This window comes from Hirundo rustica, chromosome 4, assembly GCF_015227805.2.
Source record: "Hirundo rustica isolate bHirRus1 chromosome 4, bHirRus1.pri.v3, whole genome shotgun sequence".
Classification (NCBI taxonomy): Eukaryota; Metazoa; Chordata; class Aves; order Passeriformes; family Hirundinidae; genus Hirundo; species Hirundo rustica.
In genome coordinates, this window is record NC_053453.1 from 21,748,680 (window position 1) to 21,817,961 (window position 69,282).

General features: G+C 39.9%; 1 protein-coding gene across 2 annotated transcripts; it reads left to right on the plus strand.

Moving 5' to 3' along the window:
• The first annotated feature begins 2,216 nt into the window (after positions 1-2,216).
• Positions 2,217-52,115, plus strand: WASL (WASP like actin nucleation promoting factor). Of its 2 annotated transcripts, XM_040062147.1 has the most exons (11): positions 2,217-2,692; positions 28,615-28,749; positions 30,026-30,112; positions 30,620-30,716; positions 35,581-35,604; positions 40,417-40,585; positions 42,550-42,592; positions 42,990-43,143; positions 46,223-46,743; positions 47,811-47,919; positions 49,338-52,115. In XM_040062147.1, the coding sequence occupies exons 1-11, from the start codon at positions 2,579-2,581 to the stop codon at positions 49,397-49,399; spliced, it is 1,515 nt and encodes a 504-aa protein (XP_039918081.1). In that variant the 5' UTR covers positions 2,217-2,578; the 3' UTR covers positions 49,400-52,115. The 2 variants fall into 2 exon arrangements, with proteins under 2 accessions (XP_039918081.1, XP_058276260.1); XM_058420277.1 differs by lacking the exon at positions 35,581-35,604 and having other exon boundaries at positions 2,297-2,692.
• The last annotated feature ends 17,167 nt before the right edge of the window (positions 52,116-69,282 follow it).

Sequence of the window (69,282 nt, forward strand, 5' to 3'; positions counted from 1 at the left end):
GCCTACAATAAACAGCAATTGCCCTAAATCAGCAAGAGGACTCCTACAAAATACAGACAGGTAACTCTACTTGGTGGCTTTCCTTGAGAGAACTTTGCTTCAAATTGGATGGTTTATGCAGAAACAGCAGCTTCTTGCTGAAATTACTGCAAACACATATTTCAAAGGCAAAAATCTATTTTTCAGTGAATTGCTTGGATGCATTGACAGATATTGGTATTTCCCCTTTCCTTCAGGACTCGCTGCTTAGCCACGATATAAAAAGAGAAACAGTTTTTGAATAATTAATGAAACACAAAGACTGAAAATAGACCTCTTTTCTTCCCTTTCCTGCCTCCTCTTATTAAAAAAGCAAACAAAATCCTAACAATAGAGCCTGAAGGTTAAAAGTCCCTTAAGAATAACTACCAGCCAGCTGGTCTGAAAAGAACAATATGGAGCAAAATGCATCACCTGTAACACCAAGGCAATACGGCAAAATCTACACAGGAACAAATGTCAGAAGTTTTTAGAGAGAAAAAAATAATCAAGGAATACAAGGGATGAGAAGATGAGGACAGTACCAGCATATACCCATTGAAGGTGCACTATATTTTTTTGTTATTTACACTACCAGCAAGGGAGGCATGTAAATTTTCCCAAAATGGCTTAAGCTATACAATAATTGCTTTATTTATGAAATAAAAACCCCAAACAAACCTCAAAAAAATAAAACCCACAAAAAATCCCACAGAATACCATCTTGTACAGTGCTTCCAAGTGTTTTATCTTTTTAAATACACTTGCAATGATAGAAATGCTGCTAATATTCTATAGCTTAAGCATTTCCTATTCCACTAAAAGTACATACCTACTTACACAGAAAGTGTGTACTTTACAGCAAGTGTGTAAAACTGAAGAACCTAGGATTGCTGTGAAGTACTTTTGGAAGCTCTTGGTGCCTACTGGTTTTCCTTTACAGTAAGACTCTTGTCACTTCCAAGAGACCTGCAGATTAAGGAGTCCTGCATATGCGTGCATTTCAAACTATTTTTATGGTGTAAAATCAGGATTTCCTTCCATATTCCCCCTTCCATGCACTTTTGGACACAGTTACAAGCTCTTAACTACAGGCAGAAGGGCCTGTTAATAGAGCAGAAGGGGCTGCCATCTTGTCCCCACTTATTTTTTGGAAAATATGAAGTCAGTACAGCATCATACAAAGACTTGCATTCCCATGTTTTTGTCCTGTTGTCCCTGGTTCGTTTCCTCTTGTATTTCTTCAGTTCTACTCTACAACGTATAATAAATTACAGCGGGGGACCTTCCATCTTTCACCTAGCACCTTCCACACAATTAATTTATCAGACGAGACACACTTCACCTTAAACCACAGAAAACTAGCAAGGTGCTCACTTTGATATCCGTTTTTCACCTTTCCACGTGAGAAACATGAACGTTTCTTTTGTGCAGCTGAAAGCTGAGTATAAGCAGCAGTGCTTTGGGTTTTGAAATGTCTTCAAGCTTCACGGCAGCTAGCTGCTGCCACATGGAGTGAAGCAGGGGGAAGAGAAACCTGGCTGACAAAGGCTGTTGATTGTATACATGACTGCTCCAGAGCAGCTGGCCCCTGGAGAGCGTGAAATACCTACTATTTTGAGGTGTTTCACCTCAGATTGTGCAGGCAGCATTTGGCCGGGGGTGGGTGACACCCACTGGCTGCACACAGCGACACCCCGGCCGGGCGACCTGCGCGGGCAACGCGCTTCCCGTCTGCCGCAAAACGAGAAAAGACTTTTGGGTTACAAATTACACTGGTTTCCACCGACAGCTGAAGGGTTCCACCACACGCTGGTTCCCCCATCCCCGCGGGCGGCCCGGATACCCCGCGCTCAGGCGATGTTGTGGGGGCCCCTCGGCGCTCCAGGCGATTCCCCCAGGGACCCGGGCTCCCCACGACCTCGGCCCGGAGCAGCGGGCGGCACTGCCGCTCACGGTGCCCCGGCGGTTCCCACGGCTCCGGCACAGCGGCCGCGTCCCTACGGCGGCGACCGCTCCTCCTTTTCGTCACCTTCTTGTCTTCTTCGCGCTCTGCTCACCCTCCTCCCCCTCTCGCCCCCGCTGGCTGCCCATGCCCGGCACCGCCCGGCCCGGCAGGTACAGAGGGGGCGGGGGCGCAAGGCGACGCCCTCCCCTCCCCCCCGCACGCCGCGTGGTCGCGGCGGCCGCGCGTTCGCCGGGCTCCCCCTTGGCTGCCGCGCGCCGTGGTCTCGCCCGCCCCCGCTGCCATGTTGGATCGCGCGGCCGCCGGGGCCGGGCCGGAGTTGGAAGTTTAGGGGCGGGAGCGATCGGGATCGGCTCCGGCGCGGAACGGCTCCGGCTCGGCTACACTGCTGCCCGGCACCCCCTTTCCCGGCCGCCCCCCTCCCCGACACCCTCCCCGCCGCCCCTCTTCTCCTCCCTCCTTGCCCGGCCCCGCGAGGAAGGCTCCGCGATGCGGCTGCTGTGAGGCCCCGGCGGCGGCGGAGGAAGGGGAGGAAGGGGCCGCGGGCGCCATCGGTCGCAGGGCGGCGAGGGCAGCGCCGGGCCGGCCCCGGCCATGAGCGGCGCCCCGCAGCAGCAGCCCCCGCGGCGGGTCACCAACGTGGGCTCGCTGCTGCTCACCCCGCAGGAGAACGAGAGCCTCTTCGGCTTCCTCGGCAAGAAATGCGTGGTAAGTCCCGACCAGGGGAGCGACGAGACTGGGGCACCCCCCCAGCCGCCCCACCAAAGCGCGGCGGGTCGGGGCGAGCGGGGGCGTGTGAGGACAGCCCGGCCGGGCGCTGGGAAGTTGAGGCTGAGGAAGTTTCATCCTGCTCCACTGCCCCGTCCCGGCGTCGGGAGGGGGGCGGCCCTCGCAGGCCTCGCTGTCCGCCCGGCTCGCCCGCAGCGCAGGGCGGGGAGCGATGAACGGCGGCGGCGGCTCCTCGGCCGACCCGGTCCGGCGGAGCTGCCGGCCCTGAGCGCCGGCCCGGCCTCGCTCCCTTCGAAGCCAGGCGGCTCCGAGACCGCCTCGGGCACCGGTGTCGCGCCGTCCTTCCGCGCCTCGCTGTCCATCGCCGTATGGAGCTCCTGGGGGTCGGCGGGGCTCCCGCTGCCCTGCAGCCGAGCCGTGCGCTGCAGGGGGAACCGGCCGCAAAGGAGCAGCCGCGGGGCTCGGGGGGTAAAAGTTCCGTTGCTTGACGAGGCTGGGACGGAGCCCAGGTGCACCAGCGGTGTAACAAAGCAGTGTTGGACGAAGTTGTAGGAAGGCTTGTATCAGTGCTAGGCCTGCCTTGGGTTTAGTCTGGACTTTTCTTAGCCTAAACAACAGATTCGTGTATTCAAATATTGTGTGTTTTCCCATTTCTGTATCAGTAAGTTAGGTTTCAAAATACCTTCTTGTATGTAAGGTAAAACTGTACTAAAACTACTTATCTGTATCAAAGAACTTTTTGAATGCTTCGAAATATAACCCCTTTCCATTAGAAAATAAGCTGTTTTTTAAAAAATTGTATTTTTCAGAGCAATGACTATTTGGGTGCATTGTGTCCAGTACCTAAAATACTGTTAGGCACTTACTGTAAAGCTATGGAGGGTGTTTCATGAACTTAAAACTGTGACTTAAAGCAGGATATCCGTGTAGTCATACTGATTCTGCATAACTCTCTGGACTTTGAAATGGTATTGTTGATCAAACTGACTGCTGTGAGGAAAACATAAGATGCAACAACTGAACAGGATGTAGAGAATATTTACATTGGGGTGGGTCAGATAAGATGCTGTCACAGTAACTAAGTTGTGTGTCAGAAGGTATGACCCTGAAGTATGTTTTGAAAAGTACAGATTTGTAGAAATGCCTCAGTTAATTTCAGGCAATGTTTCGTATCTTCAGCTTCTTTGCTAAGAAAGGAAAAAAAAAATCAACTTTTCTCTAAATATAAAAAATAGTGCATGAACTCATGTGTAAATTTATTTCCAGTTTGCTTTTCTGTAACTTGATTTTTTTTCTTGTCAGTTGAATGCACTTATAATTGCTGTTATACTCAGCTGTAAAACTCAGTTAAGCTCCCAACTTTTCTGCATAAATAATATGTTGAAATTAGACTGGAGGTAAATATCTTCACAGGATCTGGGTGTCATGGGATTTATGGCTTGCTTGAAATTACACATTCTTCTGATTTACACTGAATATTGGATGACTTTCCAGTTGAGGTTCTTATAATTGTGGTGTGTTGTTTCCCCTTTTCCCCAGCCCTTTATGTTCTCTGAGTTAATCATAGGCTTATTTTAGTACAGCTGAGGTTCTCCTCAGTCTTGAGGACTTGAGCATTGAAGGTCTAGAGGTATTTAACCTGGCTTTTTTGGCTTACTGTGTGGCATGAGCCAGAAATTGAGAAACAAGTGAATAGATTTGATATTATGTCCCTTGGAGGGCATTGTTGTAAGCAGAGAAGTGGAATGAGTGCCTGGAGATGGTAACAGCCTCGGCTGTCTGACTTGAATCCACAGTATCTATTGGAGCCCAATAGGACTCTTGGTACTCTTGACCTTCTAGCTTGACTCAGCATGCTGTGCTGATAAATGCCTTCGTGCTGTAATATTCATGATATATGATCTCATAATATCCATATTTGAATTACTCATTAGTGAAGTTTCAGACTATAAGTGCTGCTTTTTAAGAAAGGAAAGTTTTGTGAGTTCTGTAGGATGCTAAATGCTTGTTCTTGCAATCACCTGAAATATCTGGGCTGCCTTGCTGCTGCAGGTGATGTTTCTGTCACTCTGGGCATGGAGAGGCTAGTGGATGTGATGTATCAGCCACACGGACATAATTTTAGGTTTTGTTTGACTAGACTTCATGTTTAGATCACTTCTGCAATGAACACCAGAGGAAAATTGAGACATTAAACCATGCTCCTAGATACTCTTTGTAGTAATAATTTATAGAGTTCTTAATGGACACCACAGTGCTGTTGTCAGGCCTGAAGGGCTTAGTTAAAAAAGCTTGTGGTGCTCTAAATCTGTTTTATTTCAGTCTTTCCTTTGTTTCTGACTGGTAACAAGGCAGCTATTTTGAAATAACTTTGAGGATTCATCTGATTTTTGTTCTATGGAAAAGCAAAGGAATTTATTAAGTCGTATGACTTCGATTCAGTACTCAGAGTCTGTGAACTTGGAAATAGACATGGTTCCAATGGCGTCTTAAGTAATGATGTCTGATAAAAAAATTTCCTGAGTGGGGGAAATGGTGAAGAGCCATCACTCAGTGTGTTGCTGACGTTGATACCATTTTGCAGACTACAACTGGTACTTCAAGAAACTCACTAGTAAACAAGTGTACATACAGAGGGTAATGGATTTTTTTTTTACTTTTTTTTCCCAGTCCCCTCGCTGAGTTGTAAAATGTTTATCTGCATTTATTTATTTATTTATCTGCAATTTACAAGCAATTAAAATACCTTTGCCCGTGACAGATTAGGCTTTCAAAACGAAGCCACTGGCTAATAGTCAAAGCTGTAGCTAGAGTTAATTTGGCTGAAATATGAATCTAGATGTAGAACTACTTAGAGAATGTATCCAGCATAAAGCCCTTTAGGACTGCCATTTTTTAGGCATGTAACTAATTTTCATTCAGGGTTGTGACCTTTGTTATCTAGGTCAGGTGCAAAATTTACTATCTGTAAAAAAAATTAAATAACTTCTTGATAATAATGTAGAAATAAAATTTTATGTACACTTATACTAAAGGGAGCTATGAGATTACTTTTGTGCATATTAATTTTTTTTTTTTTTTTGTGGTTATGCCCAACTTAGAAGTTTTTGCGGAAATTCTGGTTAGCTACAAATCATTACTTTAAATAACAGTGAGTTTTGTAATAAAAAGTAAATATTAGGTATCCCTTTTATAATGGAATAAAGAAGTAACTTTTATAATTTGCTTGATTAACATTGGTCAGAGACATCAGTAATGAGAAACTAGTTTATTCCATAGAAATAATTTTTGAGAGGACTTACTAAACAAAAATACCATGAGAAGTATGTACTTGGTACCATTAGAAGTAGGTGAAATGGAGTGTGGATATTTTATGCTGCTTAGAAGTGGGACTCAACACTTGGATAAGGTGTAATGAATAAGGCTAGGAATATGTTGTTTGTAAGATCTTGCCGTGGTTCATATGGTAAACAGGAACTGGTGAAGGATGCAGAAAGAAGTGGCACAGCACTAAGCTAACTAAGAAAACTGTTTTGGCTGCTTTTAAAAGTGCATGTGACCAGAATAAGTGTGTATATCAGAGCCAGAGAACAAATTGCAGTAATAGTTGAGATAAAACAAAATAAAAATTTGAATGGCAGTTATAGCTCTTAACTGATAAGAATTAAAAGTTTTATCAGGAAGGGGCTTGTAAGGTTACTTGTGCTTATGAAAACAGCATGGACTAAGACTTGAAGGTAGACTACAGGTCTGAGTATAACGAGCAACTTCATGTGTCTGAGACGTGTTGGGACTCCTCAGTTAGAGTTTAGGCTGCAGTCTGTCCACCCAAAAAACATCTACTTTGCAGTTTAAAAAGGATTTTTTCCCTGTACAGGTAGGGAGAACTGAGTCATTAACTCAGTGGTGATTCTCTCATCTTTGCATTTGTTTTTAAGTGAGATACAGAGGGGGAAGATAAAGTGTATAGGATGGGGTCTTGTGGAACAGGAGAGTATTGAGAATTATGCCTGGATTTCTTTTGAGATTTGTCCCGTTCTACAGAAGACATGTAGCATCTTTAGATACCTCACTAGTATCTATTAGAGTGAGTTCCCTGAACAGCTTATCAGTGTTAACCTCCCTTCTTGAGGGAATGACCGTGGGGTTTTGACAGTTCCTTTGAACCAAACCTGTGCCTACAAAACTGATTTTCACAGTAATGGATCATATCAGACTATGTAGAGCAAGTGGTAAACCATCATCCTTATCATAGTGTGTTTCTCATGGTTGTTTTCCTCACAGCTTGCTATTAATGTCTTTACAGCATATTTCTCTGCCTTAGTTTATTTACCTGTGGATGAGAAATGTTTTGATACCGCTTGGGAACAGTCTAGCAGGTACTGCATCTCGTAACTGTATGTATTTGAGACAAAGCATCAATTCACAAAGTGTGGGATATGGTTAAGGATTAAGAGACAGAAATGTAGGCGTTAAAATCCTGCAATTGTCAGTAAACCTCACTGTCAGTTATCTAAATCTCACATTCAATTGACTTTAAGACAGAAACTCAGCTAACAGAAGTTTTTATCTTTGCTGCAGTGACTGCAGTGGTTACATCTCTCGCAGCTGTTCTTGTATGTCATGTGCTAGACAAATTGTGTCTTGATATGAGGAGTGAGTTCTGCTACAAGTTTCAGTCACTGTGTGTCTCTGTTGTGAAGCATTATGTGTTGCTGAATGAAGGGTGATCTACTAAGATAGACCTGGAGCCTGTATCTCACTCTGTTAAGGCTTCAGCATTATTGCATTCTCTTCTGAGCATCTTTGCAGAAATATTTTATCTGTTTTGGAGGCAGTCAAGTGCTGAAAGTCTCTCAGCATCTCTGTGGTTAATCAGATGGGTATATAAGTGCTCCATATAAGTGCTCTGGAATTCTATGGTATACATACACAACAGGATGAAAACAATTTGTAATCACAAGCTGTTGTGTTGTAACTTACTGTTTTTTCACAGCTAAGACTCATATTAAGGAATTTAGAAGAGGGCAAAGTTTAATGTCAGATTCAGATGAGCAGTCAAGATTTGACTGCAAGTTTTTCACCAAGATGTCCAGATAGTCCTTGCTTAGGAGAACACCCAAGGAAGTGATAGGTTCTTGTTGGAAGGTAAAGATTGAGTTTGCTATTTCATGCAAGTTTGTAAATGTAAAGACTTCCTTTAGTTCTTCCTAAAGTTCTTCCTTTAGTGGAAGATTCATGTGATTTCTTGGCATTATCTGCTTGTAAATATTGTCTTGAATTTTTTATCACTAGAATGCTTTTCTCTCTGGTTATTTTTTCTGGGGTTCTGAAAGGTTTAGTACTAGCTGAATTTGTCATGAGTGAATAGTGTAAGATCCATCTCTTAAGAACCATGCTGTTTCAGGCTAAAGACATTATGATGGGGAATGCTATAATTTTAGCTCTTGAATTTCTCTTTTTAAAAGAGTTCTGGTACTTCTGCCTGAAAAAACTCACCTGTTTTTTTCTTTAGAACTTTCTATGACCCTTATTGCTCTACTTTTAATAGTGCCAGCATTACGAACTCATCTACTGCTTTCATTGATAGTTGTGTAGGTGGCTACAGTTGCCAGCACTGGCAGCAATTGCCACTGGCAGCTTCTAGCTTAGTGCTGGAATAGGTGGAGTGAAGCGTTGAAGATATTTATATGTGATGAGTGAATGCCACCTAGGGACTTTGTACTAGTTCCTTAACCAACGTGAAAAAAAGGCCTGATCCTTTCATTGACCTTTAGTAGGCAGAACTGTCTGCAGAGTAGATGGGGTTTGTGGAGCCCTAAATGCTTAGTTTGCTTAGAAAAATTGCTGTTGCCTTTAAGCTGTGTGGTAAGATTTATAGTGTCCTCTCCTCCGGTGGGCATGTTTCATAGGCTTGTCTCTTGAGGAATCTTTGTAGTATAGAAATAAAACTTAGTAGACAAGGGACTTAGAGGTTCATTTCCTAATACCCAGATAATAAAATACAGGAAGTAATGAAATTGTGTCACAGGCACTAGGCAGAATTGCTTATTGGTAGGTTTGGGTACAGTTTCCTGAAGAAAGTGTCATTACTAAAAAAATTGTGTTACTAATACACAGAGGGTTTGGTGTTTTTTTTGGTTTTGTTTTGGTTTTTTTTGGTTTTTTTTTTTTTGGCTAGTTTGTTTTCCTTGTAACAGTAAATCTTGCAGAGCGGGTTTAGTGGAACTAGAAGTGTATCTTCATGGGTGGGTTTAAACAGCCCACTCCACTGGGACGTGACTCAGATGCTGTACAAGATAGTTTAATTTCTTGGTGTATTTGCTTGGGTACACTGCCACACTATCTTTTGTGGCTTCCAAACATGTTGATGCTTGGATATCCAACAAAATGGGAACAATAGCTGTGCAGTTACCTTCAGGGGCAACTGTAGTTTAATTTGAAGATCCTGAAGTGTGGTTATCACATGACAGGAGCAGAGTTCTATAAGGTTGAAATAGAAAAAGAAAAGATGCAGTTTAAACAGTCATGGGGCACTTTCTTAGAAAGCTGCTCACTTGCTTAATTCATAAAATTTAGTAGTGTTTTCTCAGACACTTCTGAGTTAAAGGTAGTCAGTTTTGCTGACACCTCTTTGTGCAGTAAATGGCACTTTAGGCATCTCAAATTAGAATGTCTGTGTTAAGAATATATGATTCTGGAATAAGTTCATTAAATGAATTACTCAATTCCTTTAGACATAATGTTCTGTGGAGATGATCATTGCTGGCAAGGAAACTGTTGCTGCTGAGCTCCCCAACACATTTGCAGATTGCTTCTCACTTCAGGCACTTGCTTTCATACATGTGTCCCCACCTTGGTGAGGTTGTTTTCCCTGTACTGTTTATTTAGCTGTCCTTAAAATCCTCACTCTTAAGGCAGCATTTTTTTTTGAGGTTTTCTGAGAAACGGTGTTAATACATTTTTCAGTTTTCCCGTGTGTCTGGCTTAAAGCTGAAAGATCACACTAAGGTTTTAAGTGTTTCCATTTCTCTAAGACAGTTTCACACACCATTTTCCCCTGCTGAACTTTGTGTAATTCAGAATTTCCCTGCATTTAATGTCTTTTCCCTTCAATGCAAATGTGTTGTTTTGCCTTTATCTCCTCTTGTTCATTAGCCACTACGCAGCATCACTGTGGTGTATTTAGTGACCATGGACATGCTCCCATATAAGCATATTTTGCATGTGAAAGTACTGTGCCTGCAATTTGAGAAACACTGACCTAGCAAAAGAAAGTGTGACTCTTGCCTTTTTGAACAGCTCAGAAAACTGTTTTTCATTATTTGAACTCTCAGTCATGCAAAGATAACTTTTGCCTCTGAAATTGCAAATCCTTTTAAAAAATGCATTTGCTTTAAGTATTACTAATGATAATGGCTTTCCCAAAAGTTAGTCAGCACTTGCTGAGCTTAAGTAACAAGCCCTAGTACTTGTCTTGCTGTCTAGGCAAGAATACTTGAAGGTGGGAATTTGGCAGTAAATTTTAAATGTTTTCTCCCCTCTCAAGGTGACAGTCAATTTACCTGTGTGTGATTTGTGGATAAGAAATTAATCTGTTGTATTAATATTTTTCTGTGTTGGAGATAAAAGTGAGAGATTTTTTTACCACCTCCTTAGTACATTTTGTAACAGAAGCAGTAGTTTATTGACTTTGAAAGAATTTTCTATTTTAGGAATCAGTTTAACCACTATTTCTTTTGTAGGCCCTATCCTGCTGATGTACCTTGAGGTCCTGCATAGTGACCTCTGCCCTCCAAATCTTGTGTCTCCGCTTTCATCATGTTCTCCTTTTAACACACATGCTCTTTTTATGTTTTTAGTAAGTTTTCTGTCTTGTCCCAGTAACAGAGTTTCCTCCTTTCCTGTTTTCCTCTTGCACCTCAAGCGCTTCCGAATATTCCTTTCTCCCTTCAGCTTCTGCATTCATAATCTGCGTGAAGATCTCCGGGCAGGACTGACACTCTTGGTCACCATTCTCCCTTCCACTCCCTTATTCCCCCTCCACAGTTCCTCAACTGCTTTGTTCTTGAGGATGAACAAAGGAGGATCTGGTTTGTCTCATCAGATGTGTAGTCCTGCACATATGCAGTGCTGGGATAGACATGGCATGTATTGCAGCTCAACAGAGCACTGCACAAGGAAAGCCACGAGGAGAGGAGGCAGTGTCTATGCCCAGCAGCTGTTTGCTGATGCACGCACGAAGGGCACTTGAGCCTGAGACCTGGCCATTACATATTCCTCACTTAGTTTGTCTTCACTGACCAAAATAATTGTTAATGTTGTTGTAGGGAAGATAACTTTTAGTGGTTATGAGACGGGTATACAAAAACAGGAGCATGGTATTCCTCAGGCTTCTTGCACTGCTCCACCCTTCACTGCTGCTTCTCCAGGCAGGACCGGACTCTCCGGTTTGTAAGCTGCTATATTAAGAAACTGTATACTGGGAGATACAGCTTCAGCAACTCTACAAGCTCAGATTTGAAACCACAGAATTGCTTAGTCCTGCTTCGACTGAACTGTAAGTTATTTCCTGCTCCTCTAACCATGTGACAGCTCTCTGAGCACAGCTAAGATGTGGTCATTCTTTCTAAGTAGACATTTTTTCCCTTTACTCCCCCTCAGTCAGCCAAAGCAAACAGAAACATCACTTGGCTTATGACACTAAATATACACAAAGGCATCCAAATAAGCTCCTCTCTGTAAAACTGTGCTTGATTTTTGTGGTTAATTGAGAAGAGGAAGAAAACGATGAACATCCTGTAGTGGTGTGTGTTCTGTGCAATACCACAGGCAAAAGCTTCCCCTTGCATTTGCAGAGAAGGAAGCAGTAGTTTCTAGCAAATTAAATGCAGGGCTATTTTTCCTTTATTTGCTTTAGGATTTAATTGAGAGTATCTCAGGTATGAAATTCATTTCATAACTGGACATGGATTTATTAGCACTTATATTTTTAGGAATCTGATAATTAACAGTTTTTTAAAAAAATCAGGGTTTGGGCTTAATTTTATGTGATGTTATGTGAACCAATATTTTTTAGCCATACAGTAGGTGTTGTAATTTTGACCATTCTTAAACAATATTGGCCTCTGTGTTACACTGTACTGTTAGCACTGTACTCAGTTTGTGTAGCTGGAACTTTAAAATCTTACATAGCTTTAAATTTAAAGTGTGATTGCAAGAGAAAATGCTGATTGTGCTTGATGTCTAGAACTCAGTAGTGATTCAATACACCGTTTCTTTATTTTAAAAATTAGTTTTGTCTTTAAGAGATTTGTCCATATCATATTCATGTGCCAGTATTTCTCTACCTGAGAGACTGAAAACACAACTGTTGTCTCTGCTCAGGGCATGCCCTTCCTTGACTTAGTTCAAGCATCTAGATGCATCCTACCAATAGTTGTGCTATCGTTTTGTTTGATAAGATGCATGGAGATGGATTTGATTATAAATGTTTTGCTGGGATATGTAGATCTCACTCCATGTCATGGTTTTAACTTCATCTTTTTGTGTCATTTAGGAGGTCTTGCTTTGACTGCTTCAGTTTTTCATTGAGGTTTTTCCTTAACAGCCTCTTTGAACACCTCTGGTCTTTTCTGCCTATAAATGACAAATCCTGTTTGTTTCTCTATCCTCTTTTCATATTTTCATATTGTTTATGAATTTTTTTATTGAAAATGTAAGTGTTCGTGTTGCTGCTCCAGGCTTCACACTGTGTTACCAAGGAGTCTGCCTCTCACAGTGGCCGTACCTGTCACGACCCTACCTTTATCTTGCTGATAACATTTAAGCTTGGTGGCAGAAGCATGCATCTTGTCCTTTTCCTCACCTCTGGTTTCTCAGCCAGCTGTGCTAACATACTGATGGCTAACAAACCTAAGTGGGGCAGTAGCATGAACTCAGGCACTGTTCCATGACCATCCATGGTGTTCAGTTTGTTGGCACAATTTCGAGTGCTTAAGCAGTTGCTTAAATTATTATGAGTGTGGTTTTGACATTAGAATGGTGTAAACATGTTGCTCCTGGTACATCATATGGGGTAGGACCATCAATACCCAATTTGTGTTGTGTTGGGAAGAGAGTTTGTTCCTCTATGCATATATGCATTCTGCACCATTTCCCATCATATCCAGAAAGTGGCCCAGGTCTTAGCACAACCAGGGAAATCTGCAAGGAGACAAAAGCTGTTCCGGGGATGGGGAGGTGTGAGCTGTCTGTTCTAGCATTGTCAGTCAGTAGATCACGGAATAAGGATTAGCTCTGCTGCTGTGCACATAGCTGTCTGCTTTGACATTAAGTTCAAGTCAAACCTCGTTTTCCTGCCACCAGCAAAATTCAATATTGTCTTTCTCCTCCTAGAAATTGCTTTTGGAAATCTGAGAAGTTGCTGGTGCCTAGAAGTTTACAGCAGACAAAAGTGTGTCTCTGCATCCAATCACCTGCTGCAGTGGACAGTTTTTCACATCTATTTGATACTGTGAACACAAGCTCATAAGGTTTCTGATCTCTGATTTCAGAAAGAAAAAAAAGATTTTGCCTTCTGGTAAGGAGATGTAGCTGACTTCTAGCTGTGCCGCTACAAAGTGCATGAGGTACAGCAGGGATGACCTTAAAGGATGGTGCATTTCTTTCACTTCACTTCTCATTTGCAGAGTGATGGCCTACCAAGAAAATATGTCCTGTCTGAAGATTTCTTTTCTGATTAATAGTTTGTAAGTGATTTAAGAAAAGTTCTGTGGGTCTTCAGAGCCTGCAGGCATGTGAAGTTCTCTTGGAATCTTACCTGTAGCTGCAGTTTGGAGTGTTGTAGCAGTTTCCAGTTAGCTCAGATGTAATAAATTGTTTCCTGATTGAGCTTCAGAGACTGTTCTATGGTGTGAAGTAATGTGATTAGTGATAGTTTAATCATCACATACTCTCTGTTCCAGTATCTCACCTTAATCATTGGTTCTGTCAAGGTATAAGGGTATGAGCTCAGGAAACTTCTCAGATCATTTTGTCTTCTATGTTCACAAGATCAGCTAGTGTTTGCATGCCTCAGTTCTGTAAACACTTCTCACAAGTTTTTATTTTGTAATTTTTGCCCCTTGAATGTCAGGTTATTCCTTGGTTATATTCAGGCCATATTTCTTTTCCCAATGTCACTTTTATAAGTCAGCACTGGCTGGAACTGGTCCCCTGGTGAGGCTTGTTGCTGTGCAGGCAGTTCTCTCCTACAACAGGTAGCATTTGGTTCAGAGCAGAAGGGAGATAATCTGTCGTGGATTTAGAAGCTGAGTGTTTTTAGGCTTTATTTCGGGATGGTGATTTGCATGTCAATTCTGCTGTGATAATTGTTCTAACAATGCAATGATGCAGTACCAATAGCCATTTGACTGGAAATAACTTCTCCAAGGTCGCAGCATACACAAAATATCACTATGATGCAAGTCTGAGTTAGCAAAGAGTGTTATGTAGTTGGCTTAGTCCAATAAATCAGCCATGAATACAAATGTCTGCCATGCATCATCAAGGCTGTTTTTTAATTCTGGTGCTTTGGGCACTTTAGGTGCAGCATAGTGCCTGGTTTGTCAGAGTAAACTAGTCCTTGAATGAGCTGACTGACATGTCACTTTTTGGAGTCTGGAATTCTGCAGGGGACTGTTGAGTTTGTTGCAGAACTGAAGCTTTTATGTAGGGATTGGCAGATTTAGAGGTGTTAGTTACACATAATCTAGTAAAAAACTCCCAAGCTGTGTATCATATTGCACATAACATGGTGAATGGCAGTGGCCTTTTGAAGGATGCAGTTTTCAGTAAGAGATGTTCAATGGGATACTTCCATTGGTGAAGCTGACTAGCCTTCAGTTTATTCTGTGAATCTGCTCTGTGTGCCCAGGAATGGATACTAGACTATCAGGAAATCCAGATTTTTTTTTATTTACCCCCAACCCCCATCCCCCAAGGTTTTCTCAAGATCCAGCTGTGTTACTGGCACACTCCATCATCAACTTCCTGTAGGAAGTATTTGTATCAGAGTATGAAATCTTCGGGCAATTTATCTTCTGGGTCTTTTGAGGACCTAGTTATACAGACTTAAAATCTGATCTGCATACAGTCAACCATACTTCTAGCAATGTATTGCTGTTATGTAGGTGTCACAACTGTGATAATTTATTCCAGGAGAATGGGAGCGATAGCCTATTTCTATATTGATGTAAAGTCTCTCGAGTAGGGTAATTTTTCTTGAATTCTGTCTTAGTGAGGTAATGAGCTTATTTTTTGTCTAAACTGTATACTCATGGGAATGGTGTTATCTGTCGAACGCTCAACATTATGAGTTTTTTGTTTCTATACTAACAGATTGAGGCTGTTCAGGTGCTCAGAGCAATTGATGTAGTTAGTTATCACAAAGGAAGGGAATATCCACACAAAAACTGGAAATCCAAAGTCTTGTTTTGACAAAGGATACCTTCTTTCAGTTATTGGGATTTAAGGTGCATCAGTACCCTTACAGAGGAATATCTTGTTTCCAAAAGTGTTAGACATCTGAAAAAAATATTCAGTATTTCACTAATAACTTCTATCTGTTCAATGATTATAACTAGCATAACATTTATTATGTACATTTTTATTATGTTAGTATGGTGTAACAATTTACCTGCTGATTTTATGCTGTCATAAAAGCACTGTAATTTTTGCATAAGTGGAGGTTTTCAGAATAGCGGCAGACACTTGACCTGACAAGAAAGCAATTGCCAGTTCAGCCAGCAGGAACCAGTAAGGTTGAACATGTTAGCCTCTGTCAGCTCCAGAACAGACGCAGAGATTTGCAGAAAAGCAGTTCAGAAACTGAAGCATGTAATGCTTAAAATCTAATGCTTGATTAGGATAATAATACTGACTAATTGGACGGCAGTGCAATGCAGATTGGTGGTTGTCAGTGTTACAACTTCACTGTGATCACAAGCTGTCTTAAGATCTTAAGAAACTATCTTAAGATCGTTTTCATTTAAGTTAATATTTCGGCTCAATGTGCCTTTTATTAATTCAGACAATACTCACCAAAAAGATTAAAGGTCACTTTCAGACCAGATGTTTCTTTTAGCTGTTCTTTGAAACAAATATTTTTTGTCCTAAGAGTTGTTAAAATATCTTTACTATGTCCATGTTAATTATATTTGTGTGACTTTGTGGATTCTGAGCTCTTACATTGATGTAATAAATATTGGTTTTCTTTATTGTAAGCTTTGTTTCTCACATGAGTCTTGTACTACTAGTACTGTTGTAAGTAGAGTGAAATAATTTTTATATTACTTGTACATTCAGGTTGGTGCACATAACTTTTCATATAGCACATTTGTTACTGCTGTTGAATGATGTTCACAAGCTACAAACAGGAACACAGCAGTTATGGGGCGCTAACTATCTTCAAATGAAGATGAGGGTGATTTTGTTCTGATCATCCAGCATTAATATATAAGAATTAAGGATTGAGAACTGTCGCAGTGTCCACTGTGCGTGTGGAAGCGCTGGCTCGCAGGCTAGCTCAGTTCCTCACCGCGGCACACGCGCTTTTGGGTTGGAGTCGCTAGTTCGACTGGCTCTCTCCTCCCTGTGGGATCTTGGTTCCCCACACCCTGTGATGGACTTGATGGCAGTCACAACCATGGCGACGGATAGAAAGGCGACTCTCTGAGTAGGATTAACAGGCTTTTATTGAGGGGGAGACCAAACGGGAGCTCCACACCTGACCACGGCTACTCAAGAGAGACCCGGTACAATGGTTTTGCAGTAACTTAAACGGGTGAGGAACAAGAGGTGGTAACAACAGATTAACCAACCAGGCTAACTCAGGGTGGAACTAGGGGTGTGAACATTCAACAGGAGAACCACTCCGCGATGGGGGAAAGGGGATTCCCCGGGCACCAGCCTATCACTTGACACCCTCCCTGGAGCTTTCCAGAATTTGGGGAAGGGTCCCGAGGTGACAGACAAGGCGCCCAAGGAGAGAGAGGGGATTGACAGCAATATAAGGGGTAAGAACCATTGGGAAGAACGGCAGTACAGGGAACAAACCATTTTACAAAACTTCTTACTAAAAACTGTAAATTAATTATATAAAACACTTAAAAACCTAATAAAATAAAATTTGCACCAGCACAGAGAACGGTATCACTGTGTCTTTTCCTTACCTTTGCTGTGTGAACTTGTACCACCAGCTCTGCACTGAAAGAGAAAATAAGTACTGGGGTTTTTTTTCTTAAAACTGGTGGCTGGGTATGGATACCAAAGTGTTACGTGCAGTGGAAAATTACATCCCGCTGCCCTCTTTCTGCAACATTTTTCTTGTATAAAGAAACTCTTTTTCATTAACTTTAAATAAGTAGATTCTTTACAGTTTTTGCTCTTCTAGGTGTGTTCAGTAGAGCAGGCAACTTCATTGTAAGAAACATTCTGGTACCATAAAGAGTTACAGAAGAATTTTGGCTTCAGGGAAGGATCTTTCCCGTTCAGCAGCCCTCTGCATTTATTTTCAGATAGTGGGTAGTAAGTTTGGAAAGGAAATTATCAACTCCATTGTTATATCTGAATTTCAAAATAATTCTTGATCTGAACTTTTTACTAAGTCCCAGCTTGGCAGAGCTCAGTTGTATTAATTTATTTTTTCACCCTGGAAATTGAATATTGCAAACTCAGCAATTCTTTCCCTAAGGCTGGGTGTTTTTTCCCTTCAATAAACTTCACTCAAATATTACCTTTGTACTAATCATTTAGACGATCAAGGAGAGAGAGTGTAACAAAAACACCGATTGTTTTTTGGCGAGGGCTTTTCTTTAGTAGTAGAATTTGAAGGTTTGTAATACCTGACCTGAGAGTTTAAACACAAATCTTGAGCTGCAAAAGCTATGCTACGGTGGAGTTTTCAGCTCTTAGGTAGGGGACCAAGTAGCAATGCCAAAAGCTCAAGTAAACTCTCCCTAGCATTTTTCAGTGTAGCCTTAATCCTTTGTAGATGAACCTAGATATGTGGGTATGATGAGATTGCCCTTACTGAGGGGCTGTGACAGAACTAGGATGGAGTGCCTAGTTTTCAAAACAACTTTTTTTTTTTTTTTTTTTTTTGTGCGTTGTCTTTCATCTTAAGACTCATGAGTTAAATGTACTGTGAAAAATATAAGTGTGATGGTGGCTTACAAAAGCAAGGTTGTTACAAAGTATTTGCAGCCATGGTTTGTCTAGAATGGAAATAGGTGATGTAAATTGTAAGCCTGAGATCTACATACATTTAGCCATCTAAGACCACCATTCTGTGACACTGCTTCCAAACTGCTAAAGTTTGTTTACAGACAGGTGAATTAAATATCCTTTGGCCTCCGCAGCACGTTGGTAAATGTAGTGCTGGTACCTGCAAGGGAGCCCCTTTGGGCAGTGGTAATTGAAACTGTTAGCTGTAATAAATGTCACTAGACTCAAGGGGCATCCCATGGTAAAAGAATATCTCCATTTCCTTATCTAAAACAGATGTGGAAATTGACCTGTCTTAACCCTTGCTATTAGCAGAGAGGATAATCTTGACACATATTCCACACTCTCCAAAAATAATTTCTGTCTCTGACAGCATAATACTTCTTCATCAATAGTTCTCAAAGCACATTACAGAGATAGAAGTCAGTGTCTCCCTTACATGTTACAGATGAGGAAACTAAGGCACAGGGGAGAACCAAACTAGCATGCAACTTCTTGTTGCCAGAACAAAATGAAAACCAGCAGTCTCCTGGGCATTCAACTGGTGTCTGATGTTTTATCCTGCAGTAAATTTTGAATATTGCAGAGGATCATAGAACTAACACATCTTCATGCCTTTTTTTTTCCCCCATAGTATATCTACTTTTTTATTCACTTGGAATAACTATTCATAGCAGACTCAGTTGCTGGTATATATTAAAAAAAAAAAAAAAAAAAAAACTTAGATGCAGTTATTGTTTCTTGTAACTGACTTGTATTGCCATAACTCTTCTGTTCAAATGTGAACCGCTCAAGGAGGAATTAATACATGTTGAATTGTGGCACAGTGAAAGTGTGTGGGGGGGTGTTGCATCTCTAAGTACCTTTATGTAAGTGGATTGAGTCTGCTTTACAGGACAGGACACAAGTTGTATACACAGTTGCAAGACCAGTTGCTGGCTATTATTCAAAGAGGTTTTACTTTTAATAGCCTTTTCTCATATTTCTTAATATTTTGAAGGGAGTTCTTTGTTTTATGTTGGCATGTAATTAATGTGTTCTTATAAAAGAGTTCTTTTAAAACAATTTAAGCTGTTTTATTTCAATCTTCCCTAAGTATCAGAAGTCAAAATTCCATATTATTTTCTGTCTTCAGGTATGAAGATCATAAGTGAAGTTTACCTAAACATCATCTCTGCAAAGCAAGTACTCATTTTTTAAATCTGTATTTTAAATCTGGACCTGGGAGTACCAAGTGGATGCTGAATAGCATTTTCAAGGGCTCCTTAATGAGTGTTCCAGAGCTGGGGTAATTAATGAATTCCCGAGGTTTATGCTTCACATCCTTTCCTTATTCAATTTAACTGTTGTTCTTCAGATTTTAATTGTGAACTTCATGATACCCTATATCATTGAGTGGGTCAATAAAGAACTACAGTGGATCTAAGTCTAAAAATATGGGCCTGAATTCTAATGTTTTTTCACAAAGCACTCTCATATCTTTGAAGTGGGTAGGAGGATTTGTGTGTAAGAATCTGCATTTAGTATGGAACTAGCATCTACAAAATGTTGCTGGGCAGAGAATGGAATGATTGGTGAAGGCTGAAGAAAGAGGCCCTTAGTGCATGAAGGCAGTGAGTTGCTGTAGAAGAGAACGCAATATTGAGGAAAGGAAGCTGGGTTTTCTTGTAGCTGGATGGGCAGTGGGACAGGACAAAACAGAGGAGAACTCCAATTTTATCCTGTGTGTTACATGAAACTTGTGATTCTTAAATTGAATCTGCAATTTCTATTCATGACCATGAAATGTAGTTTTGAAAACTGGTTAAACTGTGTATCTGTACAGTGGTCTTCTTGTGTAAGGTTCATCCTAGTATTAGGAGTCTTGATAAATTTGAAATGGATCAAAATTGAAAGGTAGACTTCAGCATTTCTTCTAAAAATTCCCTGAGCTTTGGCAAGAACAGTATTACATGCTTTGAATCTGAGTGTTTCTTGGGAGGCCGGAGAGGGAGTGGAACTGCAAGACAAAATGTCTTCTTTAGTGAGAATCTCTATTCCATGTCAGTAGACAGTGACAAATTTATGAAAATCCTGTAATGCAGCACATTCTCTACTTCTGAAAGTAACTATATGAACAACTTCAACTCCAGGGCACATGTAACTGTTCTGCTGTGTGCTGTTTTTGCGGCCAGCCAAGGTTTCAGCAGCATTAAGCAGTGAGGTTCAGCTCAGTGAGTGATGCTGGACAGTAAACAGGAAGTGACAGTGTTCAGTTTGCTCATCAGTGGAACCCCCAGATTGTGTATGTCAGCTGGTAAATGATCTGCTAAACAGCTTGGAATCTTATTATCTGCAGCATGCTTGTGGTTATGGTTATGTCATATCTCAGGAAGTCTGAAATCTTCCATGTGCTGTCCTCAGCTGAGGTTTTAGGATTTTAAAATATCTTCATGCTGCGTGTGATAAAAGAATGTCTCTCTTAATCATGTGCTGTTTGATTAGGCTATATATGCTATGCTGTTTACCCACACCTTAATTGTTGCTCTTGTGTGATCCACTGTTGAGCAATGTTTTGAAAAGGAGTTATCCTGCCCTAACTGAGCTGGGGATTGTGGGAGGTATTGGAAAGGCAGATGACTTTGTCGCTTGTCAAAATGCGAGCCGTTTGTAACTGGCTGACTGAGGATCAGGAGAGAAGGATCTCTTTACTGAACAACAGCGGACTTAAGTTCAGACAAGTACTTTTATGGCTCAGATTTGTTAAACAGCAGTTTCTTGTTTCATCCCTTTTTTGTTGTAACATTACTTAATGATCACTGGTACCTTCTTCGCATCAGTAAAAGATCTTCAGGATCTTTTGAGGATACTGCAGCTGACTTGTCTGGTTATCAGGGCACAGGCAAGACAGGGAATCTGGTCTTAGGTATTACTTTTTAAAAAAATTGGGTTTGGTCTCTTATTTCCTTAAATGTTTGGCTATGTGTTAAGCAGAACTGTCTTCCCGTGTTTCAGAAGTGATAGGAAATTCCTGAAGTGGCTTTGTCATTTCTGAAAAAAATTTTCTGCCTTCAAATAAGAAAAAGCAGCATCTCTTACACAGTGGCTTCCTTTCTAATAGCCTCATTTTATGCATAGGTGGAAAAAAACTACTATTTTCTTGGCATCTATATATGCGGCATTTTTAAATCAGTGGGCAATCATGTGAAATTAAGATGAAAAGCAAGCTTTGAGCTCAAAATTGAACACTGTTGGTAATTGTAGCAAATGATTTCACAAGCAGTGGAACTGGTGAGGTCTCAGTGTTTTCAGCTGAGTAGTGTTTCAGTTTGCTTGAAATAAAGTTTTACTCATATGATTGGATAATTACAAATGGTTCTAATAATGTAAGCTCTTGCTTTAGTTTTCCTGTCTTTGGAGCAATCAGTTGGTCTTTGGAAAACAGTGTCCTGTAAATGGCAGAAAAATTGGAAGCTACTAACTTACTGAAATCTGCCAGCCAACTTCAGAAATTTGGTATGTTTTCGTTCTATGGGAAACAAGTTTAAAATCATGTCGGTAACATCTGAAGGTAGCTTTTTGCAATACCCAATTGTCTTTAAAGAAGAGATTCTTAATAATTTGCTAAATATATCTTTAGAAGCTGTAATAGTTTTAAAATTGAAGTAATCACAGTTTGTCCAAATTAAAAATTGAGTAGTAGTCAAATCCCCAGTGGATGAAAACTGTCACACTTAGACTCAGTTGTGATGATTCTGGAGGCAACTTGGTGTGAAAACATAAATTATAAAGCAGTCTGAGGGTTGCAAAATCTGACTGATGAAAATCTTAATTTTGTAGTAAAAATGCCGTGGAGGCCTTGAGGAGTATTTTTTTACATGCATGTGTCTGCATGCTGTCAGGACAGTATCATCACAAGATGCAGTAACCATAAATAGCCTGATACACTGTTTTTAGAGGGGAAGAACGTAAAAAGACAGTTAGATGCATCTATTGTACTTACCTTGTCATTTAGGGCCCTACTCCTTGCAGTCCTTCAGATGGAGGTGCCAGCAATAAGCAAGAGTAGTCTGCCTTCAGCATCACCAGTCCTTTCTCTCTCCAGTTTCTTGCCGTCTCAGTCCTTTCCCATCTGTGACTGAAAAGTAATTGCAAGTTGACACTTGTGAATACTTTGTGAGCTTTTTAAAATTGAGGGTAGATGTTAATGTGCGTTCATATTTCTCGCCTGTTGGGCCTGAATTGCACCTATGTCATCATAATGGACACCCACGCTTAAGGTTGGCTTACTTACTCTCTAGGGCTAATGAATATGGTAGGATTCTGAACATAATTAAACTCTTCTAAGTTTCTGTGAAAGTGCTAGGAGATCTTTTTGTCTACTCTAGCAAATGCCTCTGCTGCTTAAAATGTTGCAATTACTAGGGAAGCAGTAGTTGGTTGTTTTTTATGTGGCCTAATCAGAGGTCATTTCAAGAGTGGCAGGCTTAGTCAATTCATTTAAAATTGCCATTGGAGGAGGTTGCAGTGCATGCCTTCTGTAGGAGTGCATGGTGGAGAGAACGTTCTCCCTGGAAGTGGGTTATCAGCCCTTCTAGCAGGAAGAGAACATACTGTTCACACATAATAGGAGACTCCTCAATGCCAAGAAAAAAAGCTACAATTTTTCTTGAAACAGGACCACTGTCCAGAAGGAAAATTAAACTGCCAGAAAGAGCAGGTAGAGCTTGATTGTGTAGGGCACCAAAGTCTTCTCATGAGAAAGGGGTGGATGTACTAGTGCCTGGTCCCTACAGCAGGTTTTGTGTTTCTGTATTAAGTGATGAGATAGAATGCTTAGCTATATTGAGCACTGCAGAAATATTTTTGAAATCCCCATGTATTTATGACCCTGAAGATAAGGCAATTGCAAAACAAGAGAGTTACTATCACTGTCTAATTACAATTTTGTTTGCCTTGAATAGCATTAATTAATTAAAGTACCAACATTTAAAAGTGTAATTGCTAAAACCTAAGCTTATTTTGGAAAAAAACCCTAAGATTTCAAGTGCTGTCTCTGCTTGATTAGTCAGTGCTATATTTTGGTTGTGTTTTTCCTTCAGAATATTTGTCATCTGGAGAAAAAAAATGTCAGCCACTGAATTCTATCTAATTGCTTGGTTTTCTGTGAATTAAGGTCAGTTTTCTGTAGAGCATGGTCTCACTTCTTCTTCTTGTCTTTCTCATTTATGAGTCTTGATACTGTTTCCTTACGTTCTTTCGTGACTCAGCTAATGCTAGGCTATTAGAGATTGCTTTGGTACTGAAGCTTCCTGCTGTTCTTGTGGTCAAAATTAAAGTTAGGCCTTACTAAGCATTTCTGCAGTGAAGTGGTACTAGATGCATGCTTGTGTTCCTGAACCCTGCTCTCTGAGGAAAACTTACTTGCTGTTGTAATGTCAGTGAATAGCAACAGCCCTTTGTTCTTGACAGTCATCCTAGGAGCAAACTGTGGGCTATTTTCCTGGTCTTGTATCAAAGAAGTATGTGACCCAGGAGCACCCAGCAGTCTGGTCAGGCTGCAACATGTTGGCTTAGCCATAATGAGGATTTCCACCATAGCATGTCTTAAAAATGCCTGCCTTAAGTACCTTCCCACCAGCTCTAGTATTGATTAGGACAACATTTCCAGATATCTGCCTTATGGAAAAGAGAGTAGAGATACTGATTTCTATTCTTACAGGGTTTGGGTTGCACACAACTATTCACCATAGCTTGCTTTTTCCCCCAGAAATGCAGAAGTAGCTAATTGAGCCGAAAGTCTGCAGACCGACTTTGTGAAGAAGCTACAGCCATTGTATAAGTGTGGGTTTTTTCAAGTGGTTACTCTGCTTGGAAGCATCTACTACTACTTGCATTCTTGCATTAGAGGACAAAGTCTTCTCTTTTTTTTAATCTTCCTGGTTTTATCTGTAAGATGTTTTCAGGGACTGGGAAGGATAACTTCAGAAAAGCAAGCCCTGTCATGTGGGATTAATTTATGTGTTTATGAAGGGTTCTGAACCTTTAGGGGAAAAAAAAAAATCACTCTTAAAATTGGGAAAAGGTTGAAAGTTAATGCTAGTGTGTCTTCAGTAGTACTGTCAATACGTAACACAAAACAATACTGAACCCTTAGAGAACTTTATGAGACCTGAATGTATCTGTACAAGCACCAAAATGGGAGTGATTAAGCAAAGAGGTGATTTTTCTAGCCCTTAAACTTAACTGGACAGGACCTTGAGCAAATGAACTCCAGGCTTTTAATTGGGGCAGGAGCTCCACCTGAAAGACTTAGAGAGGACACATCCAACCAAAGTAATTTTATGAGTCTTTGATCTTTGCACCACAGCCTGTTGTCAGCTGTATGTAAACACTGCAAAAAACCATCCCAGTGGGTCTTGCTTTCTGGTGTATACTGAGGTGGCTGAATATCTTGCAGCTTTAATCCTGCTGCCACTCTTTGTTGTGACTTTCAGCTCACTGTGTTTTAATGTCTGTCAGCCATAAGCCATGCGTTATAATGATTCTTTCTTGTAATGAGATGTGCCACTGTCTGTGTTGGCTTGCTTCGCTATTTTTTGAGAATCACTTAAGTTACAGCCAGTCATTAACTTGACAGGCCACTGCAGCAAATGTTCACACCAGAAACCAATCAAAGTTCACAGCTATCTGCTGCCCAGTCAGAAACTGTCAGTGGCTGCTGTGATCACATTCTGCAAATGTGTGATGATGACTGGTTGTGGCTAAGTTTTGCAGGCAGAAGGTGTTTTTGTGAGCCTTTAGTTGATACCATATATCCTGCAGTGTGGATCGAAGGGTAGGAAGCTCTTCCAGTGAGACAGCCTGTGTACAGCTGACAACACAGGCTTACTGCTTCATGGCTCATCATCTTGAAGGATGTGACACGTTCCTGGAATCAATGGTATGTCCTCCAGCTGGAGGTTGACTGTGGAAAAAGTAATGGGAACTGAGTAGGGTTGGTTTTCACCTCCACGGCCCATCAGTTTTTGGTGGACTACCTTACTTCTTTCCCCTCTGCACGTTTTTTAAATACACAGCTATATAAAAATGACAAGGTCATCACCAAAACTCTAAAAACAGCAGTAGTGACAATTTCAAAATCCTCCTCCTGAAAATACAGTAGTTACAAAGTGACCTACTACGTCAGAAAAAAATACAGTCATTATGTTGATTCATTGATCTGACTCCAAAAAAATATTTGCATATAAAAGAATGAAAGATTCTTTTAAATACTTTTAAATGAAAGATTCTCTTCAGGAATGTTGTGAGAAACTGAGCTGAGTATATTAATTGTCTTTAAAACAGTGAATTCTCACTCAATAAATGCAGTAGAATACTCAAATTATGGTATTTGTGTAGAAGTTCTCAGATGCTGCAGTTATGCAGTTAAATTTAAACTTTTTAAATTGAAATTATGTGGCTAGGATTCATATTGAATAGTGGTAGATGAAGTTTTATTTTTCAAGTTTAGAATTCCACCATGAGTCTGTAAATTTCCAAATGGTGTGGATGATTACTTTTACCATCTTTGTTCCAGAAGCTGAATAGCAGAAAGCTTGGCACCGCTGCTCTACATAATGAAAATGAACAGAGGATGAAGTAAAAGGAGTTGGATTTTATTGTTCTTCTCCCCCTGCTCCCCAAAATACACTATGTATTTTTTTTTCCTGTATTGCCCTTTCAATAAAAAAACCTGAGTGGTATGACAGCAGAATTTGTAACTTTATATTCTAATATGCAAAAGCCTCATTGCAGCTTGTCAACCCTAGGAATTTGTACAATGCTAGTGAGTAAGGTAAAACGCAGTTGAACTCTAAACTTGGTAGATCTCAAAACAAAACCTGCTTTAGATTCAGTGAAATTGTTTTCTAACTTGTAAATCAAGCTCTACTCATAGGGTAACCAGGTATACATTAAATATGTTGTGACTATGCAGAATGAGAGCACACTCTGTGTAATAGTCTTTGTACTCATGACGTAGGTGTTGGTTCAAGGTTTTATAAGAAGTTGAGTTACAACAATTACTGGTTTACCCAGATAATCCAGTTGATGCTTTTGCTGTTAGCTATGATAATAAGCAATGCATAGGGAGCCATATCTTGACACAGGTCACTGTCTCCTGTGCCTTGAATTTAAGCTGTAAAACTCCTGCCAAGACCACACATTTCTATGGGAAGTCTTGTCGGGTAGAGGTTAGTGGAGCTGGACTTGTCTTGGAGCATTAAGAAGGTTTCTTGCACGGTGGCGAGATTGTTGCTGTGGCTAAACATGAACTGGCCCATTTTGCTCTCGTGTATTTTGTGTCTACAAGATTATCAGTTTAACTATTAGACAATATTGGGGAAATGACGGAAAAAGGCTGTTAGAGAAACAGAGGTTTTGAACAAAGTCTGCCCGGCTGTGTCCAAAATTAGGTCATTGTCTCTTTGCAACATAGAGGGGAAAATGCCATCTCTTAGATGCTTACCTTCTTAGGTGGCATAAGTTACAGATATAACTGTTTGGTTGTGGTAGTATGGCTAATTCTTAGGTCCCTTTTTACTCATCTGACAAATGTGCTTATTATTAAATTACTCATTACTCTGTAGATTATAGGAAGAGACGTTTTACTCCACACTTAGTTGTAGAGCACTTGAGGAAGCAATTACAAAGCATTCTTTTCATCAGACAATCATGCTATATCTTCTGTAAGTTACCAGCAAGATTAGCAGTCAGTCTGACAACTTCTGACAAGGTGGCTACAATGAGAAACAGAAATAGATCTTGATTTGTGAAAATTAGCATCTCAGTGCTTGAGCACAGGTTGTATAGCTTCCCTAAGATGTAGCTGTCAGTCTGACTGTATTATGTTGACTCTATTTTAACAAAACTGAAGGTTTTTTGATTAAAAAAAATCCATTGAAACTTAGGTTATCCTTTTGGAGTTTTAAGCCATTTGAAAAGTATGATCATGGTGACAATGATATTTCGTAGATAGTCTTATAATGCCAGAAGACATGCCTGCATTCTAGATGTCTGCTGTTTTGGCAAGTAGTCAGTGTTGATGAAGGCAAAGTAATCCTTGTTGAGCAGGTGGGGGAAACCTAGTAGGGAGCCTATTACTCAGATTAGATATAAATCATCCATAAAGGTCTTGGAACTATAACAGATTTAAGAAAACATCTGCTTAACATTTCATAGTGATAAAGGACATGCCACTTTTTGTCTGATGGTGAAACAAGTAGAGAACAAAGCAGAAAACTATTTTTGTGACCCTGTGTTCAGAGGGCTAACAAACCTGATTCATATGCATGTCTCATCCCCATGCAAAGAAGGACATAGTAGAATTAGTAATATCCATGTAAGAGTGACAAGAGTAATGTATTGTATGATTTTTTTTTTTCTTGGTACAAGAATGACATAAAACTAGTGTTGCTTCCTAAGCTCTGTAAAGAGAGTGTAGAGGCCAAAGAAGTGTGGCAAATAGCTATAAAAGGATGTGCAGTATAAAGGAACAACTATGGAGCCATCAACACCATCTCTTAGTGAAGGAGTAAGGAGGGACAATCAACTGAAACTAGCAGGTGGCAAAAGTCTAGATAAAAGGAGCTAATTAGTCATGCAGTGCATTAGAAAACTGAAACACAATCCTTTCCAGTGTTATCATGCTCAGAATTTCACATGGGTCTGAAGAGTGAATAGATGAATTCACAAAGGAAAAATGCAGTATGTGCTGTTGGTCTGGGGATCTTTGAGCTTCAACCTGGCAGTTCCTGGGGATGTGCTGCCATAGTTGTAATGGTATATTCTTATAAGGTATCCTTACCTTCTTTTGGCATATGGTGCTGCTGGAGCGTAGATCCTAGGCTAGATAGCCTCTGGTCTGTCCCCATTACAGATCATTTAAACTTTATATCCTTATGACTTCACTGCCAAATATACCATCTTCAAGGGCTTCTGTTTTCCTTTCCTTATGGTAAGACACATATATACTAGAAAATATGCTCAAGAATGTTCTAGTGACTGAAGCAATCTGGTGTGGAATAAACTTCACCCCTTATTAAAAAAATCTCAGTTTGAAAACTGGACAATTTCTGGTTGCCAGCTGGGAGTAAGCCTAGCTCATGTGAGTTCTCAGACTATGCCTAGGAATTTTTGGAGTTTGCTGGTTGGCATAGGTTAAAATTGTGCCAGAGACCACTTAAACAATTAGGAAATGTATTTCAGCCAGTTGCACTCCAGTACCCCAGAGTGTGCAATTTAGAGTTTCATCTTGAGTATTGTGTTTGTATTCAGTTTGGAGTACTAAACAGACATTTCTTTGCACACTAGGGCTACTCTGTGTGACCACCATAGTTACTGATCTGCTTCTTACAGGCAAAATCGCTTAGCTGAATTTCATGAAAAAGAATGAAAAGTTCATTTGGGTCTTAAGGTGTCTCAATCTTACATAGAAGTGAAAATCTAAAGCATAGGAGTGATTTGGGGTCATCTGAACCTTATGGTGTTAACTATGTGGGAAATCAGCAAAGTTGCTGCCTAGAACAAGGAAACTAAGAGATGCTTTGGGAAAGGATCCATTATAGAATTTGTAAATTTTTTCCTTAAAAGTAATAGCTACCTCTTCTTTTTAGACCATGTCTTCAGCAGTTGTTCAGATATACGCTGCAGATCGCAATGCCATGTGGTCAAAGAAGTGCTGTGGTGTAGCTTGCCTTGTAAAGGACAATCCGCAGAGATCGTATTTTATCAGAATATTTGACATTAAGGTAAGCATCTTCTTTTCTTTTTCAGAGCCTTTAAGTTTGGTTGTATTCATTCTCCATTTTGAATTCAATGAGTATGGGTTGTAGCTATGCATTCATAGAAGCTCTCAAGTAAGTGGTTGTGCTTTAAGCAGCGCAATTGTAGTTGCTCTCAATAGGCAATTGCAACTTTTTCAGGTACTCTAAATTTAAACAATTTCATATATGTCATCTGTAATGGATGAAATAAATATCAATTTTTTTTACAGCTCTCAGAAACTCTCCTGTACAGATCTGATTTCCACATTAGTGGAAATGAGTATAATGTCACTGATATGGATAGCTATCAAAATTCTAGCAGATGTCACTACTTTAGATGGTTTAAGAAAATAGATGCTGTCTTACATATGGGTGGAAACAAACTTTTTCATCAGTGTGCTGGTTCATGTGAAAACTGCAGGATAAACAAGGTGTGTTCTGACTTTCTGGCAGGGGTAGGTGGCTTTTTCTTTCATTCCCCCTTCACAAAAAATAGACTCATACTGAAGATATTTGTCCTATTATAATATTCCACTCAAGAGAGTGCGAACTGGGAGGTGAAGCGTCCAAGATGTGTTTTCATAACAAAAATGGTGCTGAGGAACCTAGGTCCTACTGACTGCATTGACACTTAGGAAAGTTTCCCATTATCTCTGCATCCAGGAAACAGCTCCTTATCTGTCAGCATTCAGTGCTTGAAGTCTCAGATTGTTCAGGATTGCCAGTTGGCACTTGCATTTGACTTTGTCATTTGGTCACTTGATTGTTAAGAGTCCATCAGAAACCTCTTCATTGGTTGTTGAGCTGTATAATGTCATTTAAATATGTGAGGCTTCTTTAAAAGATGAGAATTTTGTTCTCTTTAAGTTAATTGTTTTCAAGTCAAGCCTGAGATAAGAACGGGAGACTGGAAGCCTCCTTTATTGCTGTTGCTGGATCGTCACTGTATTCTTGTGAGTGGTCACTATTACTGCTGTCAGTATCACTGTTGCAGGGCTGTAGAATTTGAAAGAAGTTTTTGGAAACATCCAGGAATTTGAGCAGAACACAGTGACCCAGTAGAATAGGCTTTCACACCTCTTCCATAAGCTCTGCTGTATATCGATTTTGGTTAAGCTTATCCATTGGGTTAATAGCAAGGCAGTTGTTTAACACTGTGCTGTGTCCAATTCTTAATAGGTTCTGTTGTAAAAGAAGTTAAACTCTGCAATTTCATCTGAAGTTTTATAATCTTATTTTTTGTTTGTTTTCTTCTTTTCAGGATGGGAAATTATTGTGGGAACAGGAGCTGTACAATAACTTTGTATATAATAGTCCTAGAGGATATTTTCATACCTTTGCTGGAGATGTGAGTCTCAATGTCTTTCAATACCTATTCTAAAATGCCTTTGGTTTGAACAGTATCTTCTTTTAATGTAACTGAGGTTATTAATTAATTCTATTAATTATTCATAAAGGCTTATTTATTAAAGGAATTTTTGTGGTATCTTAACTAGAAAATTTAATATATAGTACAGAAGCATAAAGCATGGTTCTTTATTTTCAACTTTCTTTAATGAAATTATATTTTGACTTGCAGATGATATTTATGACATATGTATTCTTAAAGCACGGATTTTCCTTTCCCATCCCCTCTTGATTTGAAGCTACAGGATTTTGCTCATATCTGTTAGCCATGATCTTTAGAAAATTTATTAGACAGACATTCCTAAGATACAATGTTTCACTATGACTTGGTTCCAAATTTGTGGTGACTTTTCTTGTTATACCTTTAGAAAGGTGTAAGACAATATTTAAAAAAGCCTTTAAGACATTTTCTTAGTCATGGGGGGGGGGGAATTTTAATGTTTTTCAGACATGTCAAGTTGGTCTTAATTTTGCTAATGAAGAAGAAGCTAAACTATTCCGCAAAACAGTAACAGATTTACTTGGACGACGGCAGAGAAAATCTGGTAAATATTCAAATTAATCTTAAATTCAGGCTTGTTTATGTTGTTTTGAGGGGAGGCAGGAAGCTACTTCCATGTCTGAAAGCCACTGGAGGCAGTACTGCCATATTTATATTTTAAAGTAATTATGCTCTTAAACTGTGCTTCTTTCTCTATTGTGCAAAAATTTTCTGAAACAACTCACCTTGGTGTTCTGTTCTATAAGTTTCTGTGTAAACTGAGACCCCAAGGTTCTGATTTGAAAATACAGATTGGGGGAAACAAAAACTGTAAGCTGACAATGGGAAAACTAGAAATCTTTCCCTAAGTTGTTTTCATATTTGAATAAACCCTCTTTCAGCTCTGGGCTGTTTATAACTGATTTGTTAAATTCAGCCCAAGTGGGTTGTAACAAAAATTTTACCATCTGGTATGTTCAGTAGTTCATGGATTTTTGGCATTGATCCAGCAGTTAGTAGAGAAATATCTTTTATTCAGAACTAGAGATCTTGGCTCAGGCCAAGAACAGAAGACATAATGTGCCCATACTGTCCTTAGCAGCACAGGACAGTCAGTGAAGCACAGCATGCTTTTTGCCAGCTGCAAGATGCCTTGGGAACGTGGTTAGTGCTTTAAAGGCAGCTCAGGCTTCCTACTGATCTTGTCTTGGTCATTTTCCAGGGAGCCCATAAACAACTTTCCTGTCTTGACAGCTGTATATCTGTGAAGGATAAAATGATATGAACAGGCTTGGAACAAGCAGATGCATTCAGGCTTGCTATAAGATGTAGTGTGGACTTGTGTGCAAGCTACAGTTTTTGTAATCCATTCTGGAATTGCACTAGCAGTGCAATGTAAACTACTGTAAAAGGAGGAAGCCTTCGTCCTGGAGAGCTTGGAGAGCTGTCCTTGCAAGTACTCTTGCAAATGTGCGTTATCTGTATGTATTCACTTGGATTTCACCGAGGCATGGTGACTCGGAACAGAGCACTTGTTCCGGGAGCTTAAATGCCTTCTTTAAGATTCCCTCAGCTCAGAGTAAGTTCTTAAGGTTTCATGAGAAGAAGTGGAATCACTAAGAAGTGGCAGTTATAAAGTTTGTCATACTCACATTGCAAAAGTAATTTTGCATCTACTGTTACTGAAGTTTTACTCTATTACATGTCTGAAACACAATGCTACAATGCACAGGCATGACATGGGAAGAAGTATGTTTGCATTATTGATTATAGCAAACTTTGTTTGAAAATAGTGGTTCAGTCAAACCTTCTGTTCACATAGTTTTTCTTCCACATAGTGATTTTTTTTCCACGGGACCACATTAAGTTTTTCTTGTTTACTCTCTGAACTAATATCTTGGTTTGTATGGTAAAGCTCATGTTATTTTATGTGTTGTTTCAACAAACAACTACCTTGCCAAACATTTGTGGCTTCAAGACAGCTTTTATTTAAAAAAGAAAATGAAATGAAAAATAAAAAGTAACCCTCAAAACTTCAGGTTTTTCCTTATTAAGAGCTGCAAACCAAGAATTTAAAACAGTTACGAGATGCTTAGTCAAGCCACCAGATGGAGTTCTGTATTTGTCCTTGTGACTGTTTAACTGTGCTTCTAAAATAACAGGCTTTGCACTGTACAGATCAAAGCTGATTTGCTGTTAGTGTTTATGCTTTTGTTTATTTATAAATGTTTATGTAAACCATATTAATTTATATATAGATTTATATAAATACAAATTATGTCAGAGTTATATATTATTTATAATATTAATACTTCTTAATTTCTCAATCACAGAGGTAATAGTCTGATGATTTTGATGCTTTTCTGTTTTAATGAGATTTTTACTTTCGTAGCTTCCAAATTGTTTCATTTCATAGCAGGGCCACTTGAGATGCTTTCAACTCAACTAAGCACTCCATGTGATCATTTAGCTGCCTGTTATGCCATTCAGGGCTTGCTAAGAGACTTCTCCAGGAGTCTTATGGAAAACTTAAGTTGTTGAAAGGTAGCAGTAACAGCACTTCTGGCTCACAAAGCTATGGCTTGGTGCTGAGGTTAGCACACAGAATACTGTCTGACAGCCAGGAGAACACACAACAGTGTTCTGTTCTTCCTCACTCAGCATGCAATGCACTCCAGTATACAGACAACCCCTGAGTAAGTGCATCTGGAGGTCCAGAGAGGTGAAAGTTTGGCTCCAAGCAAAGAACATACAAAAGCTTGCAAATGTACAAAATACCAAATAGAGAGTGTCAAGGATGGAATGAGGGACAAAGGTAGAGAAAGAATTCTTGATCTGTTGTCCTAATCTTTGTAATAGCGTGGGGTTTCATCTAGCTAAACGCTGGTTTGTGTTGGCCTTTTCATTATGGGGGCTTTGGTTTTGGGGTTTCTTTTAGTCAATTAAATTCTTAACCTTAGGTTAGAAAGAAATTGCTATAATTCATTAATTTGTCAGTAGATTTACTTAAATAATCTCTCCATTTACTTCTTAAACCGATCCCAAATAGTTGCCCCAGTAAACAGCGTGAACACAGTGTGTCTCACCTCAGTGCTTGTCACTGTAGTACACTCTCACTTCGGATATTGCACATAGATGCCATTAGTTTTTATTGTTATAATCTTGCCTCAGAAATGTTAATGTGTATACACACACAAGTGCCTTCTCCACATGCTGATCACTCATCCCTAAAAGGGAAACAGAGCCTTGTCCTTAACTGCAAGTAGTTCTTTCTGAAGTAGGAGGCTTCTTGACTAATTTTTATGGGCTGCTTGCAGCTCATGGGTTGGAGCTCTGTTAACTTCCATGAAACTGCTTTTTTTCCTCCACAAGCTTTTAGCTCCTGCGTACCTTCATAACGGACTTAATAAGTTTCAGGGTAGATACTTCATATGGAGAGGGATTTTTTCTATTTGCTTTGTTGTTTTTTTTCTTTTCTTTCATCTTCGGTCCCAGCTTTTGTTTTTGCTGCCTGTGTGACAGAAGCATCTCTAACCTGCTCAGCTTGCATTGGATTCAAGTCTTGGCAGAGATTATTCTCATTTCCAGGAATGCTCATTGAAGGGAACTGTGTTTTTTGTACATAGGCAGCTGCTGGTATTCATCTGTTTTAGATCAGTAGACATGTTCATCTTCAAAAAAACCGGAAAATCTGCCACTCTCGTTAGGTCATCTGCACTTCAGGACCAAAAGTTCATACTTTCTTGTCAGCAGTGGTAACCACAGAAAAACAGAGCTAGTCTCTTTGGGCCACAAATTAATCAAAGCCAGTAAAAATTACAGGAAGTGTATATAATGTTTTGGTTTGTTTCCCACTATTTTTTTCTCTTGAACTATTTATAAAAATGAAAATTTTAAAGGATTCATATGATTTGACTCAAGGCCACCTAATACTTCCTATGAATGCCTCCTGCTTTTGCCATCTTCCCATCCTCTGACAGTCCTGCACTCTCCTTGAGGTGCTGTCTAGAACTCTTGATTATGGTCCAAAGGTTGAGTCGGGGGTTGATTTTTTAATTTTTTTATAATTTATTTCTAGGGGACAGTACAAGATATGGTTTCTTAAACTGAATCCTGTAGGAAGAGAGCACACAGTACTTGGCCGAAAAGCCTGTTTTCTTTTTCTCACCTCAGACCTGATACCTTGTGCTGAAGCACCACTTCTGTGCTTGAAACTAACCTGCTGTCATAAAATCAGCTGTCTTTGGAAGGCTTGTTCATCAGAAGTTGATTCTCAATGGGTTTTGGTCACCTTCCCATGATGGTTTCACAATCTTGGCAGATTCCTTTATTCCTACCTGAAGATCAGCAGACTGACATTAGGCAGACTTACCTTGTATACTTAGTATTGTGTATTTTGGGGGTTTTAAGTATTCCTAGAACAAGGTCAGCACTGTCTGTGGAGATACCTTCTCCCTTCTTATGTTTGTGGGTCTGGAAAAATAGAACAAGTTAACAGTTCTTCTGGGACTTGCTGGAAAGTGAAGTGCCTGTTACAAATTCTTATACAACTCGTGGGAGCCCCTGTTAGACTACAGATACTCCAGATCCTTACAGAGCTGTGGCTTTTGTTGTATTGAGATGATAAATTGCTTGCCTTTATGGGTGCTGCTAAATCCAAATCTCTTAAGTGTGTGTGCATAGATACACAAATAGTGTAAATGTATGCTAGGTGTGGATAGGAATTAATAGTAAGTGAGAGAAATCTCCTTTAAAGGGGAACTTATTAGTATAGGCTGAGAATATTGAGGTGTGAAATGTTTACATTTTAAATCATCAAGCCAGATTCTTCATAGTCTGTAAAACACTGGTGCCGTGAATAGAGTATCATATTAGTATCAAGGAGATTCTAGTTCTTCCCATATTGTTAAGCTACCTGTTGGATAACATAGGTGATGTGTCTTGCCCCTGTGTGTCCTATTTTTTATGCATAAAGCAAAAATCAATTAAATTTTAGGTTCTGTGGGGGAGAAATACTTGACTAAAAAAGGGCTAATTACATTTCAGATAAAAATGAAAGAACAGTTTTCGTTCAGTGGACATCAGAAAGTATAGTGCTTCAAAAATCTTATTTTGATAGGTTGTATTTTAAACAGATACTTTTTGAATATTTCACTCTGCTTCATAGTTGAAGTGCCTGAAACCAAGTCAGTAGCTATTGCCTTATGCTCCTGCTCAGTTTGTACACTTGAAATCAGTGCTTATTATCTAAGTTTGGGTATTTTTTTGTTCTGTAATACTTTTTTCAACTGCACAAGTAGATTTTAAGGATATTAATAGATTCCTAAGTTTGAGGTCAAGGTTATTGAAAGGTTCACTAGACACTAAAATGTAGAATTAATTTTTCCTGTGATACCTATGATTAAACAGCTCATTTTCTTTTTCAACAGAAAAAAGACGAGACCCACCAAATGGTAAGCTTTTTGCATGAATCACTGCATTTCATATTTTCATTCTGCTGTCCTTTACTGTTTATGTGTAGCTTTGTTTCAGATTTGTTCCGGACAATCATGAAGAGACAAAAGCAGTAAACTGGAGATTACAGTATTCTTTTTGTTTCTGTTCTTTGGTATTTGTTTAGTTGTGGCTTGAAAACTTTGTGGCTTAGCTGGTATTTCTAAAGAATGTTTCTGGAAGAGCATGTTTTGTTGCAAGTAGGAGAGAGGGCCTTCATTTTAAACTGAGAAGAAAACTTTGTACCTTGCATTTGCTGATTGATCTTCAGAATATGCATGTATAGGATCACTGTACAAAGTTAGTCCATTTGTCTTAATGGCAGGCATAATAATGATGGATTTAATAGAATATAATATTTAATTTCAGTATATCTGGCTAACCATGTAACATGTCTTCTGGGTTTATGTCATATGTTCATCAATATTAAACTCCTTTTGAATGAAGAATTAATTGAATCTCCATGCCTCAGGAGCTTGTCTCACTAGCATGAAGATACAGGTTTCTCAGGAGATCCTCCTATTAAACTGATGGAAGGAATCTAACTGTGTATCAGTTTGATACAGAACTTTTTAACCATCCATTCTAAAATTATGATAAAGGCACATCATTGAATATCAGGTTTGGTGGTTTTGGTTTCTCAACTCATACTAAAGTTAAACTCATACTACAGTTAAAAATCCTGTCATATTTCTGTTAGTGATCCAGATCATAGGTCATAGCATGTATCTGTGAATTTGCTGCTTGAGCAAAGGTGGAGTCAACTGATCTGAAATCTGCTTATGACTTGAGGTAGCCTTAAAATTTGTTCTAAACAAGTCATTCAAGCATTTCTCTGTAGGTCACCAGAATAGGTAATTCATAACTAATCCTGAATTATGGGAGCTAATGATTCCTTTTATATACCCAGATAAAATCTCCCTCATATGGAATACTTCTCAAAAAATTGCTTTTTCATAAACTTTAAGTTTTGAGGAAGTTCAGGCAATCATCAGTTTAGGTCAGGCATTTTTAGTATAGATTAAACTTTGACTGGGCTGTTACATTTTGAAACACTCATAGTAGTACCATCTGTGATGGTCTTGCCGGCTTTTCTGAGCTTTCAGAAGGTTTTGACTGCTCTGCTTACCTAAACAGCACATCCCTGATAGCAGTGTCTGCAGTGCAGATGGGAATTACAGCAGCAGTGATCATGTAGTAATACCTCCCACAAAAAATCTAGCCTTTGTCTCTCTTATAACACAAACAATTCATTGGTCTAGTTTACTATCCTTGAATAGAATAAGATTTAAGAAAACAAAGCCTGCAAAAGCTTCTGTGCTTAAAATACTCTCCATAACTCTTGCTGAAAGGCCTCGAGAACAATATTTTTCTGAGAAAAATTCTGCCATACTAAACTTGCCATCATTGTCCCTATGCTGAATTTATCCTGAATGTTCTGTGGAAGATACAGGGTTTGTGCTCAGTGTTTCAGATTTATCACTTCAAAGGTTTCAGCATCTGTTTTTTGATAAACTTTCCCTGGGACATCCATATACTCTTTCAAAACCTGTCAAAACATTTTCCTTTGATTTTATCCAATTTTGTAATGCCTAGCTTCTCTGCTGCTGAAAAGTTGCGTGGCCATGTGCTCTGTAGTCACAGACAAGATGTGGTCGGGGCATGGATTATAATAATGCCTCAGGTTGTTGTACCCTCCACAGACTTTGCATTTCAGTATTTGGAATTAAGACTAGAACAGATACATACTATCAGCATGTAACTGGAAGAAATAAAGACCACACCTGTTGTAATAACAGCTAGTTTTTATTTTACTCTCTATATGCAGTATCTGTTCAGAAATTCTGTTGGGGAGAAAAGATGAAACAGGAGGGGGTTTTTTGTGCTGGGTATTAATGCATTATTAGCTCTAAGACTGAAAAGCCAGAATAGTCACATTTCTCTACTCACATGACCCATGGTTGAAATTCTGTGAGGAATTTTGTTTTACAGGGGCTTGTTAGTCTGGATTTTCTGCATGCATTGAAGCTACATGGAAAAAGCACTTGGTCTTTTTTATGACGTGTTCAATGATAGGGATTTATTTTTTTTTTTTAGGGATTTTTTTTTTCCTGTAGAATTGCAGGATTAAACTCAGATTGGCATTAACAGTTATGTAAAATGTATTAGTCTGTAATTTCCTGGGATTTGTGTTCTACTCATTTGTAATAGCTAGGTCTCTTTATGCAAATAAAGAAGAGTTATTGTGGTTAAACTGACCTAGTATGAAGTACTGGATGAAATGAGGATTTGTCAGAGTATTAGGTTTTGAGGGAATTTTGAAGAACCATGTGGCAGAATTTTGTTTCAGCTGTTAACTAGAACAGTTTGCATTTCTTGTAGGGCTGTCTGTAGTCTGGGACAGATACCTAAAGAGACTCTAAATAAAATACAGACTAGAATTAACATTTCAAAATGTTCTGTACCACGTTTTCTGGAGCCCCTTCTGAAGATGTCACAGATATTGATAACAGTGGATGCTTAAAGCCACTGTACTGCCAGGTGCTTCCTAATGATGAGCTCTATATGCCTCTCTCATCTTCGTTTATTGAGCTGTCTACACCTGCTGGGGAAGGTGCATGTGTAATGATGGGAAAAATTTTACTGGATATAAATATGGCAGTTCTAGAAGAGTACAATTCTTTCCAAGGTTCTTTTATCCCTCGTGGACATCTAAGGTCTAAATCAGACGGTAAGAAATTTTCATCTCTAAGTTTTCTGTGACCTCTTGTATGAATATTATTGTCAAGGAATCAGACTGTCAGTCTGTGATTTTAGCTCAGCTTTTGCTGCTGCTTTACATGCAACTGACCATGTTCGGTTAGTTCAGGATTTATATACAAAAAGATGCATGTCAAAGACTGCTCGAAATTGAGAGAAGAATGTCACCAACTTACTAGCATTGTAAAGGTACCTGTTTGTTTTTGAATGTCAGTACACCTATTAAAATTATAAGTACCAATATAATAGGTGAAAATGGGCAGAATATAACAAAAAAAATGTAATAGGTGATTAAAATGAAAATTAACTCCTAGTGTTTCTTGTTTTGTACCAAGAAAATTATGACTGTAATTTTCAATTCATTCTGAAGATTTTACTGAACTTATTGTTTAGAGTTGATAATATTTGATGATTAGTCAATTCAGTGCTAACTTTAAGTGAAACTCTAACAGTGCAAATTGTTTTATGTAGTCTTACGTGGTCAGTTTGTTTTGGTATTCTCAAAGGACCGTTGTCTAGATCAAAACATTTCTAGATAAAAGTATTTCTGCTTAGCAGAAATCATTTTATATTTTTTTAATGCAGTTTCAATGGAGACTTATAATCTTGTCCTTTAAGACTCCTGCAGGACTGTTGGAGTTGTCATATGTTTTAGATGAGTTTTGTCTAGCCCAGTGTCATGTTTCTGTTCTTGTTTCTTGTCCTGGCCAGTACTAGGTGCTTCCCACTGAAGTGTTTACCTGCAAGTGTCAGCTATGTTATCTGTCTTGTTGTCTACTTGGCTTTTCTTATTTTTTTATTGCACTGTGAACATAAGGCTTGTGGGTTCTTTCTGAATGCAGTTATGAAAAAGTAGTGTCAAAACAAGGTTCAGATTTATCAAAGTCTAATTAGACTTTTTTTATCATCTCCTCAGTAAGACTGTGTCTTACTTTAGTTGATTTGCTAACCACTGGGTTCTAAGTCACTGGCAACTAGGGAATGTTTTCAAACTCTTTCTGGCCGAACTGCTTTTAAATTACATGCTTAATCTCATTCTTCCGAAACTGGAATTACTTACCCTTTTGGTAGGTTTCTTTAAAAATACATCTGTGTATATATGTATTATACATGTGTATGTATATGATAAATGCATAAATTGCCTCAGTATTTAAGTACTGCAATCCCTTGCTTATGTCAAGAGTTATCTTCTGTCAAAGCTAAAAAAAAGTGAGTGGAACATGTGCTAGGTGTATTTGTTTGTTAGTATTACACTAGTAACATAAATTTAAAATGCTAAAATCGGCAGAAGTATAATTCAGATGCATTTAAAATAACTAGAATAATATTTCAGAATTATTTATAATTAAAAGCAAAGTTTGAGAACATAAATGAAACACACAAATTATGAATTGTATTTCTACTGCTCTTTTTACTGTCTTTGCAAGCTGTTTCTTATCTGGGACTCCACTGATTTGAAAACCTGTTAAGGAGTAAGACATAAGAAATCCTGAATAGTTCCACAGATATGGTCCTATATTTGAAGACAGTAGTGTGTCCAGAGCAGCATTCTGAAGCTATTGTGATGTTCAGGTTTTGTGTGTGGTGGCAGAAAGGCTTATTAAATGAAGGTTCTGTCTCCTGAAATATCTTAGTGTGTTGCCCAGGTAATGGCCTGCTGGCTTTTTGAGTCTAACTGTTTATGAAAGCCACATCTTTGATCTTACCTAGGATTGTGGCTATGTTGTATCTTACTTAATATGTCTCATCGCATGTGTTCTGTGCATGTGGCACAAAACAAGTTGTAGTTCAGAAAATATTCCTTTGCTCTGTTCTAGCAACTTTTTTTTTTTTTTCATCAAATATCTTAGTTTATGCATCTGACCTTCAGAACCCATCTGGATGCATGTGGCATATAGAGCTACAGCTAGAGTACAGGTATTCTACGGCTCAAAAACAGCTTCCTGAGTTTGTGGATTGTACATGGCATTTGTGAAACACAGTAGTCAGAATCGTGTACTTTACTTTCACAGGTCCAAATCTACCAATGGCAACTGTTGATATCAAAAATCCAGAAATTACAACTAACAGATTTTATGCTCCACAAGTCAACAATATTTCATATACCAAAGAAAAGAAGAAAGGAAAAACTAAAAAGAGAAGATTGACAAAGGCAGATATTGGAACTCCATCTAATTTCCAGTAAGTATGTTCTTGAGTTTGAGTTTGGTTTTAGGTAGGTGGGAGTTTTGTTGTTTTGGGGCGAGGGGGATGTTGGCTTTTTTTTTTTTTTTTTTTTTTGTGTGTGTGTGTATGTGTGTGTGTGTGTGTGTGTGTCAGTTACACTTGAAAATGGCCAACTCTTGAATCTGTGTAACCTGAACTAAGTAAATGCTAGCTGGAATGCGGCAGGGTTTAAAAGAAGGTTAGCTTATACATAGATGAGGATTTTCCTACAGTTGCAAACAAAAAGTAACTTCCTAACCAAAATCAGCTTAGAAAACACTTCAGCTGCATAGAGGTGCCTTATTGAAGTTGTCAGCTCAGTGGAGACTCATATTGAGCCTCAGTGGTCAACTTCTTAACACTGTGATTCCTACACCTGCACATATTTAGCCGTGCTTTGTCATTGTGAAATACACATTTGGGTGGGTCCTGACTTGTCATAACTGCAGAAGTTACTTGCCATAATTTCATCTTCGGCTTTCTGTTTGCAGACTTTTTCTGATGTGTAGGCTAGGACCTGTATCTTGTGATGAAAGTACAGCATACATACTTTAGGAATTTTTCCTGTTGTAATTTCTTTCGTATCTTTAATCTTTTGGAATAGTTACGATGTACCACTTTAAGTTTCACTTTCATGAAACTTGGTTTTGGTCACTCTACTCAATTAACTGTTTCTTTCCTGAATGTTAATTGATGTAATAATCTTCTGCCTTTTAAAATAAATGTACTTTATTTGCTGAAGCAACAGGAATTTAAAGAGCGTGAGTTAGTTACAGGAGAGCTCAGTTTCTGTGACGCATGAGAAAACCAGTGTGATGTTTACATGCCAAGTGAATATCTTATTCTTTTGAACTGGTGTGTTGCATGATTACACTGATGTGTTTTCCCAGAATAAAATTCCATTAAAGTAATATTGGCATTACTAGTTACAGTAACGTTACTGCACAGTGTTTTGAGACAGTGCTCTGTGGAATGGGATAGTGGATGTAACATAAAAGAGGTGGGCTAAAAACTTCCCTAAACAGCCTCTGCTTTGGCATCAACCTTGTTCTTACTGATCTGAGTATCAGTGAAGTGCTGCATCTGTTAGTGTCACTTGAATGTAAAAATACAGAAAAGAAGGAAGAGGGAAACAAAATGAAGAGTCCTTGGCAGCTGGTCACTGTTATGATTGCACTGATACAGATTTGGGCATATGCAAACAAAATTTGCATTACCCTGTCAGACCTCTGTTCGGAATTTGTGGAAGGGGTTGTGCAGCAGCATAGATACAAAATTTCTTTGAAACTTGATTTATGTTGTCTGTGGAGTTGTGACCTAGAGAAGCTGAGAGTAAGGTGATAAAATATTTAATGCTTCAAACAAAAGATATGTTCCAGTATCATTAAATATAACATTAAATTGTAAATAGTGAACCTTTACAAAATAAGTCTGTTGAAAGTCTTTTTTGCTTAAGGTCTATTTCCTGTAGAGTGCAGTAGCTATGTATCATCTTACTATGTAAGATCCTTTAATTGCTGGTTTTGTACAAACATATGGAAACTGGCATTTGGTATTGTTATGCAAATAAGCCAGTACTTGTGCTGTGACACTTGTGAAGACCAACATGGTCACTGTTTATGCAAAATCAAAGTTGCAATCAGTAGATAAAATTTTTAAATGCCTTCTGTTAGACAGATTTGGAGTTTGTGTTTTGAGAAGAAAACAACAATCTGTACTCAACATAAATGTAACTTATTACTGTATATGTGTAAGTAACATAAGACTTGGGGTTACCTGATAAGTATGTACTTGTGTTGAAAAGATCTGAAAAATGTGTGTTACAGTTTGTGTGTGCAAAAAATTTATCTTACTTTGAAGGGTGAAAAGTAAATGAAAAATAATGCTAAACTATGGCAGATTAAACTATGCTGATTAAATGGTCCTTTCTGCTTTTCTAGACACATTGGACACGTTGGTTGGGATCCAAACACGGGTTTTGATGTAAGTAATTTAATAAGTTACTGGAGACAGTGATTTAAACTTTAGAGACTTTTTGCATTAAAGATTTGCATTAAAGAAAAAGTTAACTCTACAATTAAATAGTTATAAATTGGGATTTTATGATGTGATGTAAACAGAGAGATGTTGGAGTAGAAGAGAATAGGCAGGGGGACTGAGGGGGTAAAAGATTCAAAACCTTCAGTTTTTCATGCAGGGTACTTACCCCTCCTAATGTAGAACTTTCACACTTGAAAAGTCGACTCAGAGACATCTCTGTCACCTTGCTGCTCCTTTTAACTGTATGGTTTGTGGGTATTTTTTTTCCCCTAATACAAATGATGTTTTAAAAATATCTCCCCATTCCAAGCTATTTAAAACTAATGTATCTGACTTGCAGGTAAACAACTTAGACCCAGAACTGAAAAATCTGTTTGATCTGTGTGGAATTTCAGAGGCTCAGCTAAAAGACAAAGAAACTTCAAAGGTCATATATGATTTCATTGAAAAAACAGGAGGTGTGGAAGCTGTTAAAAATGAGCTGCGCAGACAAGGTGGGATTCCTTTTATTTCCACGTAAAAAATAACAGTATTTTTTGCCTTAAGGATTATAGTAGAAACTGTTGATGGTGAGCAGTTTTTGATTCTCTTCTCTGGGCTTCATGTCACTGCAGTTGCACTGGATCACGTTTCCATACACTACAGGCTATGTAAAAAATGTTCAGGCATGACCCATGAGAGTATTTGTCCCTGAGGAATAAGTATATTGATGCCAATTAAGTAATTTCCAGTAGCACTTAGTCTGAATGCAAAGCTACACAGTATGCTCAATACAGATTTTTCAGACTGTGTATGTTAAATATTTATTTATAATTTCAATCTTATAAATAAATTAAAATGTTGGAAGCCATAATGCTGTTGTCAGCTGTAGTGGTAGTAGATGGCTGGCAGGTATGTGTGCTGCCTGTTTACCCTGGCAGCACTCTGTAGAGGGCCTTGCAACAGCTACAGACCTGCCACTTTTATGTTTTTTAAAGTTAGGTTTTTTCTAATTTGAATTTTAAAATACTATGTTTTAACATGCTTCTGCTACAAAAAAATCTCAAATAAGCTGCTGCCTGCCTCACCTTTAAATGTGACCTCAGCCAATGCATTATTGCAAGTCAGATAGCAAGTCAGTCTAAAATTTCACTGCCGGTGTCAAACTTTTAAAAATTTGCTTAGAGCTCTTCTCAACAGAAAAATTACCTAAGGCGAAATTATAGTGGTTTGAAAACAGTGAGTAAATTGTTCAGTGACTTAAGAGATACAGAATCAGGGTACAATGACTTGTTACATTTATTCCTTAGGTCCCCCGCGGTGGAGCGGTATGTACTTGAGCTGGCATCTAAGCATATGCTTCAAAATATTCATGCTGTTGTGTGATTTCTTTCCTAGCTGATACCTTAGTCTGCACCTGTTTGAATGCAATACTAAAAATTACGTTCGAACTTCGTAGTTAAATTGCAAGCAAAACTCCCAGTTATGGTTTTTTTTCTCAGTAAGAAATCTGTCAGCTTCTCTATAGAATCTTAACTCTGTTTAAATATTTACAGGGTTGTTGATCCCAGATTGCCAATTTTAAAACTAGATTGAGGAGACTTGCCTTGGAGTCTTATGATTAGCTTAAAATATTTTAAAAATGCCTATTTTTCTATATTGTATGTGTTAACTTCACATTATGACCATTTGCATGTATGCAATTAAAATAAAAAATGCCTCATCTATAATATGCATGATGATAATCTGCCTCTGTGCTTTTCAATAGAGGTAGATAAAATACTCCAGTATTTCAGTGGGTTTATCCGCAATTGCGTTATTTGATGTATGGGCTTGACTGCCGTTTGAAGTGTTGTTTGTCAGCTGAAAAACATTTTTCTGTGTTCATTGCAAGAATTTCTGTGCTTACATACTCGCCCTGCTAGGATGCTAACTAGAGAGTTGCAGACAAGTCATTCCACTGAGATGGAAATTATTTTCCTGTTTTCCCTGCCCTTTTCCCTACTTTTGATGTTGATGGTGGTTTTTTGGTGACAGTACCATCTATAGATGACTATACAATTTTTAATTGTTAATAGCAGTGTAGAGATTAGTGTGCATTTATAAAAAAAACTAAAATTCTTTTCTTGCTTTGCTTGTACCATCTGTTTGAGGGGGAAGGGAGAGAGGATGAATTATTGGTGCCCTCTCCTTGCTGCTCCTCTCTCATTTCACAACAGTTGAGTGCAGACAGGCAGAATGCTGTTTCCACAGATTGGATGTGGCATCTCTCTCTAGTTATAATGCAAATAAACCATTTCCCCACAGGAAAGTCTAAACCTTGTGTAGGAGATCTAGGGACAGAACAGGCTCTGCAGCCATGACCACACAGAATATCTCCTCAGTATTGCAAAAACCTGTCTGTAGTGCTTGGTGGGTTGTTACACTTGGTAATACTGCTTTCCAGTGGCCCCAAACAGAACTACAGCCAGATCAGCCAAAAATGGCAGTATTTAAAATCAAGGATTTTGGCAGTATATTTCTTGGGAAACACATGGCATTTCAGAGGCAGTTCTCTCTGTGCACTCTTGTGGAGGGGTAGAAAAAAGACAGCAGCTCGTGGAACTCAAGAATATAATACATGATTTTAAAAGTAGTATCTTTCTCTAAAGATGAGAGGGAAGGAGGCATTGAGGTACTAGTGACTTCTGCCTCCCCAGCATCCCATTTTTATGGATGCTCCCTTCTCCATGCCAGTGCAGCCAGCCTGCTTTCTTTGCAAGTAACATGAAGGGGTAAAGAAGTATCATGTTGAGTGTAATACCCTTTTTGTTATAAAGGCATGTGAAATCAAACATGAATTTTCTTAGTTATATGATGGCACCTGGATTATTAAGTAGTTATGTGCAGCAGCCACACAACCTAAAGTACCATGAGCCATTAGATGCTTAATGGAAGAGGAAATGAAAGAGTGCTATTTAAAATGCCATTAGCAAAGCAAGTACATTTCAAGGCCACTTCACAGAGAAATGATCCTGTGTGTAGCCCTAAAGTTGTTTCCTTTTGACAGCCCCTGCCATAAAGATACTGTTGGAAGTAATTTTCAGTAAAAGAGACTGAGTCTGTTTATGGTGCATTATAATGCATTAGGAGGGGGGAGTTGTTACTAGAAGATGCTGCTTCAAAAAGTGCTTGCTTCTGTAATTACCTAATATAATAATTGATAGATTAGAAAGTGGAAATTCTGTATTTCACTTTAAGTGTATTTTCTGAAAAGTATTTCTCTTTTGTTCTGTCCTAGCTCAACAAAGTTTTACAGGATTCTTCTGAATTTTTATCAGTCATTCTATGTATTGCACCTGCTTCCTGCAGTGGTTGGCTCCTCTACAAAATACACAACTGACATAGGCTATGTTTAGTTTGGTTTGCTCTATAGGGCAAAAATATAGTTTATATTCAGCTGTATCCAATTTAATCCAGAATTAGTAAAATTTGCACAGGCACAGAGATCCTTGCAAAGGGCAAGGCACAGCCTGTGTTCTTTTTCTGCTAGTCTCTGAAAGATTTACGGGTATTGAGTAGCTGGTAATTCAAAGTTGTTTTGTTTCATTTCAGCTCCACCTCCACCACCACCGTGCAGAGGAGGACCCCCTCCACCTCCACCTCCCCCTCCCCACAGCTCGGGCCCTCCTCCTCCCCCTGCTAGGGGCCGAGGGGCACCACCTCCACCTCCTTCAAGAGCTCCCACAGCAGCACCTCCACCCCCACCACCGTCTAGACCTGGTGCAACAGTGCCCCCGCCTCCTCCCAATCGGATGTATCCTCCACCACCACCAGTGCATTCCTCATCTGCACCCTCCGGCCCTCCTCCGCCCCCACCGCCACCAGCAAGTGGCTCATCTGTTCCTCCACCCCCTCCGCCTCCTCCACCCCCTCCTGGTCCTCCTCCACCACCAGGCCTTCCTTCAGAGGTTGATCACCAGCTTCCAGTTCCTTCGGGAAACAAAGCAGCGCTCTTGGATCAAATCAGAGAAGGAGCTCAGTTAAAGAAGGTAGAACAGAACAGTCGACCAGTGTCCTGCTCAGGAAGAGATGCACTGCTAGACCAGATACGACAGGGAATACAGTTGAAATCTGTGAGTAAAAGCTGTTTCTCATCCAGGTCCCTTTGGGACTTGCAAATGCAGTATGAACAGTAAAATGTGGCCCTGCTTTGGGGGCTGGATTGTAAATTTTAGAGCTTCTGAAGCGATGACTAAACAGTAGTACTGAGAAAACGCAAAGAGCACATGTTTGCTACCGATGAGTCTTGGTGCATGAAATTGCCCTTTCAAATTAATTTTTGACTTTTGAGTAAAATCCGTAAATCCTGCAATGATGATGCCATAGTATCATGGCTGTACAGAAGAATTTTGGAAGAATTACGAAAGACTGCTGCTTTCCTGACTATTCAGTAAAACAATCTAAACTGCAGGGGATGAGTTTAGGAGTAATGGTAGTGGAAGGTAAACACTAGATTTATTAGTTTGTTTTTGTTTTTATCTTAAAATGCTGTGTTCTGCAAATATTGAGGCTTGTAAGAAGGTGGCTGCCTGTGTTTCAACAAGCCCATAAGAGATGCCATAGCTGTCCCTGCTGCAGCACAGACTATTACTGTTTCTTACTGATGCCACTGATTATCTTAAAAACTATTTTGTCTCTTGGTACTTATTTTTTGCCATTCCTCTGCACTTGAGGCTTCTGCTCAAGTAAAAAGTATAAGGGTGTGTTCATATTTATTTGCCATTAGAGGTAGGCATAATCAAATTTAATTACTTCAAAAGGGATTATCAGCCCAAAGCAGTCTCAGTTTGCAAACCCAAACAATGAAAAATACTTTGAGGTATATACTAAAGGTAAATAATGGTTATGCAGCCACAAGTCATATCTGTACAACCATAGTCAGCAGCTTTCCTTTAGATGAGGGCTCACTTCATCAAAGCTGAAATATTTAACCTTGGGTATGGCTAACTACAGTGCTGTTATATGGTAGAAAAGTTGACTTTTTTTAGTAAAGATTTTGCAGTTTGAGCTAAAGGAACAAGCTGTTCCAAACTTTATTCTGGTGGAAAATAAATGCATTAATCGTACAAGGAAGTTTGTTTCAAAATACAGAGGTTCTGTTTTGCTAATTGCATCTTTCTTTTATAACCTTTTTTTCTAGGTATCTGATGGTCAGGAGAGTGCACCACCTACACCTGCACCCACCTCAGGAATTGTGGGTGCGTTAATGGAAGTTATGCAGAAAAGGAGCAAAGCCATTCATTCTTCAGGTGCGTCTGATGGAATTTTTTTGTCCTCACGGCACCAGGTTTTCAAGAGTTAACATTTCTGTTTATCATAAAATATTCCTGGACAAAAACGTTGATTCCAGCATAATAGTGCAGGGCAGAGTGCTCTCAGCAGTGCTCTGGTGATGGGCTGAATGTTTCCTTCATGCTGTTTTGAATTACTGGGGTGTAGCAATTTGCAGTAATCCTCAACTAATTTACTTAAGCAAGGTTAATATCCTTATAAAAACTTTTCTTGTTGTTTCAACTGAATTGTTTTTATTTACTTGCTGTCTGATGAAATAAGTTGTCAAACTATTTTGGAAGAAAGTTTTTGATGCTTTCTGTCCGTTGACACTAAATACCTTGTCAGTATTCAGCTCCTGTGCTGTGGCTCGTGGTGGGCTTTGGCTGCCACCTCCTGGATAAGGAGCAGATATTCAGTGTTACTTGACAAGGCTTCTACCAGGACTGAATCAACTTTCCATGCTTAAGTGCTGGGAAAAATTAGGGCTGCAAGAGGATTTGCATTTCACAAATACCAGCTTGTAATAAATGCAGTTCAGTAGCTGCAGTGCAGCTGTTTGGGTACATATGTTCTGTTTAGGCTTTGATACATTTCTAGAGCTTGCCTTGATGTCAGAACTGGGTATGCAGTCTGCAGAGCATCTGACCAAGTGCAGCATGGTTTATTGATATGCTGTCCTATGTAGTAATTGCCAATTTTGGTACTTAACATAAATTAAATACCTGAAGGGAGCTAAATGCAGGGTTTTCCTATGGGAAGGAAATGCTCTTGTCCAGCAAATAAGTAGTTTGATTTTAACAGGCTACATTTTTTTTAGGTATGATGCATATAAAAAAATGGAAGGCTGAATAAAGTCAACAGCAAGCATTGACTTTGAAGCTGATGTTCTTTACACAGTTTTGAATATTCCAGTATCCATGATGGTCTTTGGCTCACCAGACTTTTTTTGCAGGGCTGTTTTTTTATCTGCTTGTAAAGTAAATAAATACCACTATTTAGTAAACCTGGGGAAACAGTTCTTACATTCCAGAAATTAATCTGTTCCTGAAGTTTAACACCCAGTCTGGAACAAGCTGTCAACTTACACATTCTTTAAGAGTAATAAGTAATAATTGTTAAACAAAAGCTGCTGATTTTTTTCTCTAAAACAAAACACGTTTTTGCTATGTAAGGAAAAGAGCGAGGAAAGAAACAAATTATATTTAACTTCCAGCTAGTAACTATCTGAACTGAATGTCATGTCTAACAATCTTAAAATAGAGTATTACTAAATGTATTGTCATGACGACCTTCAACTGATTGTTCTCTTATCAGAAAATTGTAATAGAAATCAGTAATACTTTCATCGTGTTAATTCTGTGCATGCAAGTGACTTGCTTTTCTTATCTTACAGATGAAGATGAGGATGAAGATGATGAAGAAGACTTTGAGGATGATGACGAATGGGATGATTGATCTTATATTATTATATATATTTTTTTTAAGGTGAATGATATACTAAACACTGCTTTCTGTCTATGGATTCTGTAAAATTATCATGTAAATGTTCTACCAATTTGCTGTATATTTTTGTTGCCTTTTGCTTTTTTATTAATCTGTGCAATACCTCATTTAATCTGTAAAGGTTTGTCATAATCCTCTACAAAGCTACTCCCTGTTAATGTGTGCAAGTTTACACCTGGATGATCATGTACATGTGAATACTTTCCATTCCATCAATAAGGGAGTTTAAATGTAATATGTGAGACTGACAAAAACCTTAATGTAATTTAGTTATAATGCAAGAAGGAAAACACTATTTTCATACCCTACTTTTTCTGTATCTAAATTTTCTTATTAAAGCCTAGTATAGCACTATGTTCTTTAAGTGATGCAGCTCTTAGTTTATTTAGCCCCTTGATTTCAAATGCAATGCTATATGAACGTTGAGGCTGGTTTATACTATTGCATGGTTTCAAATACATCAAAACATTGCAGTTCAAATCTTAGCAGTATGCTTTACATAACACAAAAGCACTACAGAAATGCACAGCTAGTTATGAAAATTACCTTGCCCTGACTATAGTCCTGACTGCTTTTGAACAGCAGTAGTAATTAAATTCTTCAACTGGGGACCTCTATCTGAAGTTTAAAAGGGTGGCTCTATATTGTCATAGTGGTAAAGGCAACTTTGATGCAGACAAGTTCAACTTTTGGTTGATTTGTTTTGGTTTGGGATTTTGGGGAGGGTTTACGGGGGATTTTTGGGGGGTTGTGGTTTTTTGTTGGTTGGTGGGGGTTTTTTGGTTTTCTTTTTCCTTCCCTGCTCTTACTTTCAGAATGAAGTTTGTCTAAATTACTGGGGGCTGTACTGGAGGCTGTCAATTGCTACAGTTAGATCTATTTTTAAAATCAAGTTTTTGTGGTTCCTAGGCTGCAGGGCTGCATTTAAGGCTTGCTTCAATAGCATTTAATTACTTTTTAAAATTTGTAGGACATTGGTGTACTAATAAACACAAGTGGTATTACTTTGCAGTCTTTGCTTTATGGTACACAGCAGATGCTGGAACACCAATCCTACATCCTGTAGGTTGGAATGTCATTAATTCAGATTTATACGTGGATAAGTACTGAACTTTATGACAGTATTTTATCTTCATATGTTGGCTTTAAGACCGAGGGTTGTGATAAAGATCAAGAACCTGATTCACAAGAATAGTATTTGAATAAGTGGACAGAAAATGGAATTTTCATTTCACAGCTTGCACATTTATATACATTGTACTTAAGTGCAGTAAACATTGGCACATCTGCCTATTATGAAATACTAATCTATGCTACGTGGGTATTTAATATCTGCAGCATTAATTACTGTACTTACTGTAATTTTCAGGTAGAAAATAATTTTAAAAACCACCTTATCTGACACAGAATGTTTAGTTAAGTCAGTTACATTTGGAGTGTAGTTCATACATAGTGTCCTGGGTCTTTGACTGTAGTCAGGGTATCAAATTTAAGTTATCAGAAAAGTACTGACTGAAACCCAGTCTTGACCTGATCTTGACAGGCTGGACCTGCATGATACAGCTCGGATTTCTAACCCAGTTAAAACCTAGTCTTTAGCAAATTAATTTAGTTGTAGGAGGAGAAAAGAAAGTTGCTGAAAAGTAGTGGGAGAGATAAGGTTGTAGTTAAATTATTCAGAGGATGCTAACTTCCTTCCAAGAGTAATTTAAGCACATAACTTGAGAAAAAAATTGCCAAGTGGTCTCACTTTCTTGCAGTAACTTTCGCATTGGCCTCCACTGCTGGAAACATTTCCTGCTAGCTTTGCTGCTGTAATGGCTTGAGCTTTGAATCAAGTGCAAGTGCAGCCTTGTGTAGCTAATGGCAGTGGAGTTAACAACTTGTGTATAAGGAAAATATTTGTATGGCTTTCATATAACTTCTGGCACTGCACTCTTATTTTTACTGCATATAGGGCATTTTAAAATTAAGCAGATGAGGCCTAGAGGTTTTCCTAACATGCTACTTAGTAGATATGTTTAGCTGTTATGTTCCCAGAATTGGAGTTTTTGTAATATAGTTAATTATTAAGCATCACAGTTCATTAATCAAATTTCTATTCTGGATTTTGGGAGTGCTGAATTGCATTATTGAATAAAACTTTGATTTGTAGATACTGGCCAAAGAAAGTTTTTGGGTTTTCTATTTCTTCATACAAAAAGTACTCTCACACCTGTGGTGTTTGGGTTAGTATTTACTTTAAAGTAGTGTTTGTTCATGATAAATTTCAGGCGTACAGACTGCGATGGCAGTTTAGGTAATCACAGCTGCATGCTTCAGCACTCTGCCACTTGCACTCCGAGCACAAAATAGCATTTCATGATACTGGTGCATTGTTGCTAAACATTGTAATGAAGGCCTCTTATATACTCTGGTAAATTGACTGTCCAGATAGCCTTAGCAATTAACAAACTAGCATGAGGCTTTTGTATCTCAACACTCTATGTGCATAGACAATATCAGCTAGCCACTTGTACGTATGAAATTCGTAAGAACTTCTCAATCATTCAGTTTTCCATTTATCAAACTGAAATTTTTAGTATGTGAATTTTTGAAATGTACAGTGAATAGGATGTTGCACTGGTGGCAATTCATCATGAAGCATAATAAAATTAATTTGACCCAACTAGTGTAAGACTGTGTGGTTTTTAAGTGCTGATTGCGACACAGGTTTTAAAATAGATATGTAGATTGATTAAACACTTTAAAAGTGACTTTGGTCACCTGGCCAAGTTCACAAAGCAGTAAATAACCACTGTCAAATCACAGTAGTCTCTGGAAAGTTGGATTGTGCTGTTCAGTAAACACAATGAATAGGAATGTGACACCCTGTCCTCCTGGCAGATCTCACCACTGCTAAGCAGCTTCCTTGGAAACAGCTACTGCTGCAGGCAAGTGCAATAAACCAGCAACATTTCAAGGTCAAACAAACATGGGATCATTAATAAACATTCTAGAAGAAGTTCTAAATAATTAACTCTTGTCAGTGAATGCTCTAACTTAACCTGGATTATATAGGTGTGTAAATCTTTGTCCTACATGTTATAGAGTTTGAGTTCAGTTTGCTTGTCTCTCCTAAAGCATCTGAAAAGTCCAGCATTTCACATTGTTACCTGGTGTACACTTTGTTTTGAGGTTCAGTGCTATCTGTTTTCTAGGCCTTAAGTGCATGGCAAAGTTGGAACTGTTAATTGCAGGATGAGCTGAGATATATAATCATTTCCTTTCCACTTCATAAGCAGAAGGTTAAAATATGCTTTTGAAAGGAGGCGCTTTTTTAATTGTTATTTGACAGTGATTACTCTCCCAAGTAAGATTCTTGTAAAGAGGAAACAGGAGGAAAGACCCCATTGCTTTTAAGACTGTTAGCAGTCCGCTGCAACAGCCTTTATCTAATCATTAGAGGAATTCTTGTTCTAATTAAAGTTCCTGAAGCTTAAGTACAGTGATAAGCAGCTTTATTTATAGAAAAGTGAAAATGGTTTAGAGAAGCTTAAAAGATATTCAGCCTTTGTCTCTCAAAGGAGCAGTGTTATCATCTAGCACTGCAGTAAGGATTTCTGTTGCTATGTGTTTGTTTACTGGCTGGAATTTTCTTGTGAGTGAGAAGATGGAAAGGATGGGGTAGTATGAACTAGAACAGGAGCTGGGGAGGTTTAATATCTGTGTTTTAAATACCTTGTTAGTGACTCTAGCCTGAAATGTCTAAGAGTCTTTGAGGGTGTTCACCCAAATAGAATCATTGCCCAAATATAATTAGTGGGAAGTTTTTCTGACAAATTTTATTTTATGCTGAATTTTACAGTATTTGCTAGTGTAACCTGCGAAAATGAATTAGACTAGTAATTTTTCAGTTACTCAATTTTTTCTCTAATATACTTTTAGGTAATAATGGCAGGACTTACCCATTTATACACAGTGCCCGAAATTAGGAAATTTGATAAAAAAACCACTTTTATTGTGGAGTTTTTTTGTTTTTTGTTTTGTTTTGTTTTTAATCTATTAGTATCAACAAATATACTTTAAGGCCTTTTTTCTTGTGCTCTAAAGGGTTTTTGGAGTCTCTCTGCAGTGAAATTCTTGAGCCATTACTTCATGTGTGTGCTTTTTCCTCCCTGAAGCTTAATCATCTTGAGTCTGGTTACTTGTGCAGTATGAATTCTAAATTTATTACTTAAGGACTAGATGAGGGGTGCAAGCTTTGCTTAAAAAACAGACATTACCAGCATTATATTTTTGTATGTACCGCTTTGGGAACACAATGAAATCTGATGTTTAAAGCTTAAGAAATAGGATAATGGTAGTATCATGTATCAGACACAAAGTATTTGCTTAAATGACATCAGCAGGAACACAGAATTGGAAATTGGCCCTTCTGGATGTTGATGCCAAAAAACAGGGAACTGCTGGAGCATCTGAGTTGGATTTGGAGTATTTTGTTGGTAGATACAAGGAGCATGGGCTGACAAACTGTTGAGAAGCTTGCACATTTTCTGTTATCTTTCTTTTCTGGATAATACTACAGAGTAGTAGTCCTTTGGACCAAAACGGTGCTTATTTAATAATCAAGAGAAGAAATAATCCTCAGAATATAGTCATTCAGAGTTAACAGCTTTCCAACTGTCAGCAGAGAATCTGGCTTTATTTTTAAATTCAAAATGAAATGGAAAAAGCAGACATTTACATTTACACCCAGTTATCATAAAATGTGTTTTCTGTGGTTCATCTCCTGTGTATGAATGTGAAGGGCCCATGGTTCAAGCAGAAATCTGCTAGTTAGTAGTAGTCCTCTTCACCTGTAGTAGCTTCTAGTATCTCGTCCCTGGAGAATATGTTACTGAAGCTCATGGGCTGTCTCCCAGACAGGCAAGAAGTGTAGGAGTTTTTGGAGAGCAAAACTCTCTGCTGTCAGTTGTTTTCACAGTGCTCAGGCCTGCAGCTGGTAGAAGAAAACCAGTATGAAATCTTTCTGTAATGTTAAAGGATTTCTTTTGTGCTGTAGTGCCTTCTATGCTTGCCTTACAGGAGCTGGGAGACTCTTCTGACTCAGGGCACTAATGTCCTGGCTGGGTAACTCGGAGGTTGTCACATCTCAGCCCATGCTGCTTGACCATTCTTGTCTTCACTAACAATGCCCCTAAACCTCCTGGTAGAAATACAGTTAGCACAAATACCTTCAGCAGCTTAACAGTTCTGTGCTAACACATTTCAAGGGAACAGAAGTTGTCCTGATGTGGATTCCTCTTTGGGAAAAAAATGGTCTTACTTATGTACCAAGGTGAAGAACAACAGAGGTCCTTAATGACCAGTTAGAAAAACACTCTGTTTGTTGCTCTCATGAGCACTGTGAGAGGTGGGTGGCTGGTTAAAGGATAGGTATAAACCAAGAAACATTCTTCAAGCAATCATCCCAATATAGATCACTGCTGGCGTAGAAAACAAAACAAAAAAAAAAAAAAAAAAAACACCACCAAAACAAAAAAAATAAACAACAACAAAAAACAAACCTACAGCCTTTCTTTGATACTGGGCAGATTGCCTGGTTCATTGTGTGTGCTTGCTCTCCTGGTTTACAAACCTCAGGAAACCATGCACACCTTGGGCAGCAACCAGTCAGGCTGATCATCGTCATTCCGACATTTTGTGCGTAGGATATGCATCCTCAGTCAAGCTGCCTGTCCAGTCTAGAGATGATACCTAGACTGGGAATGAGCTCAGAGCAGATTCCTTGTACCTTGTGCCCTAGATGATTGGTTTTACCTGAGTTACCTTCAGCTACGCAGCATTCGGGGCGGGGGGATTTGGTGAGACTGTGTATTCTGCCAAGCAGAAGTGAATTGTCACAATGTTACTTGTAGACACAAGGTATCTTTGTTTTCTGAAAGGCTGTAATTTCAAACTCTTGACTGAAATCAAATACTGTGGTAGATCAAGTTGTTAATTGAATCTCTCGTATTTTCAGTCAGAACAGCCTTTCCGTTGGTCCTAAAATCCTCCTGAGGAGTGGTGCAATACGAAATCATTACAGTATGGAATCATTACAGTTCTTCCAGTAGTTCCTGACTTTCTAGTAAACCTAGATTATGTGCTTCTTTCTGTCCTTCCCCAAGCCATTTTCAGCACTAGGCCTCTTAGCCTTTGACCCATTCTTCAAGTATTCCTTCTCTGCCTAGGTAGAACTAGTGCTTTCTTAAAGACGGAAAGTCAAGCTACCTGTACATTTGCTGTCTTGTCCATTCTTTGCCACAAAATGCATTCAGGTTGTTAGCCGGAGGAAAGAGCCCTGAATGGAACTGCTGCTGTGTGTGACAGGCATCTTGTCTAACCTCAAGCAGGCTCGCTGTTGGTGCTCTTTTGAAGATGAGTCCAAAGAGTCACCCGGCCCGCAGGGCAGATTGTCTGCACAAGTTATCTCTGCTGTGTGTACAGAAAGTGTAGGGAACAGAGTGGGGGTTGTGTCCCATACACCAAGCCCCATGGCCCAGCGTTCAGGAGGGGTAGCTGTGCTCTCTCAGAAACGTGATGTGTAACTGAGCAATCAGGGATGCAGCTCAAAGTGGAATCCTGCATTTGTCCAACTCAGTCACTCTTCTGACCCTTACTCATCTCCACCCGCTGTAATGAGTGTGTAGACACTGAGCAGGTGCCATCTTGCACTTCAGACACTTAGATGCAGGTGTTTTAATTGAAACCAAATCTGTCTTACCCTGTGCCTCAGTTTCTCATTTATTTAATGGTGTTACTAGCACAATGCATATAAATACATCTAGTCCAGACATGTACTGCAGTCCAGACCTATGACACTTAAAATATTTTTAAATGTCATTTTCCTTGTTCAAATATAGCTATCTGTTCTCAGAACAAAACCATTAGGTAAGACTTCTTCATTTCTACAAGGTCCGGTTTTCGGAATCAGTAGCCATTTTTAAGTTGTCAAAATGAAAACAACATGAATCCCATCTGTAGAGCAGTTAATCTGAACAGTTTGATTACTTGTGCAAATATTGGGTCATGCTCTAGTGTTGCATGAAACTGGCTTTCAATATTTTGGAAACCCAGCCACAGCGTGCAGTTCCCATGGATTTAGTTTAAATAAACTAAAAACATTTTAATACACTATGTGAAAGACAGGAGGTTTGGGACCTTAGACTAGTTGCTAATCCGCTGGTTTACAAGCCAGGTTTGCAGCACAGCTCCCATCAGGAGCACTTCACTGTGAGTGACGGTGTCAGAAGCTTAACTGATCCCGAACAGGGAGTCCTGCAGCAGCGTGCGGGCAGCCCTATCGTATGGCTGTGCCCGGGGCTGCACCAGGCTGCCTCCCGGGCTGCTCCCCGGCAGCCACGCATTCCTCCCCAAGCATGTCGAAAGAGAGAGTTTCATGGGCAGGAGTCATTTTAAAATCACCAGAATCGTTGTTTCTCTGGCTGTCTATAGGTCTGCAAGGTCAAAGATGCAGCAGTGCTGCTGCCCTGCTTTCAGAAAGTGCAGGCCCCTTGGAAGATTTGAAGTACAGGAGGCATTCTGTTTATGGCTTAGATTTACTGCAGCTCTGTGTGTGCTGGCTTCTGCTGGTTTCGTCTTACTCCCTCGTCTGTCTCTGTCATCTCAGTTAGAAGGGGGCCATCCTGTTTTCATCAGAGTGCACGTTAGAGCTCTGACTTTGTTCGAGGAAAGGCAGCCAGTAGCTTTGAAGTGTGTGATAATATTTTTGCTGCTGGACAATAGTCACACTATATTCCCCAGCCGCTTGAATCATGGTGGGACATTAGAAGAAATTGTGACAGGATGTGGCTGAAGTCAGATTAATTTACTTTCCTCTATTAAATTTCATTTTTTACAATTTGCACTTGATAACTACTACAGCCATAAAGTAAAAATGTGTCAGCTATTGCATCAGAACAACATGATCCATGCTTACCTAAAAAACTTTTGGACTTGCCGTGCGTTTTTAGATTCCAGCTAAGATTTTATTAATCTTTCTGCATAATTTTCAGTTAACAGCTGCACTGTCAACATGGAGAGAGAAGGCTTCTAAGAAACACAAGGGAAAGGGCAGCTCTTTAACTCTGACCTCCTGTTTTATTACTGTAATATTTAGCAGCATCTAGTTTGTTGCATTAAAGAGGGAAAAAGAAACAAAACCTTTGTCCACTAATTTGAGTGAAACTGGCAAAATGTTTCTGCCCTACACAATTTCTTAAGGTCTTGCTTAGCAGAAGCTCATAGAGGTACTAACACTTCTTTTTTTTTCTTTCTTTCTTTTTTTTTCCACTTAGTTTAAATATTGGTTGTTCTGTGCATGCATGAGCATGCTGTTGGGATGTCCTGGGAACAGTCAGGATGGGAGCTCTACAGCAGCAAGGGCAGAGGTAGAGTTGCACTGCCCTAGCAATAGTCTCAGTCCCAGAGAAGAATACGTGTTTAATAGGTGTGATACTTCAACCACAGGAATAGAGTTATTAGTCTGCAGAGTGAGGTAGGATTAGTTTTCATAATGACCACTGAGCAGCTCCCCTGTGCCTTAGCTACCTGTGCTATGAGTCTGTCTCCGCATTTCTCTTCAGAAGTGTATGCTAGCTCAGAGGAGCACAGAGCTGACACACAAGATACAAGCTTACACTGCAGATGAGAGTATCTGAAGCAACCTGCACAGTGTACAAAGCCCCCTTCTCTCTGCTGTGGCACGTGAGGGTTTGGCAGAACTCACAGGGCAAAACAAAGATTGGAGTTACAGAGTTCAGAAGGGATTTGCTAGGCTACCTGAAGCAGTGCTCCGTTACACAGAAGGGTATCAGTGTGTACAAGGTTATATCAAGAGTTCTACAAGTTCTTGCTAGTTTTGGTCGTTCTTGCAAACTGGCAAAACATTTGGCATTAGTAACAGGGGTCATTGTTAGACTGACCAGAGACTGCAGCTATATGACAGACATACCTCTGTGGTATGGGAGAAGGCATTTTAAAAAAAGGCTGATTCTGCATGCTGCACTCTATTTATAAAATTCTACTGATGCAGAATTTTATTACCAGAACAAGCCTATTTTGTCCTCCAAGATACAATTATGTATTTTATATGTGGTGCAGCTGATTATGTAGCTGCTTTCCAATAAAGTATGTAAAAAAGATTTTTAGAACACAGAACAGAAACAAATCTATATTAAAAATGCTTTGTGAATGTTTTGCTTTTGAGATATTAATGCTGAAGAACATTTATTTAGATTAACAGTGGAAGTTTCAGTTTTATCTTTTTATACCAAGGATGCCTCTCATTTATGTTTGTCACATTGCTAGCTATTGTCCCAAATACAAGCTAGGTATCAGGTGCGCAATACCAGTTCACTCCAAGATGAGGTATTTCTCCTTTTTATTCTAGTTTGCGCAAAGTAGGGAGCTGGGACATAACTCACAAAAAGCTGGCTCCTCAATCATCATGACTTTATGCCATTTATACATTTTAACAAAGGCATCAGCATTCATTTGTTACAGATTACATTACTTTTTCATTAATTAGTACTAAAACTCCTATTTCCAAGTTACCTCTCTCATTCTCCCGCTGATTAGTCTGCATGCACAGTTCTTCCCTCCGAGTTGGGTTCATTTGGAGTAGGTGGTCAGCATCTCCCACTGCTGGAATTACCTTTCCCCTAGTTACTGCTCAGTTCTGCTGACTTCACTCCTGTTGGCTCTTGTCCAAACAGCCCATTCAGTTTGGGACTGTCTCCCCTTTCCCTTAAAAGATTAGTCAAGCACACAATGTTCACAATGCAATTGCTTAATCATAACTGTCCAGCTCTAGCTACTGATTAATAACAAAAAAAAAAAAAAAAAAAAAATAAAAAATTCAGTTTGATTCAAATTTGGAGGGGCTCAGATCTTGAGGGCCTTGGTATCTCAACCACAAGGACACAACCCTTTACCTGAAACACAGTGAGGGATGTCAATTGAGGAATCGTGTGATATCTACTAGAGAGAATATTCTTCATCAGTAGTGAGACATAAGATGAAAAGATGTTTTATTCTTTGTTTTGGTTTAGAGCCAGTGGGAAGGGAAAAGCAGCTTGATGAAGCTTTGATTTAGGCTGTCATCATGGCTTGGCTTTTCCTTACCTCAGATACTTTCATCTCCCATTACCTGAGCAGTGCCAGATGAGGATTAAAAAAAAAAAAAAAAAAAAAAAAAAAAAAAAAAAAAAAAAAAAAAAAAAGTTGCAGGGTGTCTTTTGACACAGAAATGTGGACTTCAGCAGACAGACATGTGAGGAAAGGATTGATACTGATGAGAACCCCTGAGCCCAAGCTGATAACATTCAAATCACACTGATTATGTCTCTAAGAGAGTTATTAAACAGACAAATGTCCCAAAGCCAACGTGGAAAAAAATCAAGCCTCTTCTATGAAGAACACTGCAATGAAGGGAAGGGTTGGCAGAAGAAAATGGAATGGATGGAGCATATTCCTTCATAATTTTGGAAGTGGTAACTGGAGAAATGACAAGAGATGTGGAAAGAAAAAAAATCTGACCATAGTCAAGTTTATCTTGGTGCTGTGCAGCATGGAAGCCAAGCTGGTGAGAAGTGAGAAGTCAGATCACTGGCAGGGTGGTGCTCACCTCCGCCCCACTGCAGGGTGGTCCTTCACATACCACTTGGGGGAAAGGCAAATTAAATTGTAGAGTCATAGAGCCTGAGCTGGTAGGGACCTTAAAGATAATTTAATTCCACCCCCCCTGCCATGGACAGGGACACCTTGCACTGGACCAGGTTTCTCAGAGCTCCATCCAGCTTGGCCTTAAGGATTTCTAGGGTTGGGGCATCCACAAATTCTCTGAACAACCTGTTAGAGTGTTTCACCACCCTCACAGTAAAGAGTCTCTGCCTACTATCTAATCTAAACCTGCTGTCTTTCAGTTTGAAGCCATTCCCCTTGTCCTGTCACTACTTGATCTACAAAAGTCCCCTCCAGCCTTCCTGTAGGCTCCCTTTAGGTACTGGAAGCCTGCAATCAGGTCACCCCAAAGCCACCTTTTTTCCAGGCTGTACAATCCCATTTATCTTAGCCTTTTCATACAGGAAAGGTGCTCCATCGCTCTAATCAACTTGATGGCTTCCTCTGGATTTGCTTCAAGGTAGATGTCTTTACTGTGCTGGGGTGTAGCATCTTTTCTTCCTCATATATTTGAATATATTCCCCCCTGCAGCACAGTGTGGGCCCTGCTCAAAAGCAGCTGTACAGATACCATGAAGGAAATTCTGCCAGCACTGGTTAGCTCAGTGTTTGCATTTTGAAGGATTATAATATATCTGGTGTAAGGGGCAGGAGACCAGAGTAGAGTGAGAGCGTCAACAGAACTTCCAGACTAAATCCTTAATTTCACTTAGCTTCTAAGTGCAATTATGCAAGCCCTGATTTGTCTTCAGGTCAACCCCAGCTGGTCTCAACTAAACCAGATGTTCTGCTTCTAAAGTATGATATTCTGTGTCAGAAGTAACTTCTCAAGCCCACTGCTTGCTTTTAAGTGCCAGGAAGGGCCCTGGAAACCTCCCATGACCTCAAGATAGCAGGCATCTTTTGCTGACAAGTACTGGAACAAGGTGAACACATTTGAATCTTCTTTTCATAGATCATTGCAGCTCCCCCAGACCCAGCAAGAGGACTGAACAGCCCTGCAGTTCTCCACCTCATGGTTTGTTAAAGAACTGAGCAGTTTTACCATTTGGCCCAGAAGTAATGAACTCTCCAGACATCTTAATTTAAAATCAAATGAGAGAGACCCTGAGTTTGCCCAAGAGATGCATTAACCTTGAATTTCAAAGAAGAAAATATCCTATTAATATAGTCAATTTGAAAATCTTTTGAGACCACTGCTCCATTTGGAGGAGGGGTTAAATATTTATCATCTTGGAAAGAAGGTGATTTGAGCTTCTGTGGAAAGCAGGTGTTTAAACATTCATTGCAAAATGAGAGTTCAACGTCTTTGCTTTGAGCCATCTCAGGTGTGTGAGCCTCACCAGAACAGCAGCACTGGAGACCCAGAAATTCCACCCTGGAAGTGATGAACTGACCCATCTCTGATGAAAGAATCTCTGCCTCTATCACCCCATTGCCACTTTATCCCAGGTGGGACTGCTAGTGTCAATACAAGGATGAGACAGTATCAATCAACAGGCAGAGCAAGTGATGGAGAGCAGTCTGAGATAATGGGTAATGCAGATCCCCAAATAATGTGATAAGGGCCCCAATTCCCAGTTACTCAGCACCACATCTCCTCTGGTGTGGAATAAAGCTGAGGAGAAACGCACTGCAGGGGGAAAGTTGACTACTCCAGAATCAGTCCATACGTGGGATCACAGCTGGCTGATGTGGGCAAGGAGCTGAGGGCCCTGAGGGTGGCTGTCTGAGGACCTGGGGCCCTCTGCAGTGAACATGTCTGCTCATGCTCACCCATGCTCATTTAATCAAGCATGAGATAGAGACACAGCAAGTTGTAGTATTGACATGCTATGCAGTCACTCACAGATAAGGCCATCGATTGCCACTCTGAGGTAGTCAAATGGTAGCTCTCCAGTGTGAATGGTCCTCCATGTCCAGCATGGTTGATGTTAATGGCTTTACTTTTCTCCTAAGAAGAAAACAAATTACTAAATAAGATTTTCTAGTGGATGTTGTTTAGGGGGACTAGGAGGTCCATCAGTCCATCTATTTTTAAGGGCCAGATTAATTATGTTTGATGTTTTCTTGGAGCAAAGGCCAGTCTGGAGGAGTTTTTATGCTCTGCAGACAAGAAGCTGAGAAAACGTGCTCAGTGCCCTTGAGGTAACACCATGTCTTGTAACAGGGAGCTGTCAGAGCAGGATTAGGGCTCAGGATTGTCTGACACCCAGCTGTGAGCTCAGTTCTCCATGTGACCTACAGGATTCTTTGCAGTGGGAATTTGAGAGTGGGAGCCAGTGGCACGGTGGGGTTATTCAGGCTGCTCAGCTGTGCTGGGCTATCAGCTATCAACATCTGTGGCCCTGTAGTCACAAAGAGCTTAGGTTACTGATCCAGAAAAATTGAAGCCAAGCTAAATCCATGCTGCCCAATACTGAGCACCCTCTGTTCCTAATTAGAGGTTCCCAGCATCTCCTTTGCACCAGCAACACAGCTCAAACTGCAGTGAGAGGTCTAGGGAAGCAAACTGGAACACTCTTCCCTTTTGTTGGTTGATTTTTATTTTTTTTTTTTTTCTCTCTGTAGTGCAAATCCAGACCTGCAAAATTGTCCTAGATCTGCACCAGCTGGTGTTGCACCTGAAATCCAGCTACTGGGATATTTAGAGTGATTGGATCTCAAACTGATTTTAGTCACTAAACTATAGCAGAGACTGAAAAGTTTAGCTCAAGAGTGGCTAGACAGAATATAATCCTGGCATGGGATGACATAAATCTTGCAACACACCCAAACCCATGCTAAACTGGGATGAAAGGCAGGAGTATCTGCCCTGTCTGGGTGCTGCCTGTGCAGTCACAACCCTTCTGGACTGGTGCTGGCGCCTGTCTCACTGCGGGCAGAGTTTGTTTGTACCTGCCCACCCTCCGCAGCTGAGACTGACCTGCCACAGTCCTGGCATACGTGGTGAAGAGGAAAACAAAGGGCTGGAATTTGGCAGAAGTGATTAAGAGCACATGAAACCTGAGCACTGTTGCCTTCCAACTTGTTTGTGAAACACAGCAACACATGCATGGGTCGCAGATTTAGAGAGCAGTAAGCTGAGACCGAGCAACAGGGGTGACCCCACACTGTGTACACATAAACATTTCCTTCAGGTGCCTGCAAAATCCGCTGCTTTAACTGTAGCTCATTGACAGCCCTCAAGAACACTCATGAGCACGAGAATTTAAAAATACACCTATAGCTCCAAATGTTTCTTGGAAAAAAAAGCCCAGGAAATACTTAGTCCTTCATGGGTGGATTGACTTAATGCTCTCAGCAGAACGGCATGATGGGGTGCAGAAGGAATTAATTTCTTACCTATAGAATTGTAACTTCAAATATGTCCCATGCAAGAAAAATAGCCTCATGTATGGAGAGTATAATTGCTTAGTCTAGTGAAATGTCTTCTAGGTCACTCCTGGGAATCATCCCAAATTTATCCTACTCAGAGTGCACAAGCATTTCTGACTATCAGTTCCTTAGATGCTTGTTTCTTAAGTGAGGAAATGGCAGAAATGGCATGTCTTCCTTTTCACAGGCATTCTTTCACAGCCAGGTCAGCTGTGAGACTCCTGTCCTCATGGCTTGCCTCATTTGCATTTATAAAATTTTGTGCATTGGCTCATAGGCTGTGCTTTTCTCACCTTTTAGAAATATTAACTTATATCCCATCAAAGTATTCCTGTTATCAAAAATAAAAATAAAATAAATATAGTAATAATGAATCCAATAATACTTGATGCCTGAGGATCATGGAGCACACTTCAGTCTATGCGAACATAACCTTGCAGTACTGTGAGATGGACCAGTACTGATCTCTCCAAGGCAAAGTAGAGGTATAGCAAATTAAAGAATATACCCCAGAGAACACAAACAGCCCAGGACACAACCCTCAGTCTTGGATTTGAGATACATATCTGGGCTCTTACCAGACACACAGTTAGAATTTTTACTGTGACTATATTTTAATAAAAGACAAACATATTTCCCTGTGTTGTAGTTCTATAGAAAATAACTGGGTTTCGCCATTAAAAAGGCTTTATAAAAATCATACATTTGAAGGTTAAAGTTGCCAAAGGTTACAGATAGAAATAAATACCTTTGGTAGATAAACTGTTTCCTTGCTTTCCACAATGACAGAATTTTTTCATGTCTCCATTTTTCTTTTGGATTGATCCATCCTTTTCACACAGAACAGTTACATCTGGATCTGATAGTACCACAGCTCCCCTGCAGTCCATGCATGACAGTTGTCCTATTTCTCCACCATCTACACAGAAGGAGAGCCCACAGCTGTTGTGCTCTCACTGCAATTCTTTCCTTCGCCTTCCAGTTTCAGCACAAGGCGGCATTCCCCCAGCAGACCCAACACCTCCTTGCAGGACAGCCCTTGCAAGACAGCTCTGGCAAGGCAGGGAGCAGTATGCAGCTGGGTCAAATGGCCAGTCCATGCTGGGAGCTATCCCATCCTTACCAATCACTCACTTAGTTTGTCCAAATTTACACAGAATCATTAAGTTGGAAGAGACCTCCAAGATCATCAAATCCAACCCAACCTTAGGTCAAGTGCCACATCTAGTCTTTTCTTAAACACATCCAGAGATAAAGAATCCACCACCTCCTCAGGCAGACTATTCCAGTACTGGATTACCCTTTCTGTAAAAAACTTTTTCCTAATATCCAGCCTATATTTCCCTTGGCACAGCTTCAGACTGTGTCCTTTCATTGTCAGTTGCTGCCTGAAGAAAGAGACCAACCCTCACCTGACTACAGCCACACTTAAGGGAGTTGTAGAGAGTGATAAATTCACCTCTGAGTCTCCTTTTCTCCAGGCTAAACAACCCCAGCTCCCTCAGTCGTTCCTCACAGGGTTTGTGTTCCAAGCCCCTCACCAGCCTCGTTGCCCTCCTCTGGATGCGCTCAACCATCTCAACGTCCTTCCTAAACTGAGGGGCCCAGAGCTGGAGACAGCACTCAAGGTGTGGCCTCACCAGTGCCGAGTACAGGGGAAGAATGACCTCCCTGCTCCTGCTGGCCACACCATTCCTGATCCAGGCCAGGTGCCATTGGCCCTCTTGGCCACCTGGGCACACTGCTGGCTCATGTTCAGCTGCTGGCACCAGCACCCCCAGGTCCCTTTCCTCCTGGGCACTGTCCAGCCATAGCGTCCCCAGCCTGTGACACTGCAGGGGGTTATTGTGGCCAAAGTGCAGGACTGGGCACTTGGACTTATTAAACATCATCTTGTTAGACTCTGCCCATCCATCCAACCATTCCAGATCTCTCTGCAGAGCCCTCCTACCTTCCAACACATCGACACACGCTCCCAGCTTAGTGTCATCTGCAAATTTACTAATGAAAGACTTAATACCCTCATCTATATCATCAAAAAAACCCACCACTTTGCCTCCCAAAGCTGTAACAGTACCCCTTATCCCTAATCCTCCTCCTTTCTGGCTCTAGATCTTGGCAGCTCAGGTGAGGCTGAGGACTGGGAAGTTCAACTCCCAGCCAAGAGGTAGGATATTGAGATGTTTTCCTTTGATAATGGTGTTTTCTGAGTAACAGCTCTTAAACATGATCCCTCTGTACTTCCCAGAGCAAGAGAACTGTCAGATAAAATAAAATTACTGAAATACTGCAAAAGTCACAGACCCAAACAGAAACTTCATTTAGTGCCTAACTTGAAACATTGTGAAAAGAAAAACATCTTATGCTGCTTATATAAAAGGGGCCACCACAAATCACCAGGTGATTCTAAAGAACATCTTCTCAGTGATATAGGCACAATTTTTTTTTTCTAAACAAGACTTTTTTTCCTGGGTGCAGTATTTCTCCTTACGTGTGTGGGACTATTATCACTATCGTATTTAAGAAATTAAAATTCAAACTCAAGTAATTGAGCTGGCAAGTCAAAGTAAACTTGTTTTATATAGCTATTGAGAAATTAATCTAAAAATTAATTCTGTCATAAGCACAGCATTGGACAAACAAATCTGTCAGAACCAGAGTGCACATGCAGTGCTGGGCTTATCAATATGTGAACCAAATTCCACTCCCTCTAGTACATTATTAGTTTCCTGCTGGCATCAAGTGTGGATGGTATTAAGCCAGAATCTAGTAGAAGACTTTGGTATTCATGTGAGAGTCTTTAGCTAATCTTACTCACATGGATTTGAAAGTAGAGCATTTTACTACAAATTGTAGGAGATTTTTACAATTTTCAGTACCACTCCAGGTTGCAAGTTTTGTGGAGTTATCACATCTAAGAGCATTAATTTAGTAACAGCAGAGCTTCTGTGTCACCTGTTTCAGGTTTCTGCTTCTGAAAACACCAAGCCATACTACTGTTTCCATAAGCTTCTTGCACTATTTTAACAGTAGTATTTTGCCAATTCCTTTTTAATGGGAAGACTGTTCCAAGCATCTTCTGGTTCTAAGAGTTGGATATGTCTTCTAATTTCTGATCCAAATCAAGTCATGCACAGTTTCTGGTTGTTGTTGTTTTTTGTTTGTTTTGTTTTAATTTTTTTTTCTCTACTGCTAACTATGTCCTGTAGCTCTTTCCACACTGCAGTATTTATAGACATGAGCTGAAATCCCTTTGAGCCTTTGTTTGGCTAGACTGATCCCAGCACCTGTTCTCATCTCTCTCACAGGACACCCTCTTCAGTTCCCCAATTATCCCAGCCATTTTCTGTCCCTCTTCCAATTCAAAACAATTTTTCCTGGCTGTTAGTTACTGAAATTGTACACACCCTCACCCTTCCAGATGCTGTTTCACTTGTGAAAATAGTGTTTGGAACTACCTCTCCCATTACAGCCAGGCACTGTGAGTAGCCCCTTCATGGCTGACTCATGGTGGTCATTCCTGTCACTCTCTAAACAGCCTGCAGACAAGTCCTCTTGTTTTAGGTGTGGAGGTGCTCTGCTTTAATCATTACTTCCACTGAACTGATGGACTTCTGAGAAAGATATATGAGTGGTGACATGGAAGTCTGCAATATTCACAGCTTCTGCTGCGCTCTGCAACAGCTGTAATTGTGCTGCGCTACCATGTGGGCAAGGGAGAGGCCTTGGCTACAGCTTCCCACGCCTCTCCACCTCTCAGGACATCCATTCTCCACCACACCATGCAGGGACTGTCCCACACCAGCTCTCCACTTTAGTGCAGCACAGACTTGGCCGCCAGAAATGGAGGTGGCTTCCCCTAGCAGGAGCCCCCATAACCCCTGCCCCGTTTGGTGGGAAGGGATCACCTCCACAGGGCAGTTGGATCAGCACCTTTGCCCTCAGCCAAGCCCCAGCAGGGTGGGTCAGCGTCCAGAACATCAACAGGGGACACAGAAGGAGGCAGCAAAACTTCCAGAAGATGTGAAAATAAAGATTCTTGATCTTTTATGAGTTCCTTTTCTTTCTATAATTTCAGACACTTTCCTAGGTTGTGAGGTATGAACTAAAGAGCCACATACTGGATTTACAGGTATCAGTCAGGGTCTGCTATTTCTGGGTCTTTCAAAGATCAGCTCTTTTATAGAATCACAGAATCATTAAGGTTGGAAAAACCCACTAAGTTCATTGAGTCTAACCCTTAACCCAGCACTGCCACATTCACCACTAAACCATGTTTCTAAGCACCACACCTACATATTTTTCTGAACGCTTCCGCCACATCCCTGTACAGGCATTTCTATTACTTGATCACCATTTTGCTGAAGAAATTTTTTTTAATAATCAATCTAAATTTCCTCTGGGGAAATTTGAGGGTGTTTCCTCTTGTTCTGTCACTTTTTATCTGGAAGAGGAGACTGACCCCCACCTGGCTGCAGCCTTCTCTCAGGAAGTTATAGAGACCAACAAGGCCTCCCTTTTCTCCAGGCTGAACACACCCAGCTCCCTCAGACACTTCTCATCGACTCACACCATAGACTCTTCACCAGCTCTGTTGTCCTTCTCTGGACATGCTCTAGCCTGTTGCAGCAGCACTCTTATTAGATGGTAAAAATGAGCTGAAGCACAGACTTCTTGTTAAACACAGCAAAAAAGTCTTCTGGTTCATCCTCTTTACAGCTCAGCCATCCTGACTCCAACTATTCACTGACTGGCTGCAGCAAGCTCCTACTCTAGGTTTCCCTTGCAGCTTCTGACTGCTGGTTTTTTCCTGCTAAACTCTGACTGCACATATTGGTTTGCACATTCTGACTGCACGCTTTCACCTAGCTAGACGGCGACTGCAGGTTCCAACAACAGGCTCTAACTGCAGACCCAGGCAGACCTCGCAGCACTGATTCTCTCTCCCCATGATCCTGTTCATAGCTCTCTGCTTCATGCTCTTCAAGACTCCTCCTCCACGATGATCCTCCCCTACCAGCTAACCCCTTCTTTTATCTCACTCATCCTTATTGGATACAGCTGCTACTCATCAGGGGCGAGGCTGTATAGGTTAGTTAATACAGCTGTTACTTATCAGGGGTGAGGTCACCTGTATTCCCTTCTCCTTCACCAACCCCTCAATGTCCTCCTTGCAGGGAGGCACACAGCATTCGAGGTGTGGCTTCAGGGTGCTGAGTTGTCCCATGTTACACATGGAACAGAAGGATGATGGATTTTGATGTGTTTGTTTCCCTGACTGGTCTTTCAGAGAAAATGGATGGCCACCCACTGCAGGAGTCTCATGAGTCCAAATGAGCATCCTGGGGCTGCCATGTCCAACTCTGATGGGAACATAGCACAGGATGTGCAGGAGCTGACTCCAGGACACCTTTCCTGCAGGTCAAACAAGTGGCAGTCAGGCCTCCAGCAGAGATCAATTGTCTCCCTGTGACCAAAAAGAAGTGAAGCGAACAGAGCATACAGGCAGGACCTGGGCCCCAGGGGAAATGGCCCAGGGGTGTCTGTTCCCAAGGCAGAAACACATCTTGGCACCTCTTGGCTTTTGCTAAACCATATTACTGTCCAGGAAGGCAGCACAGTAGCTCCCAGAAGGGTTGGGATGCTTGTGCTTGTTTGCCTGTTTGAATGGAAGAGATTGCTTCTTGGACACATCTGTGAGGGAGCTCAGCACCACCAGCAGCAGAGCTGACAGCCCAGAGGGGAATGGC

Coding starts and splice junctions, on each gene's coding strand:
- WASL (XM_040062147.1), top strand. CDS start 2,579: ATGAGCGGCGCCCCGCAGCAGCAGCCCCCGCGGCGGGTCACCAACGTG. Junction 2,693..28,614: donor TCCTCGGCAAGAAATGCGTG/GTAAGTCCCGAC, acceptor TCTTCTTTTTAG/ACCATGTCTTCAGCAGTTGT. Junction 47,920..49,337: donor CAAAGCCATTCATTCTTCAG/GTGCGTCTGATG, acceptor CTTATCTTACAG/ATGAAGATGAGGATGAAGAT.